The sequence below is a fragment of the Delphinus delphis genome, chromosome 3, assembly GCF_949987515.2.
Source record: "Delphinus delphis chromosome 3, mDelDel1.2, whole genome shotgun sequence".
In the NCBI taxonomy this organism is placed as follows: domain Eukaryota; kingdom Metazoa; phylum Chordata; class Mammalia; order Artiodactyla; family Delphinidae; genus Delphinus; species Delphinus delphis.
This window is the reverse complement of record NC_082685.1, coordinates 74740867-74812955: the sequence shown is the minus strand read 5'-3', so window position 1 is coordinate 74812955 and position 72089 is coordinate 74740867.

Below are 72089 nucleotides of genomic sequence, written 5' to 3'. Positions count from 1 at the left end.
TGAAACTGGTCCCTGGTGCCATAAAGTTGGGGACTGCTGCCCTAGAGCCTCGTATCTTGACCTTAATCAGAGGCAAGTGGAGATGGTACCGATATTCAACCAGAGTGTTGAACACAAAGTGGGTGGTATACGGTTGAGATAATGAGAATCAGAATTGTAATACTCAAATCTTCTAATGCTGAATGACTGCAAATTTTAATATTTTTAAGACCTTTCTCACTTCTCTTCTCTCAAAAGGTGGGTAATGTTGGATTGTTAAGGGAATAGGCTAGGGAGAATGATGATCATAGACTAGTGGGAGAAAGGGATCAAAGAATTATTCCCATTCCCTTCACAAATTAAACTTGTAATGAACATCTTCTAATGCTTTTTAAACAGTTATGTTGGATATAAAACTGTAACCTTACTCCAGTGGCTCCCAAATTTTGCAGCACATTGGAATCAATTGGGTGTCTTAAAAAATATTGATGCTTAGCTTCTACCCCAGACATTCTGACTTAATTGGTATTAGCTGTTACTTGACACTGGGATTGTGAAAAGCTTCCCAGATAATTCAACTGTGTAGCAGTTTTAGAATCACTGTTTTGCTCTCCAAAATTTTGCTGTATAGTTTAGTCTGTCTCTGTAGGAATCAAAAATCCTGCAGAGATTTTGGCAATATATTTGTTTGCCAGTGTACAAACTACTTTGGTGTTTATTTAGCTGTTATCATTATATCAGCCCAGTGTGACTTCTAAATAGTTATTTGTAATTAGCTAAGGGTTTACTGCATGTTTTTATGAGTGGGAGCTTAGAACAGATAATTGGTGTTGGCGATTTTGATATAGCTCAAATAAACTCAAAAGGATGGCAATTGTTCACTCTTTAATTTCTTCAGAGGAGAAGTCACTCAAACAATCCTGGCCATAAATTCAAGGAGTTCAAGCTTATAAAATCATTGTAACTGCTACTTTTTGACCTTGGTGCCAGAGACAGTAGTTAGCACTTGCTATATCCCTGGCATTGTGCTAAATATATATTTAAATTAATTTTAATTTCCACAAATGTTTGTGTATAGTCATTCCAACTTGCCAATGAAAGATAACAGTCATTTGATAGACTCATCACATCACTCTCGTGAAAATTTGAAATTTCAAAGAAAACATCAGGGAGAAGAAAATTCTTAAGCATAGATGGGTCTTTGATAATGGAACTTCAGCCACCAATCAGGCAGAACAATATTTTTAGGGAGAAGGACTTCACATCTAATCTTAGTGCCACTATTTGTCATTGCCTCCTTTTCTTCTCCTTATTCAACTGATGGCCAAGTCTAATCGGTTTTACCTTAGTTTTATATTTAAATTAGTCTGATGTCTTAGTGTCAGCACATCAATCTGTAAAACGTGAAGGTAAAAAACAAAACAAAGAAAAATTTCTTTCAGTGCTCCTTAGTCATTGGTAAAGCATTTTCAAGTTCTGTACAGACAACAGTCAAAAAATTTTTTTTTCAATTAAGGCAGGAAAACACAGAAATGGAATCTTTCCTTGTTAAAGGAGATATTTATGTTTATGCACATCTCTAGCTTAGCAGGTAATATAGCCTAGAGAGGAGAAATGGCATCCCAGATTTTCTCTACTGGTTAAAAGCATCACCAGCCCATGGTCACTCGAGTCAGAAATTTTGCAGTTATTTGAAACTTTTACCCTAACCTCTTTTTAATTAGTCACTAAGTTCTGTTAGGGCTATTTTGCAAGTTCTCTTGAATTTATCCTATTTCACTATTCCCACCTCTCTGCTTCAATTCTGTCCCTAATCATCTCTTATCTGAATTAAAACAACAGCTTTCTGTTTCACTTGGAAAACAGATCATTTACCCCAAATATAATATGCACCGTGGCCTGTGTTTATGTGAGTTGTGAGGATTGAAGGTCTTACGTATATTTAGGAGCAAAGCTTCTGACCAAGTAAGAGGAAGGGAAGTTTACACAAGTTGTTTTTTAGTTTTTTGAAACTCTTATTATGAATACAACCCACATATAGAAAAAGTATAAAAAACAAATTTGCAGCTCAATGAACTGTCAAAAGGTAATACTCATGCAGCCACCACCCATGTGAAAGAATAGAATGTTGCCACACCCCATGAGCTTCCCTCTGCTCCCTCTCAGTCACAATCTTTTTTTCCTCCCCAAAGGTAACACATTATTCTGACACTTATCTCTATAATTTGGTTATGCTTATTTTTGATCTTTGTATAAATGCAATAGCGGCTAGAATCTTTTATTCAACATTGTATGCGCTTTACGAGTTCTCCCCTTGTCATACCATCATGCTCAATTTGAGTATGAATTGGGTTGACTGCTGGCTTCCCTCAGGCCCTGAGAACTTCTGACTCATTTAATAGTTCTCTGTTCTTTTATTATTCTCTGTCACAACAAATTCCACCATGGCACTGAAATTCATAGGTGAAAAGGCGCTTTTGCCTTCCCCTAGGGTTCCAGCAGGGCAGGAGGCGGCCTGATGAAAGGGCGCTGAGGATGGTAGGGTACCGTGGTCTACTTCCCTTCTAAAAGTTTTGACAAAGAGTATAACTGACCCGTCATTACTAGACTTCTAAGGGCCCCTGCAGGCTGACTCAACTATAAGTATAGTTGACCCTTGAACAACATGGGTCTGAACTGCCTGCGTCCACTTACATGTGGATATTTTTCAATAGTAAATATTACAGTACCACATGATCCCTGGTTGGTTGAATCAGAGGATGTGGAGGAAACATGGATACTGAAGGCCAACTATATATTATTATACTCGGATTAACCCCCTCCTTGTTCAAGGGTCAATTGTATGTCTTATTAAAAGTGCCTATGGGAAGCCACCTTTCTTTTTGTTTTCATTTGAAAACAAGGTGAAATGCTTTTGCCTTACTTTGGGAAAGCAACATATAAACAACACTCCTGTCCCTTTAAGTAGAAGGGAATTGTCTAAGCCATTGGGACGCTCATACAGTAGGTGCTCTTTATGCATAGTATGTTTATTCTTATAATCAGATAATTTTTCTAATGAGATCTCTAATAGTCATGTATTTTATTAGTATTAACTAATAGACGTATGTAGAACCTTCTGTCATAATTGATATTTTAAATATTATTAAAAAGAATTAAGGGCTTCCCTGGTGGCGCAGTGGTTGAGAGTCCGCCTGCCGATGCAGGGGACGCGGGTTCGTGCCCCGGTCTGGGAAGATCCCACATGCTGCGGAGCGGCTGGTCCTGTGAGCCATGGCCGCTGAGCCTGCGCGTCCGGAGCCTGTGCTCCGCAACGGGAGACGCCACAACAGTGAGAGGCCCGCGTACCGCAAAAAAAAAAAAAAAAAAAAAAAAAAAATTAAGAAAATGCATACAGGTCCTTTATGGTTAGGGTAGCCAACTCATAAAAATTTTTTAAATTATAATTTGTCATACAAATTGTATCTTTGAAACCCCTGTTGCCTACAATTCCTATACCTGGCTATTTCATATTTCTGTACCTTTATTTTCCTGTTCCCTCAGACTGAAGTTCCTTACTCAACATCCCCCTTTCAAGGCCATGTTCATTTGACATGCCTTCCAGGAAGGCATCCCTGAACTGAAGTTTGGGAAGATGGCACTCCTTTATACTCTCATAACACCTGGTGTCTATGTCTAGCTTGTTATTTAATATTATATTGAAATGCTCTATATATCTGTTTCTCCCACTGAACTAAATCTCTTCAAGATCAGTAATTATTTTCTACATTTGTACACTCTAGCACAATGCCAGTCAGAGAGCAGACAGTGGGTTACTGGTTTGTTGAATTGAGTTAGTGATTTCTTACCACTAACGATGATCAAAGACTAAAAATCGTGAAGTTCTCCAAGTGTGATCCCCCAGACCAGAACCTTCAGTGTCACCTGGGAACTTGTTTGAAATGCAAGTTCTCCAGTCCCGTTTCAGACTTAGTAAATCAAAAACTCTGGGGGTGGGGTCCAGTGATCTGTGTTTTAAGAAACCCTCCAGTTAATTCTGAGTTAGTTAATTCTTAACCTAAGTTTGAGAATCCCTGTCTCAGAAGAGTTGTTTGATCTTTGGATGAGGGTGGGGTCTAAATGCCTTTTAAAATGTCTTCTAATGCTGAAATCCCATGATCATATAAAAATTTCTGCAACCTCCATTTCCAAAATAACTTTATTTATTCTTCCTGTATTTAAGTTTGAATCAATTTTAGGAAGGAAAACACCCTGTAGGTGTTTGTTTTCTTGTTTTTGATTAGTTCAGTGGTTTGATAGAATTACTAGGAAGCAGACAGTTCATTGCGGGCACCTTAACTGTAAATACAGGGATTCAATGTTAAATGAGTGTTTCAGAGTGAGATTCAAGGGTCTCCAGGGGCCTTGCCTCTCATCTAGTGCTCATGGCTCTTCAATACAGTTCTAACATTCAGACTTTATCCCAAATAGCAGCAGTAAACTTTTAAAGCCATGAGACTTAGGCTGAGACAGCTACTTTCTCATTCGCCCATATGAACTTGACACTGCACTAGATTTTCAATAGTTTATTTTATGCTGATTCCTTGAAAAACCCACTCTCTTGTGAATGTTAACGTGGCTGCTGTCTGCCTTATGAGTGTTTTCCCACGTATGAAAAAAATCCGATTTAGTGCCAAGCATTAATCATATCTTATGTTATTTGTACCTGAACATAAAAGGTACATCTTAAGAAAATCCATCCTGATTACAGTGAAACACAGTCTAAAAGCAAAAGTGTTAATATGATCAAGGACTTTTTGGCCATAAATTGTGAGATCAAAGGTACTTTATATGGTCTTTCAGAAAGCTACACACTTTCCAAGCACTCTAGCTAATGAACAGTTCTACTGTGGTTTTATGCTATGTGTCTTTACTAGCACCTGACCTCGTTACTTTGGCACACTATCCAGGGTGCCTAGAAACATGGCAACAAGGAAAGTACCACTTCACCATTCTGTCTTTCTTGCTCTGTTTACCATTAAAAGGGATGAAGAAATACACACTTTGTCTTTATGGTAATCATAACCAACTTATCTTTTAAAATTTCTTTTATTGTAATTTATAATATCAAATTATATATTTACAACCTCTGTTGCCTATACTTGCTGCCAAGAGGAACTTAGATAATAAACTTTACACATATAAGCACTTTAGCATGTATTGTTGCATGTGTTTTTTCTGAGATTATATAGCAAAATAAAGCACACTGTCTTTTATATTCCAAGGACTATATCTTTTAGTTTACCTTAACTAATTTTGCAAAGCACTTTCTATGTGCAGGCACTATGAAGACATCAGAAATACCAAGATAGTAACACCTAGTCCTTGCTCTCAAGGAGCTTCTAGCCTTATAACCAAGATGGATATAGAAACAAAAAATAGCACTCAAACCCAAAGTTGTATTAACACATTTAATTTGCATATATTTAGCCTAAAACACATGTTTACTACATTTAATTAATGGTTAGAATTTCTAGCTGATACACCCTTTTTCTAACATGTCTGCTTTTGTAAATGTCTCTGATCTTGCTTATGGTGGCAGGAGATATGGAGGGTCTTTTGGGGTAATGTCCTCATCACTGCTGTGGGAGTCCCTGTTGCTCATTGTAATAGTTTGCTGGGCTGCCATAACAAAGTGCCACAGAGGGGGTGGATTAAACAACAGAAATTAATTTTCTTACAGTTCCGGAAGCAAGAAGTCCAAGATCAAGGTGTTGGCAGGATTGGTGTCTTTTTTTTTTTTTTTTTTTGCGGTACGTGGGCCTCTCACTGTTGTGGCCTCTCCCGTTGCGGAGCACAGGCTCCGGACGCACAGGCTCAGCGGCCATGGCTCAGGGGCCTAGCCGCTCTGCGGCATGTGGGATCTTCCCGGACCGGGGCACGCACCTGTGTCCCCTGCATCAGCAGGCAGACTCTCAACCACTGCGCCACCAGGGAAGCCCCAGGATTGGTGTCTTTTGAGTCCTCTCTCCTTGGCTTGTAAATGACAATCTTCTCCCTGTGTTTTCCCATGGGCTTCCTCTGTGCATGAGTGTGTCCTAATCAACTTCTCTTATAAGCGTGGCGGTCATATTACATTAGCCAACCCCCCACCTATGGCCCCATTTTAACTTAATTATCTCTTTGAAGAACTTATCTCCAAATATAGTCATATTTTAAGGTGGTAGGGTCTATGACTTCAACATATGAACACAGCACAGCCCGTAGCACTCATGTCCTATCACCTCTGAAGTCTTCTATTACAACACACGAAACTTTCATCATGAACTTCTGTCTTTTCAGCTCTATCACCAATCCCATCAAGATCTCCAAGTGTCAAACTTTTTGTTTTCCAGAGTCATCATTTCATTATGACTTTACTGATTTTCCATCCACCCATGTCTCCATAATGAGTTCAACCACTGTGTTACCATAGGCTTAACATTGAACTTCCCAAGTTTTCAAAGCATCCACCCTATTTATCACATGCTGAGCTATAATTAGCTTGAGGAAATCACCCAAATATGAAAGTTAGTGCCCCTGTGAATTCATGGTTTACTTCCTCAGTGGCTTTGGGTCCCTAGTGCTGGTTGACAATCTTTCATCTTTCAGGTTTCTTATCTATACCTTGTCACAACACTCCTTAAGCATCCAAACTCCCTTCTATCTCAGGAGACAACTTTGCCTCTTTTTAGAACGCAAAATCATCTGTTGAGTACCTTAACTTTCTTTCTTTACATAAGTTTTTTGTTGACATTTACTGTGATTTCTTCCCTCCTAATGAAAAGAGGACTATTCTTTTCCCCTTAAAGCAAATTATTCAATCCCCTCCTATTCTTTTTTTTTTTTTTAATCCTTGGGAAATTTATCAATTAACAAGGTTTTTAGCCTTTGTTCCTCTTCTGGTTCTTTCACCTTAGCATAGAAGAATACCCTAGTAATACACATCTTCAGCAGACAAACACAGAACTTCTAATTCTTCTGTCTTCATTGTCTTTTCATAGCCAAACTTCTTACAGCAGCAGTAGTCATCATTTGTTGTCCTCTTTTCCTCACTGTTCAAACACTTTTCTACATTCTGATTTCTGCCTCCACCATCCCACTGAATTTGATTTTACCAAATTACTATTGACAGCGTTGAGTCTCAAAACAATGGATACTTTTATAGTTCCTTGCCTTAAATGTCTCTCCCAGATTTTTGGTCCAGCTCTTATTTAAACTTTAAGTCTCAGTTTGAGAGCCATAGAAAACTTCTCTTCCTCCTTTGGCTAAAAGAATTTTCACTTTGTTTTGCCAAATACTCTGCATATCTTTGTCATTGTATTGCATCTTCTTCAACTTTGTAACCCTTTTGCTTGGAGCCTGGAAAAATGCTTGGCAAACTCTAAGCATTAAGTGAAAGAATACTGGTTGACTGAAACGTCTTCCACCTTTTCGCTTCAAGTAAGCTTGATTTAAGCATTTAAGAGCCTATGAGTATATAAATAAATACATTTATATATATATATATATACACACACACACATGCACACATATAATATCATACATTATATATCACATATAATTTAAATATGTATTATTTTTTGCCATTTCTGCCATTGAAGAAATATACAGGAAGCATCATGTGTCTAAAATACGCCAAAAAATAGGCTCAACTGGTCATTTTAGATTTCTATATGATTTAATTCTGTGCTTTAAATAACGGAGTAATTGTATTTTAAAACAGTTATATCTATTAACCTCACTGTAGCTTTAAGTGAGAGGAACATGTGGCAGGGGTAGCAGAATACTGGCAATCTAGATAAGCAGCAGTTTTCCTATTCTCCATCACAGAGCATTATGAAAATGAGTATGACTAAACAAGCATAAAGGAAGGACTGTGAATATAAAGCTTTTTATCATGAAAGTCAATCCTTATGATTGCTTTTCTTAATGAAATGTTCTGGAAGATAATGAAATATGTACAAATACAAAATGAATGCTCCATTTCAAAGAATGTCTATGGGACTTGTGGGAATAATGTAACAGATAGACATAATTAATATGATACCTGTTGAATAACTTAAACTTGGGTAAAGCAGATAATTGTACAGGAAAAGTACTAGCACAGTTGTGGTGTATGTTTCAAATGGAGCTTGGAAAAATGGTTGCTTAAGAGCGGAAAGTGAAAGAGAGACTCTGACCGTGATTAAATAGATACAAAAGTGAATAAATCCAACTGACTATCTTTTCCATAAAATATTTCTTTTAATATTATAAAGAAAGAGTCAAGACATTTTAAGTTCAGTCCTTCTTTATTATGTGCTTCCCTAAGTATGACATATTTTTCCTACTTCTTAGAAGTACTGTTTTTAATTTATTATGACACCTGTAAATTTTTGTTTTGTTAAAATTAATTTGGGTCTTATCTAATATAACTAGAAAATGCAAACATATTTTAAATAATGTTCAATTAATTAAACAAGGAGGCCATTAGACTGAAGTGGCTCTAATGCCATGGCATTTACCTCAGCAAACCAAAATCTAAGAATGTAAATACCTCAAGGTTGTGAAATCAAAACCTAAGGACAACCAATCTCAAATAGCCAACTAGGTGCTAAGCTATCGCCAATTAATAACATCCTTACTTTGCTGCCATCTTTTCTCTATAAAAGTTTTCCCCAACTCCTGTTTGTTCCTAACCACTACCAGTTTGGCACTGACCAATTAAAATCAATTCTTGCTCAAATAAATTCTGAAAATGTAAGATGTCTCAATTTATCTTTTAACAATAGTAAAGCAGTTTTATGGCTTGTAAAAAGAAAGCGAAGACACAACCTAGGCGATCTCATTATTACCTACAAGATCTTTGTGGAATAGAAGAGAGGGAAACTGGAGAGCAGTATAGTTATAGGATTTTCTTGAAGTCATATAGGATCAGAGTGATGAGCTGATGAAAGGTCATCATTCAGCAGCTCTCAGTAGCATCCAGGCTTCAAAATGAATGTTTAATGGTTATGAATTGGTGGCACAAGCACATTTTCATCACTTGGATTAAACTTTGTTGTTTCCTTGGTTGTACATTAATCCTGTGGCAGGGTGGCAGTCTCTGACGTGTCCTCTTACTTACTATCCTAGGAGTTGGAGACATTGTAAGGTAACTGTATTTGGAGCCCAGCCACTCTTTACTGGGCTGCTTTATGTTTCAACCTGCCTACAGTAAATGTAGTTCTTAAAGTGTGAATTTCTGGATTCACGAGGAATCCTCCTTATTACAAGCAAAGGACTAAAGTCAACATGAAATTAAAGCTTTGAAAACCACCATAAAATTAGTTCAAATAAATTCATCCCCTGCTCTGTTTCTTAGGGATGTACATGTCTTATTTTCCATCCTGCTTTCACCAACTGTAATTTGAATTCAGGGAGAAGTTTGCACATTTAGTTTAAGAAGTGAGAAGGAGGTTATGGGCCCAGAATTGCTAAGAAATAAGGCCTCTCTTTTATAACTTTAGAGACCACAGTCCTTTAAAATTCCTCATACTTAAACAATAAATCACACTTTAGAATAGCAACTTCTCCTTTGAAAGAAGTTTTACAAGAAGGAGATGGTATAATTTCAAGAGGATGGACTGGACATTATATAACTGCGTTGTGCCAGTAGTCTCATGGGAGTTTAACACACTACACACAATCTCTGGGAGGTTGATACCACTATTGTCCCCATAGTGCACTTGGAGCAGCTGAGGCTGAGTGCGATATAGATCTTGTCTAAGGTTTCTTGGCTCATAATTGGCAGAATTGGGATTCAAGCCTAAATTTATTTGCTTTCAAAAATCACATATGCTTTTAATTGCTATGCCATACTGCCTATCAACCTTCAATAAGCTGATTTACACTTTAGCTCATTTGATGAGCAACCCAGATTTACTACTAGGTTAGGCAAGTGACTCTCTGAGTTCCAATTTTCAAATCAGAAAAATGTGCGGAGTTGATCCTTAAACAACAGGGGTTTGAAGGTGCGTGGGTCCACTTATAGGCAGATTTATTTTCAGTAGTAAATACAATACCATACACGGTTGGTTGAATTCAAAGATACGAAACTGGTGGATAAGGAGGAAGCTACAGGTATGGAGGAATCTGCATGTAGTGAGGAACCTGTGTATACAGAGGACTACAGTAAATTAAATGGGGATTCTCCACTGCATGGACGGTGGGTCTGCCTAAATCCCTCCCCTCCCCCAGTTGTTCAAGGTTCAGCTGTATAATGATACCTAACATAAAGTGTTATTTTTAGAGTTAAAGTTGTCAACAGTCATAAAATAGCTATCCTGGCACAAAGTTCATGCTGAAGAAATGTTAGTTTTCTTCTTCCCGTGCCACTTACCTGTACAATCAGTAACTCACCTCCGCTCAAATTTTGTGCAACTCAAAGCAGATAAACGGGTGATACGTCATGACCAGTCTTTATTCCCCCCATTTGAAAGGATCAAAAAATATTTTATTGCAGGTCTTTGTGCAAAGAAATCCTTGGGGTGCCTGAAAAGCATCATGAGCAAAGTGCTGTGGCTTCATACAGGAAGAAATGAATGAGGTTTTATGCTCAGAGCTAGGAGGCACCAAGGAAATTTGGGAGGTGTCGACTTAAAAAAGTGTACAATGCGAGAGTAGCGAGTTAAGTTTTATTGGGGGCAAAATGAAGACTGCATCCCGGGAGACAACAGTTCAGATAGCTCTGAGAAACTGCTCCAAAGATGTAGGGGGGAAGGTCAGTATATATGTTTGGTGAAGGGGGAGTACATGCAATCGAGCACATTTTTTTTTGCAGAAGGTTTCTCCTAGTCACGAGGAGCAGTCGTCACCATGAAGGATTTTAGTGCTTTTCTAGATACGAGGAGATACAAGAATTGGGCTCATAAAATTGGCTCCTCCTGAAATTATCTAACTATCTGAAGACGTGTTCTGCCAGTTTTTGCCAGAGCACAGAGCACCTCATTTCTGCTCTGAGCTCCTTACAGGGGGTGTTGAAAGTCAGCAGCTGCAGCAGCACATGATTTAATCCTTGTAGAGGCAGATGGCAAGTGCCAATGGAACATGCCAATTTGTGGTTGAGAGTGGCTTCATGGAGGAGATAGCACTTTCAGCTGAGCCTTCAAGAACAAGCACAGTAAGCAAAAGTGAAGAAAGAAACTGTGCTATTTCTCTAACATGAAATTCAGGGGAACAGCACAGCAGAGGCAAATCGTACCCAGTGGACCATTGGATCATCTGATCCACTGTGGCATCTTGGGGCACTTCTAAGGTAAGAGGCAGGGAGGAATGTAGGAGGAGATGGTACTCTAATGGCAGGAGAGAGCCTGATGTCTGAGCAGATTCAGTGCTTTGAAAATTAGTGTTCCTTGTTTTGTTTAGATTATCCTGAATAGCCAATAAATGATTTTCATCTTAGTTGCTTTTTAGTAACAAAGCATGAGACATTTTGGCCTTGATCTTGTCAATTACTAAGATTTATTTCATTAAAGGCAGCAATGCCTAAATTTATTATATAATACCAACGGGCTAAAAGACATTGTGTGTTGAAGGATAATCAATTTGCTTTTTTTTTTAAAAACCTGGCTATATAAGGGTTTGTGGAGGTCACGTGATTTTTGAAACTAACAGATTTAATACTATTTGTGTTTATCCTACTAACTTTCAAAGTTTGGGGAAGTCAACTTAAAGTACAGCATAAAGAGAAATCTTAGAAGAGATATGGTAAAATTCCACATTTCATACCACTTTAAAACTGTTTAGTTCAACTAATTTATCAAAGCCTCTAAAAAAAGACTTGCTGACACTGAGAAATGCTTTTCAATTATTTGTTTTAACTGTCAAAATTCATGAAACTATATGTGAATCCAATATTTAAAACCCCTTTTTAACTTTAAGAAATGCTGGTATACCTTCTCAAAAGATTTCTCTTCCTGAGTTAAATTAGAAACACAGGGTTCTGAGGATTATGAAGGCACATATTTGAACTAAACCTTAAAGGGAGAGAAAGAAAAGTAAGATTAATTTCATTTCTCTAGAATGAATACTATGTTATATAACTAATTAAAATAGTTCATAGATACTGCATTTCACTGAGATCAAATATTTATATAGTTTATATACATATTTAGTGAATTTAATTTAAAATGAAAACTACTTTGAGCTTCAAATGTAATTTTTCCCCTTTGCTAAAATAAAGGCAAACTCTGAAGTTTCTTTTTGTTCTGTAAGCACTTGTAGCTTCGGATATTTAGAGGGTGTTCTTGGGGTTCAGTCTCTTTTGTCAGAGATATTTGAAATCATACAAGTGATTGTCAATTCAAGTACCCAGCTTCCATCTCGCTTTCTTACAATGAATTTTCCAAGCCACACAATAATCTATTTTATGCAGCTTTGTGCTGCAGTGCTTCATCTTTTAATCATCAAGTTTATACTGGTAATTTCATTTCATGGGAGTGGTTCCTGCTTGCTGCTCTATTTTCTTTTCATTGTCCTGGTACTAACAGAACCATTAGGTGTTTATTAAATGTCTGATGAAGTGCGTTGGAGTGATTATGAATTTATGTTCACTTCACAGGCACATCATCTATTTATAAAATTTCTGGTATTAGTTTGCCTCTGTATGTATATATATATATAATATACATCCATATTATATATACATCGTACAGTCTTACTTTTTTCCTGCCTTTCTCCATATACCCATTCCAATCAACCTCCTCTCATAATCAATTAGACTATTTTATCTGTGTTTCAGTGAAGAGATGAAAAAAAAATGACTGAAGATTAGAAAAAATCAAGCCATGAGAATATAAACTATGCCCAGCACATATAATCTAACATTCCCATAATCTAAGTCGTTCCTTATTTGTAGAACAAACCATAGCCTAGAAAAGATATTTAAAGATAACGAAGAGCCTAGAAAAATGTTTGGAAGGATGTACACCAAACTCTTATTATATTGGTTACGTATGAGGAATAGCAGTGGAGACAGAGGATGGGAAATTCTTTTTTTTTTTTTTAATTAATTTACTTTTGGCTGCATTGGGTCTTCGTTGTTGGCGCATGCGGGCTTTCTCTAGTTGCGGTGAGCAGAGGCTACTCTTCGTTGCGGTGCACGGGCTTCTCATTGCAGTGACTTCTATTGTTGCAGAGCATGGGCTCTAGGCATGCAGGCTTCAGTAGTTATGGCACGCAGGCTCAGTAGTTGTGGCTCGCAGGCTCAATAGTTGTGGCACACAGGGTTAGTTGCTCCGCGGCATGTGGGATCTTCCCGGACTAGGGCTTGAACCTGTGTCCCCTGCATTGGCAGGCGGATTCTTAACCACTGTGCCACCAGGGAAGTCCCTGGGAAATTCTTTTATTTATTTTTATTTCCAATGTTCAGAAGCTACTTTTGGAATGTAAAAAAAAAGTATCATAATGTGGTATGGGTTAATATTTCCAGAAGTATAAATGCTAAGAATTATATATAGCCCAGCAATGTACCACACCCACATACTAGGTCAAAGTAGTCAGAGTACATGCAGAATGGATTGAGTAAAGGAAAAGTGTATAATAATAATTATTATAAATATCTAACATTTATTGAAAATCTATTATATGCTAATAACTCTTGTAGGTGCCGTACATTTATTATCCCATTTAATTCTCACACCAATCCTATAAAGTAGAGATAATTATTATCCTCTTTCACAGATGAAGAAATTGCTGCAGAGGGAAGTTTGTTTTCTTACTAAGTTGACAAGTGGTGTCACCAACAAGTGGTGGTTCAGACTTTGAACTCAGGTGTTTAGATTCCAGAACACATACTCCTAATTACCACTCTATTCTCTGTTTGTGATTGGTTGGCCAGAAATATCCTCCTTGTCTTTAGTCTTGGTCGTTGGAAATTTCTGTAAGATGATTTCACTTTTGTGCCTTAATTCTTTGAGTATAACTCAAGTTTGCTTCCACTGAAGATTTTTCCACATCTAGGCATAGAGTTCATGTAAGGTTCATGTCTAGACATCTGTTCTTATTCTAGAGACGACACGTATAGGAACCTAGGTTGAATTTCTAGTTATACAAGCAGCTATCTTGGAAGTTAGCTATCAAAATAAATTCCTAATATTTTTATCCTAAAAGTAGACTTCTTAGAAAACATTACTATTTGAGGATAGTCCTATGTGGATAGGTTCTGGCATTGCATTTTTAATTCAATGTTACATAACTTCCAATCTTAAAAGGATCTCCAATGACTATCAACAACTTACATTTGGTAATCTGTTACAAAGGAATACAGTGGAATACATTTTTGCTTTGAAAGCACTTGGGAAAATCAGTCAACTCTATGCAACTCAATAAAAATTAATTTTTAATTTAATATCAGAGAGTTGTAATCTGTAAATGTCTATAAAAAGAACTGGAGGAATGAGAGAGAACTTGAAAAATTAAGATAATTACAATTTTGAGGCTATATTCAACTCCCCATAGAATACACTTTTTGGCATATTTCTGGGCTAGACTGTAATGGTTCATTTATTGATTTTAATTACATAGCATGACACTTAGAAATTATGATTGGAAGTAAAATACTAATTGGATACATTTACCTTTAAAAATGGCTAAACATATAATTTTAACTGTTTGTAAATTAAATTTAAATTAAAGCCTCAGAAAATGGGTGGGTAAAATGGGAATCCTACAAATAGATAAATGCATGGACTTCAGTGTGTGTTAATTACTTACTCAGGTCAGTGGGCATCAAAATATTATACAGCCTTTGTAGTTATATGTAGTAAAAATTTTAAAAGGGATCTATTAAAAAAAGGAATATATTGAGTCAGTGGGTTCTTGAAGAAGGAAAATTAAAAAAAAAAGTAATGACTGTGACTTATACCTGAAATGAACGGTTCATAGAAGGCTTAAGACCATGCCTTCCTTTTATAGTACTTCACATTTTGGGGAAGACTGTCAGTTACAGTTGCTACCAGTGACCATTAATGTAGTGTGTTTATCCAGCTGTGTAAAAGCGGTGTAGTGATAATCAAAGACTCATACTAAAGGGAAACTTAAGTATCACATTAACTAATTAACTACTTAAATAATTAACGCAACAGATGAGTCATGATTAGATTAAATGGGCATCTGAACAAGAGTGTTTATTGTTAATAATGAAATTAGCCATGTTCTCCATCCTGAACATTCATGATGTAAAAGTCAGTTTATGTTACTCCAGAGCAGTTTGCTACGGCAATGAATCTAGTCTGGGCCTTTTTGTTTTCAGTGGGCATTTGCTTTTTAAATATCATAGCATTTACAGCAGGGAGTGCTTCCTGGTGTAATATATGGAGAAAGTAGTAGATGACGGCAGGATTAATGGCTAGAAATAATTAAAATGACACTACAAAGCTCTGTCTTTTCAGGGAGAGAACTCCAATTAAGCCACATCTCCTTTCCATTATCACTCTACTGTCAATTAAAGTCTGATGTATTTTGTCAGTTTTAAAAAGACGAAGCTTTTAGTCTATCATATACTCAAGAATTTACATTTTGGCAGGATTATAAAGGGCTCTGTCATTTTAATTTTATATGCCTATAAAAGACTCCGCTCAGACCTTCCTTTTCCCATTTTGCAACTTCTCTCATTGTTACCGAATCAAAAAATATCTTTTATTGTCACAGCAATGTGATGCTTGTTAATGTTTAACATTACATTTACATGCAATTATGTAAGAAAGAAAAATTCAGAATAGTTAAGCAAAGGGTACATAGCATACTAATAAGAATTCTTACTTATATACCCTTTATAGGCATCACAGTTTTGTTTGGGTCAAGTGTGAGGCAGAATTGCCTTTAGTCTGTACTTTTCAAGGCAATGGAAACCTAGAAGGACAGATACTTATTATTAGGGGTTGGTATATTTGTTTAATATTTATCTGCGGTAATGATAGAATCATTTTTAGGAGAATATGGATAGCAGGGTAAAATATAAAGGGAGAGAGAGAGCTCTTTTAAAGGTATACATAGATTTAACCTACTAAATTGCAGAACATTGGTAGTAGAGAAGCAGCTGGCATGTTGGAAAGAGGTATGTTCTGCAAGCCATCAGTCCTGAGTTTGATTCTCCAGCTCTATAGCTTACTAAATTGGAAGGATTCGTCAAATTATATATTCTCTCTGAGTATCAGTTCCCTCATCTTTTATATGAGGATAATAATTTTGAGTCAGAGATTTTTGTGAAAAGTAGACAATGCTTGGAAAGCACCAAGCACGACAGGGAACAGATACCAGCTCTTTGGTAACTGGTAATCATTGTTGGGGTTATGGTTGTCATTCTATTGTTCTACATGCTGAGTTATTACCAGTCCCCGACAGATACCCTTATTGTTCCTTCCCCTTATTCCTGGAAGGAACAGCATTGTGGGTTCTCACAAAAACATTTGTACTGAGCTTCATATCAAAAATTTAAGCTAATCACTAAGAAATCCTTTGGAAGGACAGAGCATTATAAAACCAAAGGTAAATGAATATTCATATTTATATTCTCTTGTCCATTGATCTTTTTCTCTCCCCAAGTCTTTGGTGTAGATAATAAAAAAAATTCACTATGGAAGACAAAAGAGAGTAGTATACAGATTCTATTCTTCATTCTGTTTTAAAGAGAATTGTAGCAGGAGTGAAATCTATGAATATATTGCCTTAATATTTGAAAATGAACTATTTAATCCTCATGATAAAAAAACAGGTACCAATGTTTGAAACTACTTATAAGTCTGGTCTCTTTGTTGTTGTTTGTTTTACTATTATTGCTTCACAGATAAAACCTTTGTACCTGAAAGTTGATCACAGGATATTCTTATATTTTTGGCATATCACAAATGTTCAATATTAGTGTGCCCTTTGATAAATATTATAAATGATCCTCTTGCTACAGAATATTCATTCATTTATTCCTATTAGCACACAAACCCCTAACTCAAAAATAAACCTTCCCTTGAACCCATGTTTTCTTCCAGCCATGCTACTTGTCTCTGGGCCTCTTTATAGAAAAATTCCTCAGAAAAATTGGCCAATAATCAATGACTCTGTTTTCTCTCCTTCTGTTCTTTCCCAAACCTTACATAGTTACATTTTCACCCTACATTTCCATCAAAATACCTCGTATAAATATCACCAATGACCTCCATGTTACCAAATTAAATGATAATTTCTTAATCTTACTTTACTTGACCTGTAAACTTTAGTCGAGACAGTGATCACTCCTACTTAGAACACTTTCTTCATTTAGCTTTCAGAGTTTCATGCTCTCTTTATATTTATTTCACCAGTCATGTCTTTTCAGTCTCTTTCACTAGTTTCTCCACATCTTCCCAAATGAGGGCTCAGTCCCTGGGCTTCATCTCTTTTCTATTTCCCCTCCTTTCCTAGGTGGTCTCGTATAGGATTGCTGATGACTCACTAATGAATGTCTATATCCTGAATTCCCCACCAAACTGCAGATTTGTTTATACAGCTACTTACTTGATGTCATTACTTGAATGACTGTTAAGTACCCCACTTTACTTTCTATGCCTTTCTCATGCTTCCACCTTCTTTTGCAACAGTCCTCATTTCAGTAATGGGAATTCCATCCATCTAGTTGCTCAGACCAAAAAACTTGGAGACACCTTTGATTTTCATCTCTCACATCCCATCTATCAGTAAGTGCTATTGGTCCTATCTTCAAAGTACCTCTGACCACTGAAACTGACCACTCCTTGCTACGTGGAGTCACCATCAGCTCTCATCATGTATTTGGCAATAACCTAACAGGTCTCCTGGTTTCTACTGCTGATGCTGTGCTCTACTCATACCAGATAGGTCCCCATTTTATGCTTTCCTCAAGCTGTCTTTTGGCTTTCTATTTCGTGTGGTGAAGTATCTAAAGGTCTTACAATGCCACCGAAGCCTGAAATGATCTGCCTTTCCCTGTTATCTCTCTGACCTCCTTTCTTTTCCCTTCCTTACTCTGTTCCAGTCTCACTAGCTTCCTTGCTGTTCCTCAAGTAAGGCACGCAGCCAAGCTGTTCACTACCCGAGGGTCATACCATGTGCTCTTCCCGTTGCCTGCAGCTCCTTTTCCTCAGAATTCACCGTGCTCACTCCCTCATCTCTTTCAGGTCTCTGTTCAAATGTTATCTTCTCTCTAAAGCTTTCCTTGACATCCTGTCAGAAAATATCACACCTCAATTTGGCACATCTTATTCCTCTTATTCTAATTTCGTTTTTCTCCAAGCCACTTATGACCATCTGATAAATGTTGCTTATTTAAAAAATTTCTGCCTACTCCATTATGATACGAGTTCTTGGAGAATTTGGGCTTTATTACTGAATCCCAGTGTCTTGAACAGAGCTTGTAAGTAGTAGGCACTAAACAAATGTTTCTTGAGTGAATAAATGGTTAAATAAAGAAACATATATTGCTAAAATCACTTATAAGAGAGGACCTAATCCAAACTTAGGGGCTCTGGAGAGATTTTGTAAAAAGAAGTGACTTCTAAGCCTAGGCCTAAAGGATGAGTAGCCGTTAACCAGCTGAAGAAGTAGAAAAAGAGTGCTCAAGATGGAAGAAAATGAGTATGTTAGAAAGAATGGTGTGTTTGAGGAGTTGAAGCAGTTTATTCCAACTGGAGTGTGATTTGTATTTGGAACAGGGAGTGGGGATGAGTGAGTGGCCATAGATGTGTTTGAAGACATAAGTACAGAGCAGCTCACCATGAGGACTTTATATGCAATGCTAATGCTTTGGAATTTTATCTGAGGGAAATAGTTGCCCTGGTATTAAATCAGGGTTTTAGGGAGAGAAGTGGCATGCATTTTAGAAAGATTACACCAGCTGCCACATATAAAATTGTTATGAGAGAGAGAAGGCCAGGAGGGAAGACTAGGTAAGAGGCTGCTATAGAAATCTGGGTGAGAAGTTATGGCCCCTGACATGGGAAGTGGCAGTGGAACTGGAGAGCAGTGGGTAGAGTCTGAGATGTTCATGAGCTTGTAACTGATTGCATGTGAGGGTGAAGAAAATGGAGAAATCAAGAATGTTTTGTAATATCTAAACTGTGTACCGACACTTGAACAGATAGACTTGTAGAATTCCCAATCTATCTTTGCACATCTGAATTTCCAGTAAATTCCTGAGATAACTGTAAAATATGTTCTTGCATATTTTCCTATGCATATTTTCCTCTTACAAAGTTTATAAAACTGTGGAGGAATATTTGCTTATAGAGAGTCGATGAACTATGATTTGTTTGGAAAAAAACTTACCAAAATTTACTAAGCACTTAATTGGTGCAAAGTGTCCTACTATTGGACTACAAAAAAGTATAAGAAATAATATTTTTTCTTAACGAGTTTAAATGATAAACATAGTTGTCTATTTGAGCACTTGTATTTAAATATTTCAGTGTTTCAGAATATAAAGTGGATCTCGAAAGTCTAATTGTCATTCTGCTTTGGCGCAACAGTGTGTTTCTGCAATTTGAAAATAGCCCAACAATAAGGCAGGTACCGTTTACTGAGATCTGTTGGCAAGCATTGTGTTAAGTACTTCACATGTGTATTATTTCATTCAGTCTGAATGACAATCCTATGGGGGTCGGTACTGTTATTATTCCTATTGCGTATGCTTGAAGGAACTGAGGGTCTGAGAGGCTAGATAACTTGCCTAACACAGTAAGTAAATGGTAGAGCCAGACTAGAATTTCCATTGTTCTATGACTCCAAATCCTGTGCTTTTCCATTGAGCCTACTGCCTATCTATGCGGTTTCTGGGCTTATTAGAAGCCTGGAAGTAAAATGGATTTGATGACAGCTCTTAAATAAAGTCTAGAACTTAGCACTCATCCATCAGTTTTTGTAATAAGTGCGCTTTTAATGTTTCTAATTAAAACTCACCTCACAATAATACTCAATAATGTTTTTTATTGAGTTTTGTGCCCTTTACAGATGTATGCATTTGTATAAAGTTCCTCAATTACTGCATAGGTAAGCAATACTTATTTCATTCCTTTAATCTGACAAATGCGTAATGTGAAAATTAGCAATAGTGTGGGACCCATAACTTGCAGTGTTCCCAGTGTTAATTTTTTTAAGTTTCCAACTCTCACATTTTCATCGCATTTAATATGCATCGTAAAAGTGCCTCTTTGGCAAGTTCATTACATTATGCTCTCTGATTGAAGTTAGAGCCTTTGGAATTGCTGTTAGGCATAGTGGAAATAATTAACAACTTAGGTCTAGGCTGATTTTAGAACAAATCACTGCAGTCAGTCATTTTCTCAAATAACTTAATTACTGTTAATCATTGTAGTAATATGATACTCTATAGCAATGTAGTTGGTGGATAACAACTGTTTATCCACCAGCACATATTTCCTTTTCTCTGGGAAAGAATAAATTAATGTCTTCTACAGTTCAAAGCTGATAGAGATAAGCTTTTTTTTTTTTTTAAACATCTTTATTGGAGTATAATTGCTTTACAATGGTGTGTTAGTTTCTGCTTTATAACAAAGCAAATCAGTTATACATATATATATGTTCCCATATCTCTTAGCTCTTGCGTCTCCCACCCTCCCATCCTCCCTATCCCACCCTTCTAGGTGGTCACAAAGCACCGAGCTGATCTCCCTGTGCTATGCGGCTGCTTCCCACTAGCTACCTATTTTACATTTGATAGTGTATATATGTCCATGCCACTCTCTCGCTTTGTCACAGGTTACCCCTCCCCCTCCGCATATCCTCAAGTCCATTCTCTACTAGGTCTGTGTCTTTATTCCTGTCTTACCCCTAGTTTCTTCATGACATTTTTTTTCTTAAATTCCATATATATGTGTTAGCATATGGTATTTGTCTTTCTATTTCTGACTTACTTCACTCTGTATGACAGACTCTAGGTCCATCCACCTCATTACAAATAGCTCAATTTCGTTTCTTTTTATGACTGAGTAATATTCCCTTGTATATATGTGCCACATCTTCTTTATCCATTCATCCGATGACAGACACTTAGGTTATTTCCATCTCCGGGCTATTGTAAATAGAGCTGCAATGAACATTTTGGTACATGACTATTTTTGAATTATTGTTTTCTCAGGGTATATGCCCAGTAGTGGGATTGCTGGGTCATATGGTAGTTCTATTTGTAGTTCTTTAAGGAACCTCCATACTGTTCTCCATAGTGGATGTACCATTCACATTCTCACCAGCAGTGCAAGAGTGTTCCCTTTTCTCCACACCCTCTCCAGCATTTATTGTTTCTAGATTTTTTGATGATGGCCATTCTGACTGGTGTGAGATGATATCTCATTGTGGGTTTGATTTGCATTTCTCTAATGATTAATGATGTTGAGCATTCTTTCATGTGTTTGTTGGCAGTCTGTATATCTTCTTTGCAGAAATGTCTATTTAGGTCTTCTGCCCATTTTTGGATTGGGTTGTTTGTTTTTTTGTTGTTGAGCTGCATGAGCTGCTTATAAATTTTGGAGATTAATCCTTTGTCAGTTGCTTCATTTGCAAATATTTTCTCCCATCCTGAGGGTTGTCTTTTGGTCTTGTTTCTGGTTTCCTTTGCTGTGCAAAAGCTTTGAAGTTTCATTAGGTCCCATTTGTTTATTTTTGTTTTTATTTCCATTTCTCTAGGAGGTGGGTCAAAAAGGATCTTTCTGTGATTTATGTCATAGAGTGTTCTGCCTATGTTTTCCTCTAAGAGTTTGATAGTTTCTGGCCATACATTTAGATCTTTAATCCATTTTGAGCTTATTTTTGTGTGTGGTGTTAGGGAGTGATCTAATCTCATACTTTTACATGTACCTGTCCAGTTTTCCCAGCACCACTTACTGAAGAGGCTGTCCTTTCTCCACTGTACATTCCTGCCTTCTTTATCAAAGATAAGCTGACCAAATGTGTGTGGGCTGGGCTTTCTATCCTGTTTCATTGATCTATCTTTCTGATTTTGTGCCAGTACCATACTGTCTTGTTTACTGTACCTTTGTAGTATAGTCTGAAGTCAGGGAGCCTGATTCCTCCAGCTCCGTTTTTCTATCTCAACCTTGTTTTGGCTATTCTGGGTCTTTTGTGTTTCCACACAAACTGTGAAATTTTTTGTTCTACTTCTGTGAAAAATGCCAGTGGTAGTTTGATAGGGATTGCATTGAATCTCTAGATTGCTTTGGGTAGTAGAGTCATTTCACAATGTTGATTCTTCTGATCCAAGAATATGGTATATCTCTCCATCTATTTGTATCATCTTTAATTTCTTTCATCAGTGTCTTATAATTTTCTGCATACAGGTCTTTGGTCTCCTTAGGTAGGTTTATTCCTAGATATTTTATTCTTTTTGCTACAATGGTAAATGGGAGTGTTTTCTTGATTTCACTTTCAGATTTTTCATCATTAGTGTATAGGAATGCCAGAGATTTCTGTGCATTAATTTTGTATCCTGCTACTTTACCAAATTCATTGATTAGCTCTAGTAGTTTTCTGGTAGCATCTTTAGGATTCTCTATGTATAGTATCATGTCATCTGCAAACAGTGACATGACAGCTTTACTTCTTCCTTTCCGATTTGGATTCCTTTTATTTCCTTTTCTTCTCTGATTGCTGTGGCTAAAACGTCCAAAACTATGTTGAATAAGAGTGGTGAGAGTGGGGAACCTTGTCTTGTTCCTGATCTTAGTGTAAATGCTTTCAGTTTTTCACCATTGAGGACGATGTTGGCTGTGAGTTTGTCATATATGACCTTTATTATGTTGAGGAAAATTCCCTCTATGCCTACTTTCTTCAGGGTTTTTATCATACATGGGTGTTGAATTTTGTCGAAAGCTTTCTCTGCATCTATTGAGATGATCATATGGTTTTTCTCCTTCAATTTGTTAATGTGGTGTATCATGTTGATTGATTTACATATATTGAAGAATTCTTGCATTCCTGGAATAAACTCCACTTGATCATGATGTATGATCCTTTTAATGTGCTGTTGGATTCTGTTTGCTAGTATTTTGTTGAGGATTTTTGCATCTATGTTCATCAGTGATATTGGCCTGTAGTTTTCTTTCTTTGTGACCTCCTTGTCTGGTTTTGGTATCAGGGTGATGGTGGCCTTGTAGAATGAGTTTGGGAGTGTTCCTCCCTCTGCTATATTTTGGAAGAGTTTGAGAAGGATAGGTGTTAGCTCTTCTGTAAATGTTTGATAGAATTCGCCTGTGAAGCCATCTGGTCCTGGGCTTTTGTTTGTTGGAAGATTTTTAATCACAGTTTCAATTTCAGTGCTTGTAATTGGTCTGTTCATATTTTCTATTTCTTACTGATTCAGTCTTGGCAGGTTGTGCGTTTACAAGAATTTGTCCAGGTTGTCCATTTTATTGGCATAGAGTTGCTTATAGTAATCTCCCATGATCTTTTGTATTTCTGCAGTGTCAGTTGTTACTTCTCCTTTTTCATTTCTAATTCTATTGACTTGAGTCTTATCCCTTTTTTTCTTGATGTGTCTGGCTAATGGTTTATCAATTTTGTTTATCTTCTCAAAGAACCAGCTTTTAGTTTTATTGATCTTTGCTATTGTTTCCTTCATTTCTTTTTCATTTATTTCTGATCTGATTTTTATGATTTCTTTCCTTCTGCTAACTTTGGGTTTTTTTTTGTCCTTCTTTTTCTAATTGCTTTAGTTGCAAGGTTGTTTATTCGAGAGGTTTCCTGTTTCTTAAGGTATGATTGTATTGCTATAAACTTCCCTCTTGGAACTGCTTTTGCTGCATTCCATAGATTTTGGGTCGTCGTGTCTCCATTGTCATTTGTTTCTAGGTATTTTTTGATTTCCTCTTTGATTTCTTCAATGATCATTTCATTATTAAGTAGTGTATTGTTTAGCCTCTATGTGTTTGTATTTTTTACACATCTTTTCCTGTAATTGATATCTAGTCTTATAGCGTTGTGGTCGGAAAAGATTCTTGAAACATTTTCAATTTTCTTAAATTTACCAAGGCTTGACTTGTGACCCAAGATATGATCTATCCTGGAGAATGTTCCATGAGCACTTGAGAAAAGTGTGTATTTTGTTGTTTTTGAATGGAATGTCCTATAAATATCAATTAAGTCCATCTTGTTTAATGTATTATTTAAAGCTTGTGTTTCCTTATTTATTTTCATTTTGGATGATCTGTCCATTGGTGAAAGTGGGGTGTTAAAGTCCCCTACTATGAATGTGTTACTGTCGATTTCCCCTTTTAGGCTGTTAGTATTTGCTTTATGTATTGAGGTGCTCCTATGTTGGGTGCATAAATATTTACAATTGTTATATCTTCTTCTTGGATCAATCCCTTGATCATTATGTAGTGTCCTTCTTTGTCTCTTCTAATAGTCTTTATTTAAAGTCTATTTTGTCTGATATGAGAATTGCTACTCCAGCTTTCTTTTGGTTTCCATTTGCATGAAATATCTTTTTCCATCCCCTTAATTTCAGTCTGTATGTGTCTTTAGGTCTGAAGTGGGTCTCTTGTAGACAGCAAATATATGGGTCTTGTTTTTGTATCTATTCAGCCAATCTGTATCTTTTGGTGGGAGCATTTAGTCCATGTACATTTAAGGTAATTATTGATATGTAAGGTCCTATTCCCATTTTCTTAATTGCTTTGGGTTCATTATTGTAGGTCTTTTCCTTCTCTTGTGTTTCTTGCCTAGAGAAGTTCCTTTAGCAGTTGTTGTAAGGCTGGTTTGGTGGTGCTGAACTCTCTCAGCTTTTGCTTGTGTGTAAAGGTTTTAATTTCTCCATCAAATCTGAATGAGATCCTTGCTGAGTAGAGTAATCTTGGTTGCAGGTTTTTCTCCTTCATCACTTTAAATATGTCCTGCCAGTCCCTTCTGGCTTGCAGAGTTTCTGCTGAAAGATCAGCTGTTAACCTTATGGGGATTCCCTTGTGTGTTTTTGTTTTTTTCCCTTGCTGCTTTTAATATGTTTTCTTTGTATTTAATTATTGACAGTTTGATTACTATGTGTCTTGGCATATTTCCCTTTGGAATTATCCTGTATGGGACGCTCTGTGCTTCCTGGACTTGACTATTTCCTTTCCTATATTAGGGAAGTTTTCAACTATAATCTCTTCAAATATTTTCTCAGTCCCTTTCTTTTTCTCTTCTTCTTCTGGGACCCCTATAATTCAAATGTTGGTGCGTTTAATGTTGTCTCAGAGGTCTCTGAGACTGTCCTCAGTTCTTTTCATTCTTTTTTCTTTATTCTGCTCTGCAGTAGTTATTTCCACCATTTTATCTTCCAGGTCACTTATCCATTCTTCTGCCTCTGTTATTCTGCTATTGATCCATCCCATCTAGAGTGTTTTTAATTTTATTTATTGTGTTGTTCATCGTTGTTTGTTTCCTCTTTAGTTCTTCTAGGTCCTTGTTAAATGTTTCTTGCATTTTCTCTGTTCTATTTCCAAGATTTTGGATCATCTTTACTATCATTATTCTGAATTCTTTTTCAGGTAGACTGCCTATTTCCTCTTCATTTGTTAGGTCTGGTGGGTTTTATCTTGCTCCTTCATCTGCTGTGTGTTATTCTGTCTTCTCATTTTGCTTACATTACTGTGTTTGGGGTCTCCTTTTTGCAGGCTGCAGGTTCGTATTTCCCGTTGTTTTGGGTGTCTGTCCCCAGTGGCTAAGGTTGGCTCAGTGGATTGTGTAGGCTTCCTGGTGGAGGGGACTAGTGCCTGTGTTCTGGTGGTTGAGGCTGGATCTTGTCTTTATGGTGGGCAGGTCCACCTCTGGTGGTGTGTTTTGGCGTGTCTGTGGACTTATTATGATTTTAGGCAGCCTCTCTGCTAATGGGTGGGGTTGTGTTCCTGTCTTGCTAGTTGTTTGGCATAGGATGCCCAGCACTCTAGCTTGCTGGTTGTTGATTGAAGCTGGGTGCTGGTGTTGAGACGGAGATCTCTGGGAGATTTTCGCCATTTGATACTATGTGGAGCTGGGAGGTCTCTTGTGGACCAGTGTCCTGAAGTTGGCTCTCCCACCTCAGAGCCACAGCACTGACTCCTGGCTGCAGCACCAAGAGCCTTTCATCCACACGGCTCAGAATAAAAGGGAGAAAAAGTAGAAAGAAAGAATTAGTAGAAGTAGAAAGAAAGAAAGAAAGAAAGGATGGAGGGCGGGAGGGAGGGAGGGAGGAAGGAAGGAGGAAAGGAAGGCAAAAAAGAAAGAAAGAAGATAAAGTAAAATAAAAGTAAGATAAAATATAATAAAGTTATTAAAATAAAAAAACAATTATTAAAAAAGAAGGAAAAAAAAAACGGACGGATAGAACCCTAGGACAAATGGTGGAAGCAAAGGTATACAGACAAAATCTCACACAGAAGCATATACATACACACTCACAAAAAGAGGAAAAGAGGAAAAAATCATAAATCTTGCTCTCAAAGTCCACCTCCTCAACTTGGGTTGATTCGTTGTGTAAAGGAGGGAAGGAAGGAAAGAAAGCAAGCAAGAAAGAAGATAAAGTAAAATAAAATAAAGTTATTAAAATAAAAGATAATTATTAAGCAAAAAAAAGTAAAAAAAAAAAACAACCAAAAAAGGAAGGATAGAACCCTAGGACAAATGGTGGAAGCAAAGCTATACAGACAAAATCTCACACAGAAGCATACACATACACACTCACTAAAAGAGGAACAGGGGAAAAAAATCATAAATCTTGCTCTCAAAGTTCACCTCCTCAATTTGGGATGATTCGTTGTCTATTCATGTATTCCACAGATGCAGGGTACATCAAGTTGATTGTGGAGCTTTAATCTGCTGCTTCTGAGGCTGCTGGGAGAGATTTCCCTTTCTCTTCTTTGTTCTCACAGCTCCCAGGGGCTCAGCTTTGGAATGGGCCCCGCCTCTGCGTGTAGGCCCCGGAGTGCATCTGTTCTTCGCTCAGACAGGACGGGGTTAAAGGAGCAGCTGCTTCGGGGACTCTGGCTCACTCAGGCTGGGGGGAGGGAGGGGCACGGAGTGCGGGGCGGGCCTGCGGCGGCAGAGGCCCGGCGTGACGTTGCACCAGCCTGAGGCGCGCCGTGCGTTCTCCTGGAGAGTTGTCCCTGGATCCTGGGACCCTGGCAGTGGCCGGCTGGATAGGCTCCCCCGAAGGGAGGTGTGGACAGTGACCTGTGCTGGCACACAGGCTTCTTGGTGGCGGCAGCAGCAGCCTTAGCGTGTCACGCCCGTCTCTGGGGTCCACGCTTTTAGCCGTGGCTTGCGCCCGTCTCTGGAGCTCCTTTAAGTAGAGCTCTTAATTCCCTCTCCTCACGCACCAGGAAACAAAGAGGGAAGAAAAAAGCTCTAGCCTCTTCGGCAGGTCCAGACTTTTCCCCGGACTCCCTCCCGGCCAGCCGTGGCGCACTAACCCCTTTCAGGCTGTGTTCACGCCGCCAACCCCAGTCCTTTCCCGGTGCTCTGACCAAAGCCGAGCCTCAGCTCCCAGCCCCGCCCACCCGGCGGGTGAGCAGACAAGCCTCTCGGGCTGGTGAGTGCTGGTCAGCACCGATCCTCTGTGCGGGAATCTCTCTGCTTTCCCCTGCGCACCCCTGTTGCTGTGCTCTCCTCTGCGGCTCCGAAGCTTTCCCCCTCCGCCACCCGCAGTCTCCGCCCGCGAAGGGGCTCCTAGTGTGCGGAAACCTTTCCTCCTTCACAGCTCCCTCCCACTGGTGCAGGTCCCGTCCCTATCCTTTTGTCTCTGTTTATTCTTTTTTCTTTTGCCCTACCTAGGTACTTGGGGGGTTTCTCACCTTTTGGGAGGTCTGAGGTCTTCTGCCAGCGTTCAGTAGGTGTTTTGTAGGAGTTGTTCCACGTGTAGATGTATTTCTGGTGTATCTGTGGGGAGGAAGGTGATCTCCGCGTCTTACTCTTCCGCCATCTTCTCCCGAGCTCGATATTTTCCATATGTGGAGATTAAGGTTTGGGATGTTAAACTACCCAAAGTAAAAATGAAAGTGTTCTACCTGTAGCAGACACATTTGGCAGAAAAACAAATGACATGTTCCTAATTGCCTCTCCCCTTCTCTCCCTCCGTGCAAGTCTTATACAGCTTCATATCTGATCTCCATCTCTACTGCAGCTAGGAGTGGGCATACGACACACTTTGTATTAATGAGATTTAAGCAGAACTCTTGTTGGGGGTTTTGGAAAGTGCTTATTGATAAAAGGAACGTATGCATCTGATGTTTTCCACTTCCCTCTTATTTTGCAGTGAACCTAGGCTTAATTCCTGAGGCTTCAGCAGCTATTTTGCAGTTATGAGGGGAGAAGCAAGTCCTTGAAAGGATAGTAGAACATAAAGATAGAAGGAGCCTGGGTATTTGATGACATCATGCAAAACTGTCTATCTCTGGATTTTTTTCTTGGGTAAGATAATTAAATGTTTTTCTTGCTTATCCCTTGATTACTTGCAGCCCACAGTATATACATGAGTTTTCTGTTACTACCAAATGCACTTCTAGTATACAGACCTTAGACCCCTGGCTAATGCTTATGCTATTTTAATTATAATATAGCTTCTTTTCACCAGTATTTCTTGCTTCTTCTTCAGTGAAAATGGGGTATAGTTCACCAGTATCTTATTTGAAGATGGTTATACATAATATAGATATCTATTTAGTCAGATGTGACAGAAGGGGAAGTCAGAAGGAGTTGAGTATGAAAGGTACTTGAGAAGGAGTTGAGTATGAAAGGTACTTGACATACCCTTGCAGACCTTTAAGCTGGAAGGCACAATGTGATCGGGAATGCAGATGATTTTAAGGAGCTTGAAGAAGCTCCTGGCTGACAGCCATCAAGGGAATAGGGACCTTAGTTCTTTAAGAAACTCATTTCTACCAACAACCTAAATGAGCTTGGAGGGTCATTCTTTCGAGTGTCTAAAGAAAAGAACCCTGCTCTTGTCAGTATCTTGATTTTGGCCTTGTGATATCCTAAGCAGAGAATTGGCTAAGATCCACACTGTTCCCAGATTTCTGATCCGTGGAAACTATGACATAATAAATGGGTGTTGTTCTAAGCCACTGAGTTTATGGTAATTTGTTGCAGCAACAATGAGCTCCAGTCTTTTTTCCCAGTAAGATCCCTGCTCTGTTTGGGCTCCACTTCTCTGTAGCATGTATGGAAAGTGCCCCTGGGGAGAATGTGATTTACCTTACGTTTTTCCCTTCTCTCAAGGATTATTGATTTATATGACTATTGCTCAAACCCTGAAAAGAGTGACTTCATATATTTTGTTTAATTTTACATTGTTTATAGCAAGATGGTTAAATCCAATACTAGTTACTCCATTATGTCTGAAACTGTGCATTTAAATAGATTTCTGATTCCTGATGCAATGTTTGTTTTGGTTTTATTTGCTCTTTGCTTTGTCTCTGAGAACTTTTGGACACATGCCTTTGCAGGGTTTTGAAGTTTCATGATGACATGACTTGTGTGGATGTTTTTGCACCCATTATGTTGGACAAATGATAGGCCTTATCAATTTAGAAACTCATGTTTTTAAATTCTGGGCATTTACTTTCTTCTTCTGTGCCACCAGGGAAGCCCTGGGCATTTTCTTTAAAATACTTATTTGATAATGTCCTTCTCATTGCACAACCTGTTCTGTTTCTTGAAAACATATTGCAGTTGGTTGCGACTGTTCACATCTTCTATATCTGTATTGACTTATTTTGTTCAGTTCTTTTGTCAATTGCAAAGAGATAGGTGTTAAAAAATGTAACTATGAGTATGGATTTGTCTGTTTCTTCCTTTAGTTTTGACAGGTATTGCTTTGAGTATTTTGAAGCTCACTTAGGTGCATATATATTTAGAATGTTACTATTAAGAACTAATATTGGGCTTCCCCGATGGCGCAGTGGTTGAGAGTCCGCCTGCCGATGCAGGGGACACGGGTTCGTGCCCCGGTCCAGGAGGATCCCACATGCCACGGAGCGGCTAGGCCCGTGAGCCATGGCTGCTGAGCCTGCGCATCCGGAGCCTGTGCTCCGCAATGGGAGAGGCCACAACAGTGAAAGGCCCGCGTACCGCAAAAAAAAAAAAAAAGAAAAAAAAGAACTAATATTATGTACTGAGAAATTTCCTTCTTAATTTTTAGTAATATTTTTCTTCTTGAAGTTTACTTTTTCTTTTAAGGAATTTCTTTATCATTTCTTGTAGTAAAGGTCTGCTGGTGATGAATTGTTTTAAATGTCTTCATTTTACCCTCATTAAAGGATAAAGTTTTGGGTTGACAGTTTTTATTTCTTCCAGTACTATAAAGGTATTATTCCATTGTCTTTGGTCCCTCGTTATTTTTTGATGAGTAGTTAGTCATTGTTCATATCATCTATTCTCTGTCATTCTTTTTTTGGTTTTCAAGGCTTTTCTTGAATAAAAAAAAAAAGGTTAAAGAAAACAAATTAGGTGATACAAACATTTACCACTTCATGAAACAGACTGACTCCTTCTAGAGAATTGCAAAATGAGGTGGAAGAAAATATCTGATTGGCTGGGTCACAGAGTCAGTCCTGTTTAGGGTGGGAAGGCCCAGTGTTGGCTTGACGTTTGGGGATTGGCTGACTTAATACACTGCATTTCTGGTCAAGTAGAGCGTTTATAGGAACATGAGAGTTATCTAATGAACTAAATGATTAGTTCATTTTCCTTAATGTTTATAGGATTTTGGTGGTTTCTATTTATTTTTGAGTAAATTTTGAAAAAAAGAAAACTTTTCCAGCAACTTGTCAGTTTCATCTACATTTTTATGCTTATGGAGATAAAGTAGTCATAATATTCTTTTATTATCTGTTTAATATCTGCTGCATTCATAATTATGTGGATTTTTCTTTTTCATTCCTAATGTTTATTTGTGCCTTATTTCCTTTTCATTATGGTACATTTTGACAGAAGTTTGTCAAATTTATTATAGATTTCAAAGAATCAGTTATTCATTTTATTTATCTTTTCTATTATATATATTGTTTTTTGTTAGGTTTTCCTCTTACACTTATCATTTAATTTCTTCTTATTCTCTTTGGGCTTTCTTTGTTAGTTATCTGTTAATCTCCTAAAGTGGTTGCCTAATGTGTAATTTTCAGTCTCTTCTTTCCTAATATGTGTTTGAAACTGTACATTTTTGTGCATCTCCATGATAGCTGCATCCTATAAATTTTTTTATGTAGTACTTTCATTAAAACTCAGTGGTAAAATATCTTCTATTTTAAATTATAATTTTTCTATGATTCATAAATTTTTAGAAGAGTTATCTTTGATTTATATGATTTTAAAATTAATTGTCTTATAAACAGGTGGAAATAAAGCTTGTCTTTATAACATAAATCTTTCCAGTTTCTTGAGACTTGCTGCATTACCCAGTGGTCAATTTTTATAACGTTCTAGGCATCCTTGAAAAGAATGTGTATTTTTCATTTAATGTGTGCCATTAGTTCAAATTTGTAAATTATGTTTTGTTCTCTCACTTACTGATTTTTATTGTTTTGCTTGGTTTATAAATTAAAGAGAAATGTGTATGAAAATATAATCATGATGGGTGATTTTTCAATTCCTTATTTAAAATTTCTGTCAGTTTGCTGCATATATTTTGGAGCTGCCTTGGATGCATCCAAGTCTAGAAATGCTAAATCTTCCTTATCTACATCATCTCTAGAAGTGTTTTTTTGCCATAAAGTCTATATTTTCTGATATTGATAAAAGCACACAAAGTTTATTTGATTAACATTTGCTTGATATATATCTTTTATTTTTCTTTCTTTATCATTATGTTTTAAATGAATGACAATAGTTGTATTTTTTTTTACTTCAGTCTGATAAGTTTTTCTATAAATGGAACATTTTCTCCATTTACATTTATTGTTGTCACTTTTATTTTGGATTTGTTTCTTCTATCTTATTTCATGCTTTCTATTCATTCCACTTTTTGTATGTTTTCTTTGCTTTTCTATATTTTTTTACTTAATTTTGTTTTTTTTCTTATCTTTTTAAACCTCTGTTTATTGAGAAGCTATATACTACCTGTGCTTTTTATTTATAGCTATCCTAGACATTTTAACACTATACTTAATATTTCAAAATCAAAAGGCAACTAGCAGTTTTACACTCTTCCTTAATTTGAAGATCTTAGAGGGTTAACACACTTAGAAAGTTATCACACTTCTCTCCTTTCACATGCGACTTTTATTTCTATCCCATTTGTTTTTCATCCCACATGACAACATTATTTGTTTTATATGGTCAATGTTTGTTTAGATTAATCTACAAATTTATCTTGTTTTCAGTACTCCTTCATGCATTTCAGATGTCCATTTTGGATTACTTTCCTTCTGCTTGAAAATTTTAGAATTTCTTGGTTCTATTAATGGCAAACTCTTAAGTTTTTGTGTGTTCAAAAGTTGCCTATATTTTACCCTAGTGCTTAGAAGTTATTTTCTCTGGGAATATAATTCTATGTTGACAGTTATTTTCCCTTAGCATATTTATTTATCATCTGGGTTTCATTCCTGGTATTGAGAAGCCAGCTTTTAGTCTTGTTTTTATTCCTATGTAGGGAATCCGTCTTTTCAAAATTTTTTTCCTCACTGTTCTTAAATTCTTCTCTTGTCTTTGGTGCTCCGAGGTTTTTCACTATGTTAAGTAATAGTATGGATTTGTTTTTGTTTATTCTGCTCCAGATTCACTGGGTGTCCTGAATCAGCAGTATAGTATCCTTCAAAAGTTTTGGAAAAATCTCAGTATTTTTTTTTCAAAAATTATCTTTTTACATTCTACTTTTTCTCTCATTCTTGAACTCTTATGTTCCAGAACCTTTTTTCTCTGTTCTACATTATTCTTAAATTATTTTTTATATCTTCATTTCTTTGTACATTATACACACAACACACAAAAATGGTAATATATAGAGAGAGCATTATGTATATACATACAATGTATAATCAACTATTTAATTCAGCCATCAATTAAAAATTTTCATTTAATATAGTTTTTATTTTTATAAGTTCTATTTGGTCATTTTTAATAACTTCTTATTTACGGTGTCAGTTCTGCCTTTTATTCTTAATATTTAAATTATTTTCTTATTTTTTATGTTTGAAGATTTTACACTTAATATTTTAAAATATATTTTAAAACATATTAGACTTATCTGTATTGATACAATCTCCTTGTTGGAGGGGGTTTTGATTATTTTTCTTACGGCTATATTTTCAGAGCATAGAGGGATGCCAAAGAGAAGCCAGTCAGTAATTCTTTGTTGGATAAATTAATGATAAGATCCTCTCTTGAATTAGACATCTACATCTTGGGCAGGGCCTACTTTTTATCTTGGATCCCCTGAACATTATGTCATTGATAACCAGGTTTCAAGGCCAACCATGTATGACAAATGCCCCGGTGGAATATTTGCATTCAGTGTTCTTGTTTCCCGTTCATAGTCAGGTTTATTTGGGGAGGAGTGGGGGAAATGGTGAAACCTTTCAAACTTCTTTTTTTTTGCCAGTTATTAATATATTTTAAATAATGTTTTTAATGTTTTAGCCTACATTAAAACATTTGTTTCAGTGGCAGACTCAGTTATGTTACCTAGTCTTCAATTCTCCCTGAAAAGGAAGTCTGTTTGAGTCATTTGATCCTGGAGGAAAATACAGAAATGGTTATTCTTCTTAACTGTAACCTCTCAAATAATTCTAAAGTTTAAGGGAAAAAAAGTGATTTAAATAATAAAAATGAAAAAGGACATGCCATTTAAATGGGGTATTTCATACGAAAGTTTACTGTTAGTAAAATATTATAGTTCTTTTCTTATTATTTAGATTAATAATGGGTATCCCATTTGTTGTGCTTGAAGTATTGAAGAAGTGGGAAATTGCAAATGTTTCAAAATAAAAATAGCATCCACCATGAAAGTTTTATTTACTCTTGTTGAGAAATAGTACAGAGACTGTCTTAAGGGATGATTTGGTAGACTTTATTTTTTATGGGATTAATAAATGTGATTGAGGTTAAATTTCTTATAATCTCTCTTACAGCTCTTGAACTGATTGCTACTGCTCTTTATGTTTTAATGTTAACATTCTTCTACTTCTCATACCCACAACTCTTCTTCATTTGTGACACATTTTGCACACAGAGACATGGAAGTCTGTTTTAAAATGAGCTTAGTTGTCTATTTACCTGCTTGGAACAAAGTTGACACTTTATAAAACACTGTGCAACATAAAATGTGCAATGTCTGAGCTATTGAACATCCAGTTTGCTTAATAAATCTATGGAATTTTTATATGTTGAAAAACTAGGAATACAGTATTATAAAGCATTTGACAACTAATTTATTTGCCTAGCATAGAAAAACTGATGTCTATGATAGAAGTATCCAGTTTCTTGGTACAGATTATACCATTTATTTATGCCATTAAATAAGTATTCCATGAAGTAGGTTCACTGTAGGTATTTCATTAGTTTAGCAATTATTTATTGAGCAACTACTATATGCAAGGTATAGCTTTGTAAGAGATAAAAAAGTGAAAAAATATGTTTTTTGGTCCTTATTGAGTAAGGTGAAAATGGGCATTTTAAATTGTGGTTTCCTAAACACAAAAAAGGCCATAAAAAACTTTTAAATAACTTGAATGTATACCAATGAAGTTTTCTTTCTGTTTTTTTTCGGTATATACTTGGCTATCTTTAACTTTAATTTTTAGATTCTTCCCTTCTTCCCATGTACTAAGGCTGTCTGCAAACTGATATCTGCGATAAGGGTCTCCTGATTTTCCCTTCCTTTCCCCTCAGACAGAAAGCATTTTTCATCTCTGAATTTCTGTAGCACGTACTCATGTCTCTCATTTCTTATTTTGCTTTATAATTTATTTGTCTGTGTACTTATTTAATTTCCCTAGTAGCTTTTGAAGATCTTAAAGGCAGAATCTATTCTCAGTCCTTGTCATCATGACTTATTGATAATAAGTCTTCCAACACCGCAAAAATGAAAAAGCACAATTAACATATCTTGTACATTTTCCCTTAGATGTAGAGAAATAATATTGCTCTTTAAGTTGAATAGTAAAAGTTAGCTTATTAGCATTCTTATCACTAGGAAAATTGTGGAAATTGGTAATTCTTATATCACCCTATACCAACTTTCAGTCCAGTAATAAGTAGGCTTATGGAAACTAGAAGTAAATATGTTATTGTCATTAGAGAACTATTATTTATTGTTTCTGTAGTTCTTCAGTAAGATGGTTAAGATAATACCCAAGGGAAATTTTAAAAATAATAACAATATGTATATTTACAACATTGTCCTTTTATTCATTGAATGATTTCTAAGAGGTAGGAAAAGTAGAATTGCTTAGGAAAGGAAAAGCCATTTGAGACAATACAAATTAACTCTTGGTAGCAAGGTAACATCAATATTTTATTTCGATGAAGTGGCTTTTGAAAACATCTAACTTTTTTTTCTGGTTAATTAGTACCTAAATAAAAATGCTACTTTTGTTGTGCTTTCAAAAACACTGAAAATTAATACTTATATAATAATTCAATTTGTAAGATCTGTGGATAGATTACAAATAAAATAAATTTTAGGTATTTTTAGGAATTTGGCACATGATCAACATATACACAGTTGTGAATCAATTTAATGTAAATTACACATATTTATACTCTCAAAACTGGTGCTTATAAAAAGCTTGTACTTAAACTTAAACCCCGGCCAAATTGTATTTTTATCAAATTGGTAGTCTCATTGTTACAGTGGCATTATTTCATCTAAAACTTCCTCCTTCTAGCCATAAAATAAAATTTAAAATTAGAGGATGTACTTTGTATTGACATATTCAAGTTGCCCAATATTTGTCAGGTTTGAGAAATAATATACAAACACTTTAGTTTCGCTTTAAGCAATTCGTCATTGCAAAAGCCATTTTTTCTCTGATTATTGAAAGGTATTTTCCATTAGTGTAATGACAAAGCTTTTCAAAATATTCATCGGGAGGAGGAAAAATTCACGTTGCTGTTAATAGACCTGTTTTTCAAAATGCCAGAGGAAGTTGTGCTATCTGATGAACATTTATTAAAAAGTGGAATGGAATAGTAATATCGTGGATTCATATTTTCTCATTTTTCCCTCTTATAATCCCAGGTGGAAGTAGTTAACTAGATAACCCTTGTTTCTATGAACCCTTTACTTGGTTTAACTTTGCTTACTGGCATATATGTTTTGCTCAAGTGTTTCAGCTCTTGAGTATCACAACACTGTATCAGATTAGGCTGAGTTTAGACATTTTGGAATATGCCACACATGGTTATGGGAAAGGTTCAAGGGCTATATGCTGAAATATGGAACCAGTTTCCAGGTCATTGTGGAAGTGATTATGTTGGTAGGAGTGGCTTGTGATTTTAGTCAGATCTCTGCTAAATTTAATTTATCTAAATATTTCTCCAGAGTTCTATATTTATTGGAGTACATAGACATTAATTGAAAATGTTTGGAAAGGAAATTGACCTCACATAAGACTAGACTAATCTAATACCACAGCATTGAAACTAAAAGACTTATTGATCGTTGTGAATTTCTGTGCATATATTTTGGATGAGGATGTGGGAGAGTTTTAAAAACCAGTCTATATAAAAAACAGTCTTCTGTCCAAAATTATTTTTCATCAATATAAGTCATTAGCTGCTATTTTTCAGTACCATAAAACATAAAAAATGAGCTTTACATCGTAGTGGTGTTTGTAGCATTTTCAGTAATTATTGCAAAGAAACTTAATGTGAAATTTATTCATTACTTAAGCTTTTTAAATATTGCTTGTTGAAATATTAAATTCACCCATTGAAGATGAAGAGCTGTTTTTAATAACTTGAAAAAAACCCTGATTTTAAAAAAGATCATAATTTCTCTATTGTTTTTAGAATAGCCTATCATCAATATTGAACAAAAAGGGGCTTACATCTTTATCAGTCAAGACAACTTTAATCTTGCAAATTGGATCAAATTTGTCCAACAGTGATAACATTCAGCACTGAAACAATTTGGGGAATCTTATTTCCAAATTCCCTGTTTTTGACCTTGCCCTAATAAAAGATTCTACAGACAGTAATATGGAAATTGAATTTATTGCTTAACCAAATGCACATGTAGGTCTCATTAAAAATAACAGATCTCTATTTGACTTTTCTTTTACATTATTTTAAAAATTTAATTTTATGCATTAAAAAGAAAGGTGAGGGGCAGTAAATGAATTAATTAGCTATAAAAATGTGGTTTTACCATTATTCACTGTAATACTGTTCTCCTCCATTCCATAGGTTAATATATGATTTAACTTTCTGAAATATTTTCTCTATCTCTAATTTAATTACATATTTCTGCATACAGCCTATTATGAAATTACTTTTTAGTGTTGTATTAATCAGCATTAAATATTCTGTAATTAAATTGTAAAGATTTCTCTAAACTTGAAGCAGATTTCTTTGATATATTTTATTTGTAATTAGAGGAGTCTTGTAAAGTATTGGTACTTCATAAATAATTTTTATAAATTAAGTGTAGTTCAGAAAGACTAAAAAATTTATTTGGTAACTAAAGACACATTTCAATTAGATAAAATTAAAATTTGTTGTCTAGAATACTCTATATTGGCATAGCATCTTCTCAAATTAGCCTACCTAGTTAACACATTGGTTATACCAGTGAGCAAGTAGGAATTATTCTGTGTGTGTTTTTTGTCTTTCACTATTTCTTCTTGATTCCTTGATATAGTTCCACTTACCTATTTTCAGAGCCGAATCAAAGAAATGGGAATGTCAGATTTGGAAAGAAGTTCAGAAACCAAATATGTCAACTTTATGATAACTTTCATGGTGGCCTTTACCAGGGAATTCTCTCCCAGTTATTTTAGTTTACAGAGAAGCAACCTCGGTTGACCCTTGAGCAACAAGGCTTTTGAACTGTGTGGGTCCACTTATATATGGATGTATTTTCAGTAAAGACAGCCCCACAGTACTATGCTATTCAAGATTGGTTGAATTCTCTGATACAGAGGGTCAACTGTAAAGTTATATGTAGATTTTTTGACTGCATAGAGGGTAGGAGCCCCTAATCCCTGTGTTAGAGTCTGTTGTATACGTATTCCAGTTCAGTATAGCATCTGCAAGCACATAGCTGCCAAATTCTCTTCTTTCCTAGTTTAAAATTTCCCAGAACCCAGCCCATGTGATAAGTGAATGAGGTTGAGAACAATGGAAAATAGACCTGACAGAACAGAATTTTGCATAAGAAGGCCCCATCCTGATTCATTCTAGTTTTACTGAGAATTCTGAATTTTATACATTATTCTGTATAATGAAATACAACTGATTTAGATTTAGATTATATAAGCAATGTTTAACTTATCTTCTTTCTCTGATATTTCTTCATACATTAAATATTTTAGGTGTAATTAATTTTTGTTGAGATATAATTGACTTATAACATTATACTAGTTTCAGGTGTAAGACAGAATGATTCAATATTTGTATATATTGCAACTGATCACCACAATAAGTCTAGCTAACATCCATCAACACATGTAGTTACAATTTTTTTTCTTGTGATGAGAACTTTGAAGATTTACTCTTAGCTACTTTCAAATATATACTACAGTATTATTAACTAGAGTCACCATGCTGTACACTAAACTCCATGACTATTTTATAGCTGAAAGCTTGTATCTTTTGACCACCTTCGCCCATTTCACCCACCTCCTACCCTCCTCTGGTAACCACCAATCTGTTCTCTGTATCTATGAATATAATTTTCTTTGTTTAAAATTTAGATTCAACTTATAAGTGAGCTCATGCGGTATTGGTCTTTTTCTCTCTGGCCTATATCACTTAGCATAATGCCTCAAGGTCCATCTGTATTATTGTAAATGGTAAGAATTCCTTCTTTTTTATGACTGAATAGTATTCCATTGTATGTACAGATGGTCCCTGAGTTACTATTTCAACTTACTGATTTTCAACTTTATGATAGTGCAAAAGCAATACTAGTTTAGTAGAAACTGTATTCAAAATTCAAATCTGAATTTTGATCTTTTCTGAACTAGTGATATGTTGTATGATACTCTCTCATGATACTGGGCAGGGACGACAAGCTGTAGCTCACAGTCAGCCTTGTGATCGATTACAAGGGTAAATATTATACACTTAAAACCATTCACTACCCACACAACCATTCTGTTTTTCACTTTCAGTACAATATTCAATATGATACATGAGATAATCAACATTTTATTATAAAATATGCTTGTTAGATATTTTTCCCAACTAAAGGCTAACATAAGTGTTCTGAGCATGTTTAAGCTAGGCTTGGTTAAGCTATGATGTTCAGTAGATTAAGGGTATTAAATGAATTTTGACTTGCAGTATTTTCAACTTACAATGGATTTATTGGGATGGAACCCCATGGTGAGTTGAGGAATATCTGTACATACCATGTTTTCTTTAGCCATTCTTTCATCAATATACACTTAGGTTGCTTCCATGTCTTCGCTATTGTAAATAGTGCTGCAATGAACATTGTGATGCCTATATCTTTTTGAGTTAGTGTTTTTGTTTCCCTTGGCTAAATACCCAAAAATGGAATTGCTGAATCATATGGTAGTTCTATTTTTAATTTTTTAAGGAACCTCCATATTATTTTTCATAGTAGCTGCAACCAATTTACATTCTCACCAGCAGTGCACAGGGTTACCTTTTTTCACATCCTTGCCAACCCTTTGCCAAGTTTTAAATTAGATTGTTTATATTTTTCCTATTGAGTTGTATGAGTTCCTTATATATTTTGAATATTAACACCTTATCAGATATGTGTTTTTGCAAATATTTTTTCTCATTTTATAGGTTGTCTTTTCATTTTGTTGATTGTTTCTTTTGCTGTGTACAAGGTATTTAGTTTGATGTAGTCCCACTTATTTATTTTTGCTTATGTTGCTTGTGCCTTTAGTGTTATATCCAAAAAATCATTTCCAAGCCCAACATCATGGAGCTTTTTCATCAAAAAATGCAACACATTTATGATAAAAATTTTTCATGAACTAGGAACAGAAGAGAACTTTCTCAATCTGATAGGAGCACTATGAAAAACTCACAATAGCCATCATACTTAAAGGTGAGATAATGAATGCTTATACTGTAACATGGGTAATGCCACTGTGATTCATTATTTTACTAGGATCCTAGCTGGTATAATAAGGCAAGAATATTATAGAAAAGACATACAAATGAGAAAGAATGGAGTCAAATTGTCTTAATTCACAAAATTACTAGAGCTAACAAGTAATTGTAGAAAGGTTGAAATATACAAGGTCAATATAAAACGGTATTTCTTTATACTAGCAATGAACAATTAGAAATTAAATGCAAATCATTTACAGTAACATCTGATAAGTATAAGACTTAAAACCAAATTAAACATATCCAATACCTGTATGATGAAAACTAAAGAACATTGCTGAGAGAGATTTTATAAAGACCTACATAAATTGAGTGATATACCGTGTTCATGGTGCACTATTGTTAAGATAACAATTATCCCTAAATTGGTGTATAGATTCAACACAATTCCAATCAAAACCACCACATCTGTCTTTGCTAAAATGTCAAGTTGATTCTAAAATTCAAATGAAAAGAGAAAGGGGTTTGAATAGCTAAAACAATTTGAAAAAGAACAAAGTTGGAGGACTTACATATCAATATGTGAACGCTTAAATTATGGTATGATCATACATATAATGTAATACTAGTTAGCAATTGAAAGAGTTAACTACTTAACATATAAAAAAAAGGGATGAGTCTCAAAAACAATACTAAGTTAAAGAAGTCTGACACAAATGAGTGTTGTGTCATTCCATTTATCTGAAACTTAGAGAACAGGTGTCTAATCTATAGTGACAAAAAACCAAGTTAATAGTTTCCTGGGGTAAATATTGGCTGGGAAGTACAATGATAAAAGTCTGGATCATTGGAAGTGTAGCTTATATTGATTGTGGTGGTGTTTATGCAGGTATAAAAATTTGTCCAAACTCACTGAAATTTCTACTTAACATGGTGAATTTTATTCTATGTAAATTATAATCAGTTGATTTTTAAAAATAATATATTTAAATAACAGGTGAAAATGCTTAGTATTAATATGTGTTGAGTACTTGTTATACGAACCATTGCTGTTCTATCAGTTTTACATGTATTAACTCATTTATAATTCTCAAAACACCCTATAATATATAGGTATTATTATTGTTTATTTTACATGTAATGCAAGTGTAGAGTGGTTGTCACAGCACAGTTTATTTTTAGTTGCCAAATTAATAGTTGGAATCTTCAATGTCTTATAAAAACCACTTCATTTCATGAGGAAAGTAGAAACATCCATGAAATATAATGCAGTTCTTTCACTAATTTCTTATGTGATTTTGAGCAAATCACTAAGATTTTCCTGTCTTTAATAACTAAGGTCCCATTCATTTATAAAATTCTCCCATTTCATGGCTCTCACTCTTGGATTATGTGTTATTATTTAATAATACAGTGCTTTAAGTGAATTCTTTTATGGTGTCCAGGGGAAAAAAACACTACCCATAAAAGATATTAAAAATAGATGAAAAAACTAGGTATTTCTTGGTCTTTGTTGTATCTTAGTGTCTGTGAAGATGCTTTGCTTTAGGAGAAAAATTTAAAAACAAAGAGAAGATTGAAAAATAAAAAGAAGCTTATTCAACACCATGTTTCTTTTTTTTAAAGCTACTTTTGTTCTAGCTAATATAAATCAATATAAGCATGGTTGTTCAAGAAAGGGAATTGAATGGAATGGTCTAGGTTTATTCCACACAACCTAAGGAAATACTAATAATTAGATATTATGAAAGATGAAGTCTAGACCAGGTTTGTGAATCTCAACACAGGATTCCCTTATCTAGGGCTCAGCTATTAATCTCAAATACTAGTCTGTAAATCACCCAGTTCAATTATTGAGTACTAATTTGATTGGCCCATCTTGAGTTATATGTCCCCCTATTCTATTATTTCTGTCTAGAAGGCCATGTTCCCTTCATCAAAGAAGAAAAGTCCTTGCTATTTACAGGATACCTCTATAGTTGGGGTGGGCAGTTCTCAGAGAAAAGTGCTGTGTTATACACCCCTGTATGACCTATGTTAACATTACACATGGGGAATCAACAACCTTCTTTTCCTTTTCATCCACCATGTGATAAAATAGATTAGAAACAGAGCAAAATACTTTACCCACCCCTGATCCACAGCCGTTGCAACGTGACCTTGAAGCTCCTCTAATCAAGAGATGGAGTGTTTTTGAATCTGGGCTGGCCTTGTGACTCGTTTTGGCCAAAGACATTGGAAGTGATACTGTGTCAGTTCTGAGGCCTCAAGAGGCCTGGTGCTTTTGTTCCTTTTCTTGAATCTCTGTCCATGCCATGTGAAGAAGCCCAAGCTATCCTGCTAGATGCTAAAGACACATTATCCTCACAGCCCTGTTGTCCAGCCTATAGCCAATAATTGCAGTGTGACTGAGGCCTTCCTAGAGCACCAGTTCCCAGCCAGCATACTAGCTGCCTACAGATATAAAAAACAAGGCCAGCCATGATCAGCTGAGTCCAGCTCAGTTCAGTAGAACCCCCTCACTGGCCCATAGATTTATAAACAATAATTAATGTTCATTGTTTTAAATCACTGAGTTTTGGGGAGTTTTCGTTTGGAACAATAGCTAAAGAGCATACCTCATTCAACAAATATTTCCCCCCCACAATTTTTACATAATTAGTTCCTTATGTATAGTAATAATGGTTTTCCCATTTGGTGTTAGAATAAAACCTTCATTATAACAATGCAAAGTACCTACATTTCCTCAGGATTATTTTATAGTATTCTGTTTGAAGATAAACAATGGAAACGTTTACTTGTATTTTGTAAAATGTTATGACTACTACAAGTCTTTTCACAAACGTTTCACTTTGAAATTGATTATGAGTTATAGTTTATTATCACATAATTATCATCAAGTAAGCTTGGCATATTTGAACATTTTAAGTTGTTTGAGCTTTGTCTTTATTAGTGAATTTATGTCTGTTATATAGAGCTAGGTTATTTTCTCTAATTTATATTTTTGGTTCTTTTCAAATTGCTCATACCATAATGTTAGTTGAAAGGAGTAGAATTTAGAACACAATTATATAGCTGGTCTAGTAGCTATATAAGCAGATTAGATAGATAGATAGATAGATAGATAGATAGATAGAAAGAAGGGAAAATGGATAGTTGCATGTAAACTGCGTAGCACAATGCCTGGTATATAGTTTGCCCTCAATAAATATTAATTGGGTATTGTTTTATAGAAGTTTGTTATTAATTATTGAATGCACCATGGGGAAGTAATAATCTTAAAAATAAAACAATTACTGGGCAGTTGCACTATTCAACAGAATATTTTGAAAGTGTCATATGGTATCCCTTACTATGATTTATTTTGTTTGCCCGATCAATCAACATGGTTCATAAAAGAGGACTCAGCCTCAGAGATTTTTAGCAGCCTTAAAAAGTATATTTTAGTTAAAATATGTTTGCTACAAGATACTTTTCAGTTTAGGATTTGGAAAGGTGGTGGCAAAATTATAGTTGTCAAAATAGTGATTTTCAATAAGTACTGTAATTAGCATGCATTACTTCCAGAAATTGTGCTTTTCAGCAATGGGCCATGACTCACTTGTATTTGCATATAATCAGTGCGTGTTAGAAATAAATGTCCATTTATCCTCAGAATAAAAAGAAAGAAAATTTGGTATAAATAGCTCTAGTAATTAAAAGACCTTATCAGACCATATATCTTATATGAAATGTTGGTTCTGTGCTCTACAGAGAACACAATTCTCTGTTACTGTGTATGTTATGTGCTATTTCAAATCTAGCCTGTGCCAGGTTGTGATAACAGCTGGAGAGTTCCTTCTTTCCCCTGATTCCTGGAAAAACAGTCCAAGAATTCTCTTTAAGCATTTGGTAAATGTGTGTAAGTCCTCCTGAAGCCACTTCCCACATCCATACCTGTCGTACAGAAAGCACCACATTTCATCACACACTAGTAGATATCCAGAGAGAACCCGACCTAACCATTCTACTGATTGTTCAGGCTCCCTGTCCCACATCGTTTGTGCCTCAACGCTTTGCATGTGCTCTCAGCAGCTTGGGCTCAGAGGCTTGTTACTGTGCATGATCTTTCATATCTGCCTTTGGTTTCCTCTGATTTAGGGGGCTTTCTGGGTTCCCTTCCTGCCTTTTTGAATCACGTCTCTCTTGCATGATTTTGGATTGGTACCTTCTTTTAATTTTGACACGTTAGATTCACTGCACCCAGACAGTGTTCCCATCTCTAGGTCCAGGAAACAAACTTTCTCTGGGAGTCCAGTCTCCAATCTTCCCATGACAAGACATAGGATCACTTCCAAATGATAAGTGGCAATTTCTGTTATCAGGAATTTAATTTTAGCTTTTCTAAACAAGTGACTCTCATCCATTTATCAGTCCCACAAATATATTTATTTTTCTAATATTTGATAAAAAGTCAGTGGAATGCTTTTACTTTTCTCTTCATACATGTTATTGAAATTTTCAGGTCATTGATTATTCTTTTATGTGCTTAAATATCCAACTTACTGACTTAATTTTCAAATCCCCAGTACAAGAACTCCTGTTGTTTGTTTTTTATCTCTCTGCATTACTAGTTTAAACCTGACTGGGTGAGACATTGTAAGCATAGTTAGCCTTGATTTAATAAGATTTCAGAATTTCTAGCATATGTGAAACACTAATATTTCAATAAACACTAATATTTCAATCAGACTTTCAATATATGTACCCCATTAAAAATGAAAATATTTTGCTTTATCATTTTATTGTATACAAATTATCTAGAGGTGATGACATTTAGTACATCTAGACAAGGTAATTCCTTATCAGTGTGGTTTATAATGGGAGAAAATCGTTATCCTGTTGCATCCTTCTGAAGCTGGTTCTTAGTAATTTTTATTGATGTTTTAAACATGATGCCTCTGAGTAAATCTGGGCATGAAAAGTATGCGCTACTGCATCAATTTTCAGCTTAATTTGGAATATCACACTGGGTAATAGTATATAGTATTGCTGATTAGTGTAACATTTAAAGTAGCTCACTGGATAAATGGATTCCCATAGACTTTTATATGTGGACCTCTACTTTTTCTAAGAGAGGTTGCTTCTGACTGCTCTAGCCAGAATGGAGTCTTGTTCCAAAGACATTTACTTCACCTTCTGTGTTTTCCATGCTGTGATTCTGGATCCTCTGTATTCTACATCACTGCTTTCCAACTAATAATGGAGTTCTGATCTTCAGTTGCCTCTTGCCCAGAAGTTGATGTGTTTCTCCAAAGTGCTGTCATGGCAAAGCTGATTTTCACTCTCACAGAACCAGGTTCTAACCTTTGGTTTCTAACTGATAGTTGTGCTGGATATAGTTTAGCCTCTTGAGTATGGCTGAGCAAGTGTGTCCCTGGCTCTAGTTAAGGGCCCTTTAATATGAGATTATGATGCTTGAAGAAAGAAAGTGGTTTTTCAAAGCCTGTTGTTTAACTCTTGAATCCATTCCAGGCTCCCAGATTTTTCTGTTTTCAATTTTATTTCATTATATTCAATCTATAATGATTCCTCTTCCTAATTAGCAAGGAAATATCACTTATTTATTTAAAAAAGTCAAATATTGCTGAAACCTATAAGGTAAAACAGTAAAATTTTAATTCCCTAGGAGAATTCCCTTTAACAGCTTTTTTTTTCTATTCACAGTTTACATGTATTAAGTGACATATTGACATCAAGACTGCTAGTGGGATCCAGATATAAAGCAAACTATTTTTTCTCTCATAGACCTTTAATTTGGTCAGTGTGTTTAGTTTTTTCTTGGATGGAAACAGAAAATTCTATGTGAGTTCCCTAGATTTATCTCTCGAATTCTTTTTTGTTGGTTCTTTCCTCAGGTAGATCTAGCGCATGTATGTATTGGTCAGTACTTAGCTGAAGATTTTAGGGTAACCCACTGAAGAGCTCCAATACTCTCTCTGTGAAGTCCTCTCATCTGAGATACTGTGGCTATGATTTTTAGCCAGTTTTGTCTCCCCAGACTTCCATATTTATCCCCACAACTCAGGGAGATCTAGTGGTCTCTGTGAACCTCGGCCTAGGTTCACTGTCTCTGTATTGTGGTCTGTAAATTATCTGTAGGTAGTAAGATGGGCAACTGTGGTGTTTCATAATTTGTTTCATGTCTCTTGGGATCACTGACAGTTTTTGCTTGCTACCTGAGTTTTGAAAGCCATTGTTTCAATTATTCTGTCCAGCATTTTAATTGATTTCTGCCAGTTGGGTAGCTCTGGCCCTCATTGCTTCATTTGGCTAAGAAGTAGAAGTCCTTGTGTTCATACTTAGATTTTATGATTGCTAGATTTCTCTACTACAAAGTTACTGTTTTTCCTGTTCCTTAACCTATCTTTTGGAAGCAAATCACTAAGTCCAGCTCATCTGTGGGGAGGGAGAGTTAAACTACTTCCTGGACAGGGGAGTATCTTTATATATATTATTTGGAATTCTCTAAGGATGATTTGCCTGTTCTCCCCCATTTATTTATTCAACCATCTATTCATCAGTATATTTACTTTACATTTTGAGTTAAAATCCAATACCACATACAACTTTATTTTAAAATGTTGTCACATGTATAGTAATATATACATATTGAGTCCATACTGCTTATTCCTGACATGTCCGTTGTCTAGTCTCACAGGATTCTTTGAAATTAGGCAGCTCTTCTGTTTCCATGTTACCTGTGTACATCAGAGTCTTTGATAAGGCTGGGAGTGTAGTTCTGTGCCTGAATTTCTGTCTCTGTAGACTCACCATACGGACATGACCTGGGAATTTTAAAGAACATAAGCCTGAAATTGCATTTTTTGGTGAAAACCTTGAGAACTTCTTTTATTTTCTGGTGTTGGGAAAACTCCCTTTCTCTCCTGGTGCTTCTGTTTCTTAGAGGAAAAGCTGTCAACTTTGAATTGCTGAGAATTAATATTAATTTGCTTTCCTGGCAATTGCTTTTTAGTATCATTTGTTACCTAACCATTCTTTGCTACCTAAGTCATTCTTCTAGTTGTACGGGCTTGACGTTTTACTTTCTGGGCTGCACCTAGCAGCTACTATTGGATTACTAGGAATAACTTATTTTGTTTAAGTGTTTCTGAATGTTCTGAACACAGGAATGAGTGCCCTGAACTCTTGAATAAAAAAGCAAGGATAATTTGATACATCCCTAAGCAGCTAGAAATAGAGGTAGGGACCTACATGAGGCATTATTTAATTTTGTTGGTTTCTGATGTATTATTTAAAAATAATTACACAGATAATTTATGAAAGTGAAGGAAAAATGCCATTGTTTAATGGTGATAGCTCTCAATTAAAGGACAAACTTACTTAGATACATAGAAAAGTTCAAAACTTCCAACTTTTAGATTCTCCTAAACAGGCTTTGATCTCTTTGGATTATGGTGTTTCTATCTCTACAAACAAAAATTTCTCTGACACAGGCTGCATTTTTCTGAATTTGAGCTGAAAATATTGCTTAGGTGTTCTATTCAAGTGTTATTCCTTTCGATTCATTTCTTAACATGGTTGTTCTTCCCAAAAGGTGGAACTTTGAACGAATAGCACTTCAGATTACTTGGTTTGAGCCCACTCAATTTTCTGTTGTTTTACTTGCCATTCCAGGAATCTCTTCACTTTGGTGGCATCATTGAGAGGTGTGGAAACTAGTAAAAGCTATAGTCCTGAAATGAACCTTTCACTTTCTCTCTCTTAACTTCAACTTCCACCATTAGTCTCTTATTTTTTATGTGTATTTAGGAAATATCTATGAAACTACGCTGCTTTTATAGGTATTCACCCACAACTTTGGTTTTGAGGCTTTTATCCCTTTTTAACTTCATCGTGCATAAAATGCACATATTCACATAATGTATTAAATCAAGAGACCATGACATAATGTTAAGAATTTAAAAGAAGAACATACAAGATGCAAAGTTTGATACTGGCTCTGACATACTCCATTTGTGGGAAAGACACTATCTATCTCTTGGACCTCTTTTGTTTATATTACCTTACCAAATTGATTATTTTAGAAATCAAATTAATGTATTTTGAAAAATGTATTTTAAAATGAGTCATAAACTGTGATACTGAGGTTGTTTCAGTCAGGTTTACTAAGTCACAACATAAAATAAAACAAGGATACAGACTCAGATTTCATTAACATTTACATACCCTAAAGTCTTATATATAACATATTATTATAGTTGTTATTTATAATGATTATTATTGTCTATGTGAACTTCAACAAATTTCTTTTTTTGTAAAATGATACTAATATGTACTCCCAGTTGTACTGGGAAATTTAAATGTAAAATTGCTGAGCATAGCCAATGGCATGTTGTAATCTTTTGGCATGTGTTCTCTTTTCATTTTTTTCCCTGCTCCCCCTCAACAACTCAAGTAAGGTCATCACTGCTGAGATCTTACTGTCTTAACCCTTCAGCATATATTAATTACTCTTGTAATGAATGACATCAGTTACCCAAGGGCTTTGCTGATGGACCAAAAGGCAGGAATCCATTAAAATAAATCCAACAAGGGACAAAATAGAAAACAGAGGGGAGACTCTCTCATCAATGGACCATATGATCTGTGCGACTGGAGGTCCATTCCTTTTAAATATCATAGCTCACTAAGCCTCTTCCTTTCTCTTGTGTGACCACTGCTCACTCTTAAGCTTATAAAGTCTCCTAGCAGAACTTTCTGCAAAGGCTTTTCTGAGAAGTGTTCTTGCTGCCAGCTTTTCATTCTGTCCACATTAATGAAAAGGTAGTGTTCATAGAGCAGTTCTTTCATATGCAATTCCCTCACCCCTGGACATTTATTGATCCTTTATCCTCAACAGAACAAAGTCTAAATAATTTAGCCTAACACTCAAGAACCTCACAGAACATTCTTGTGCCTTCTCTCTTCCATTTGCTTCTCCAGATCCATTCTCCACCTCTCTTCAACGACTCTGTGGCCCTAGCGGCTGATCTGCATGGACTACAATGGGAACCCTGGTAGGAAATGGGAAGGAAGGAGAATGAAGTCAGGGAATTTATTCCCCCCGATTCCTCCTTTCTACTAAAAGTCATGCATCTTATCTGGCATCCCTCTCCACAAGACTCTGTCCTTTTGGGGTTTGGTAACTACCACTCTCCACTCCACCTTTCAGGCTGAAGGGTGGGAATAGTTTTGCAAGTGCTGGGATCCTGTCTTATTCTTGTGGCTTCTCTACACCTTGTACACACCTTTGTAAATATTCTCTGCATCAAACTCAACTTCAGCAACCCAATTTGAATATGCCATCTGTCTCCTGGATGTTATACTTCCTAAATTTATTTCATGCCATACACTGTATCCTTTAAAGATAGATGGTTTATTTATTATTGCCATAGTGGTTCAGAATAGCCACTTTGGAATGATAAAGTGTTGGGTTTGAATCCCGATTTTACTACTTAGTTCAATGACTTTGATCAAATTACTCAACCTCTCTCAACCTCAATATCCTCATCTATAAAATAAGGATAATAATAGTAGCCAACTCAGTGTTATTATGAGAACTGAAGAAGTATATAGAAGTTCTATCACAGAGCAGATGTTAAAGAAATATGGTTTTGACCATAAATATTTTTTGAGAACATATACCTTATGCATTCATACTACCATACCTCTATTTCCATTTTCCCCTATTCTCCACTTCAATTTATTCATTCTAGGCTCAGTTAAATTCCTAGTTCTTCTACTATCTCTTATGTTTTTCAATTCTTATAACACCTACTCCCTGAAACTTTCCTTTACATTTTCATCGGTATATGTTTCCTCTCCCCAATTATATTGCTAACAATCTGATAATAGGGAAAAATCCTTTTCATTTCCTTGTTTTGCTCCTAACTAGCTCAGTGTTGAGGATATAGTAGAAGCTAAGCAAATATTTCTTAGTTATTTAATTTTAATCATTTAATTTCAATTAATGTAGGCAAATTTTATAATGCAAGTGATTTCAATTCAGTTAGATAGCCAAACTGCATAATGCAAGGCTCCCAGCATAGATTTTTTTTATTATCACAGTGCCCATTTCAAAGTAGGTACTTAATGAATATGATAATTTTAGGTAATTATTATACAGACAAATTTTCTCTAATGCTCTCTAAGCACCTCATTGACTACTATGTAGACATAGTGTAATAAGATACTTTATATTAACCATCAAATGTTAATGATCTAAGCAAGTTAAAAAGCACAAGAAGGAAATAATACTAATGCCAATATACTAGCTTCTTAATATTTTATCATCTTTTAAACATACCAGCTTGTAATATCACCACAATACTATAGAATAAATAAGTAATTCACTTCCTCTGATAATAATATAAAAACTTTGGTCTCTGTTATATTTTAAATTATGCCCTTTGTGGAGTAATTATGGACCACTGAATTAAAGTTAAACTATAGGAGAGCCCAAGCATAAGAATCAGCTTTAGTTTCTGGTGAGCCGTGTGATTTACCACCTCTCTTGGTATATTGCCTTTAATTTTGTCCTAGGAAAAGAACTAAATAGAGATATAGCCTATAGGTGGCACTTGAGTCCACTGATAGCTGTCCTGTGCTCAGTCTTGATTCTTTATATTGCAGTTTCAAGGATAGCAGCATGGTTATAATTAGTGTTGGCTTCTCAGCATGATGATGAGGTCCAGTGGTACAGTGGAATTTGGGCTACCGTGAAAAAGCCTCATTAACCCTGGTCAGGTTCCTGTTGGAATGTGGCAACTCCCCAAACTTCTGTCCTGTTAGTGAAATGAGGTATAGCACAAAGGGAGCAATGAGGATTGCCTGAGTGTGATGTGTATATCTCTGAAAGTGATCTTGGTGCTAACTGTTTCATGGGAGTTAAAAGTTAATTGATTGTAAACAGTGAGCTGGTTGAAGGTTAGAAAGAATTGAGGATAGTTTCTTTTGAGACCATCTTAGAGCACAGTAAGATGAGTCTTCTTCATTTTTTGATGCAACACATTAAAACATTTAAAATTAGAATATTAATTGTCTGAGTCACCCAACATACTCTATGTAAGCAAAAATAAATGCAAAACTGTGAACTAAAATATGTATTGAGTAACTGCTTATGTGTGTAATAACTCAGTGAAGATAGTTTTATTTGTTTTTTTTTTCTTGCCATGAATCATCTTTTCATACACAGCCTGTGTATGAAGGAATGAGAGATGGCTTGGACCTTGGAGCTACCAATTCTCAGTCAGTCTTCTACCTCCTTTTCAGGTTCACATGGGATGTAAAAAGGAGGCTTTGGGAAAAGTTATTATTCATTTGTGTTTCTTCTTTCACCTTTATTCGCCAGAATGCTTTACATAGTCAGAATCTCTGGAGTTGGAGGGGAGTGGATGCATGGGGAGTCCCCTTCTCCCTTCCACTTTCCTAGTCCCCCAGTGGAGACATATTGCTAGAGGGCTTTGACTCAAGACCGAGAAGACTCCCCTGGTCCTGGTGAATTGAGAAGATGTACATGTGAACCAAGAGTGTTTCTTCCTGCTTGATATAAAAGGTCTCTTCGGCACATTTCCTTTAGGCTTACCTCCTAATCTTGGTCCTAGTGGTCCTAGCATTCAGAAGGTCAGCAGAACATAGATCAAAGGAATAGAGTGTCTTTTCAGTGTTTTTCCTGAGGTCTAAAGCAGAATTTATAAGCTGTTCATTCATAGACCTTTCTTGGATAGGAGATCACACCCAAGTGGGAGAGGGACCTGCCCATTACACAATACTACCCCCATTAAAACATCAAGAAGCAGAACTTTCCAAAGAGAAATATGCGCCAAAAAGGCAGTCTACAAAACAGAGTTCAAAAGTGAGCTAAATGTGAATAGTACTGATGAGAAAGATAATTTATTAAGTTGAGGGAGGAAAATAGAAAAGATTAAGTAGTAAGTATAAAGAAAATATATTTGCTTAGAGGTTTTACTAAAAGAAAGGTAAAAATGTGTGGCTAAGTATGTTTATATTTCTGTTTTATGATCTTTTAGTTGAAATAGAATGTTCTAAGTCACTGAATTCTGGAAAACACATACTATTCAACAGGATTCAGGGAAAAAAAAAAAAGAAAGATGAAGAGAAGTCTGCAGGCAGTGTTGACATTATTGGTACCACGTGAGAACTGGTGAGAACTCGATAATACTTTTTAAATAAATTTAAGTGGACTAATTTAAAATGTTTGAACCATTTGATTGTTAATGGCTTGTTTCAGTGAGATATTCTGAAGCATTAGTTCTACCAAATTTCTTCCTTTGAGACATTCCTGCCACCAATCTGTAATCCTAAACTGACCAAGTTTTTGCGTATTTCTAGAGGATATTTGATTCCATTTCTCTTCTGGTAGTGGGCATTAAGTTTACAAATGCAGTGGCTTTCTAACAAATCCTTGCATTGAGGTTGGTAAGAGGCCATGGCCTTAAAATATTAAAGGGTCTCTGTTCATTTCTATGCTACTTTAAGCATCAAATGCAGTGTTAAAGATTTTAATCAACAGAACTCTCTGGGTGCTCTGGTCCACAGTGATACTTCATGTACTCAGACTGTCATTCAGCAAGTATGCACCAGTATGATTATTGTCTGGTTCTTTCGCTTGTTTGACTTGGTTTCTCTCCTGCTAAGTCAGCTGGTACATTTGCCATTTTTGAATTATCTTTGGATATACTGACTGCAGAAAATGATCCTTTATTTTAAAAAATACTCTTCATGATAATTAGAAGTTAAGATATTTAGATCAAAATTAGTGAACTATTAATCAGTGCAGTATACCTCTAATTTTGTCTTTTACTCTTGTTGTTGCCAACTATATGAATTGCATCATTGATAGCTGATGAGACTGTAAACAGTTTGAAAGAAAATATGGGTTTTCAATTTCTGACAGTATAGTGGAGTAGAAATCCTCAACGAACTTTTTACTTCAAAGTAAAATAAGACATTGAAAAATATTAGCTATATTTTAAATGTGCTATCAAACTAACAAGAAAGTAAGAAAAAATATTCAGATGCTAATAACAGAATATAACCTGGAATCCAGAAAGGTAAGCAAGCACAAAATAGCTGGTTATCTTGGGGCAACTATTAATTAATAATGACCCTGAAGACTCCCTTTATAATCTTAAAAATGTTGGGAAAAGGAATGTAAAGACTAGCCGGCACACATTGGAAAATCTAAAAGGAAACTCTTGCCCAAACGTGGGACCCCCCCAAAACTATATCCTCAGTGAAAGGAAAACTTCACCCACTGAGGGAGACAAGAATGATAATCTCTTATCTCAACCATGATAGTATACAAAGAAGAAAATTTGTAACCCAAGTCCTTTTCCCAGTGGGTTTAAAGTTAAAATTCACACTATTCATTTGTGAACAAAAACCTTCATCTAAAGCTTTAGTTTGGACGATACTTGATTAGGAGTGCTCCTGAGGACCTGGCAGAAATAAGAATAGGAACAAGGAACACCCTTTCAATCCAGGCTCCAAGAATTCCTCTAAAGAAAAGTCTAGCTCAGATTTTAAAAAGAAAAAAAAAAATCACAAAACACAATACCCCTTAAAGCCAAAGAGTAAACGCTAGAAGAAGCAAATGACAAGAATGAGACTTCAAATAATTCAGTTATTGGAATTAACAGCCACAGAAGAAAAAATAACCTTTGAAAAACAAGTATATCAAAAATACTAATGAAGATATTATGAAACTCATAAGCAGATTAAAAATAAAAAAGTAAAATTTTTAGAAATTAAATGTAATCAAATAAAAATTTCAATGGACTAGTTAAAACTTTGACTTATATCTCATTCCTTGCACACATTAAGGTGGATCGTATACGTAAACATGAAAGTTAGAATCATCAAGCTTCCAGAAGAAAAAAATAGAAGTATATATATTCATGTCTTTGGAGGTGGTCAAAGATATTTTGATGGACTGGAAAAAACACTAAATCAAAAAGAAGGTAAATCAAACTAGAATTCCTGGAAATTGAATACTTTGCTAATTAAAATACATCATTCAGAAATAAAAATTCAAGCCAGTGACTGTGGAAGTATCTGACAAAGAACTGTGTCCAGAAAATATAAAAATTTCTTACAGTAAATGCCAAGATTATAAACTCCTTTTTTAAAATGAAAAAAAAAGAGACATTATACAAAAAATATTATTTATAAGAACCCTAAACCAGAAACAACCTGAGTATATATCAACAGAAGAATAAATAAACAAGTTGTGATATACTCATATTGCAGAATACTACTCAGCAATAAAAAGGGACAACCTACATGCAACAATATGGACACAAGAGAATACGTGCAAGAGTATGGACACAAGAGAATATATACTATAATATTCTTTTTATATGAAGTTCAAGAACAGGCAAAACTAATCTATAGTGAAAGATATCAGAATATAGGGTGCCTTTGCGAGGGAGACTGATGAAAGGGAGCATCGAGGAATACTCTAGAGTGATGAACATGTTCTGGATCTCGATATGAATCATATCACATGGACATATACAATTGTCAAAACATCAAAATGAAGATTAAATATTTGTGAATTTTATTCTATTGAATTTTATATCAACAAAAAAGTAAATGTTAAAGCAATAATTCTAGGTCAATTTATTACCTTACATGTTTGTATTAGAAAAGAGGAAAGGTTGGAAATTAAACTGAAGAAATTAGAAAATGTATAAAAGAAGCAGTTAAAGAAAAGTAGAGCAAGAGGGTGTGGAGAAAAGGTGACCCTCCTACACTGTTGGTGGGAATGTAAATTGGTGCAACCACTATGGAGAACAGTATGGAGGTTTTAAAAAGCTAAAAATAGAGTTACCATATGATCCAGCAATCCCACTCCTGGGCATATATCCAGAAAAGAAGAAAGCTCTAATTCAAAATGATACATGCACCCCAATGTTCATACAGCACTATTTATAATAGCCAAGACATGGAAGGAACCTAAATGTTCATTGACAGAGGAATGGATAAAGAAGATGTGGTGTGTGTGTGTGTGTGTGTGTGTATATATATATATATATATATGTATATATATATATATATGTATATGTATATGTATATGTATAGTTATATATGTATATATAATGGAATACTACTCAGTCATAAAAAAGAATGAAATAATGCCATTTGTAGCAACATGGACGGACCTAGAGATTATCATATAAGTGAAGTAAGTCAGATAGAGAAAGACAAATATATGATATCACTCATATGTGGAATCTAAAAAAATGATACAAATGAACTTATTTACAAAACAGAAATAGACTCACAGATATAGAAAACAAGCTTACAGTTATCAAAGGGGAAAGATGAGGGGGAGGGATAAATTGGGAATTTGGGATTTACAGATACACACTACCATATATAAAATAGATAACCAACAAGCACCTACTTTATAACACAGGGAACTATATTCAATATCTTGTAATAACCAATAATGGAAAAGATTCTGGAAAAGAATATATATATTCTTTTATATATGTGTATATATATAGAATATATATACACATATATATTCTATTTACACATATATATATTCTTTTCCAGAATCTTTTCCATTATAGGTCATATATATATGTATATACATGTATATGTATATATAAAAAAAACTGAATCACTTTGCTGTACATCTGAAACATTGTAAGTCAACTGTACTTCAATTAAAAAAATAAAGAAAAGTAGACCAACTCAAGCATAAATCACAAATACAGAGCCAAAATGAATGAAAAGAAAACAAAAATGCAATGGAAAAGATCCAAGAAATCCACAGTTGGTAGTTTGAAAAGCTTAAAAGTTATGACAAACCTTTGGCAAACTCCATTTAGCAAAATGAAGAAGACACAAATGCCAGGAATGAAAAAGAGGATATAAGTATGGATGCAATAAAGATGAAAAAGATGAAAAGACAATGTTTTAAAGAACTTTATAATTTATGTAATGAAAAATTTTTAGAAAAATCTTTTTTTCAAGAAAAGCCACCAAAATTGACTCAAATAGGTAAAACTTTGTCCTGTAACTATCAATAAGATAAAATCAATTATTTAAAACCTTCCCACAAAGAAAACTTCAGGTTCAAATGATTTTGTAGGCAAATTCCATCAAACATTCATAAAACAATTCATTCCAATCTTATACAAACTTTTCCAGAGGATAATAAAAGAGGCAACACTTTCTGACTCTCTTTATAAGGTTAATACGACCTTGATACACACCAGAAAAGAGATACAGGAGGAAAAAAAATCACAGGCTAATCTCAGGCATGAACAAAGATGCAAAAATCCTGGATAACTTACTAGCAAACCGTATCCAGCATTGTGTAAACAAGATAATTCATGATGATCAGTTTAGGTTTAGCCCAGAAATAAGGTTGGTTTAATATTAGAAAGTCTATTTCTATTTTAAGGAGGAAACAGTTTCTCAATATGTGAAGAAAGTGTACAATAAAATTTATAATACACTGTACTAATAGCTCCCATGATATTAGGTATAGAGGAAACTTCCGAGAGAATTTGATTAAGGAAAATATTAAAGAAAAGATATTAAAAAAAATACAGTAAAACATTATTATATTGTATATAATAATGAAATATTAAAATACTTTCCTTTAAATTTAAGATCAAGGCAAGGGCTCTTACTACCATCTTCACACAACATTGTACTGGCAATCCTAAATAATGAAGAAAGTCAAGAGAAAAAAATACAGGTTTTAAGTGTTAGAAGAAAAGAAACAAAAATAGTATCATTTAAAAGTGTTGTGATTGTCTACATGAAAAAATAAAATTATACTTAGAAAATTAGAATAATAAATAAGATTCTAGCAAAATTTCTAGGTGCAAAATAAACATAAAAGATTAATTTCATACACCAGGAAGAAATAGAAATATCATTTAAAATCAGTTACTCTTTAAAATAGGAACAAAAGATGTAAGATAACCTAAGAAGAAATCTAACAAGAGATGTACAAAGCTTTTATGTGGAAAGATATAGAAAATCCTTTAAATGTAGTAATAAATATCAAAATAAATGTAGAGATATGCCATGTTTATGAAGGGAACATTATTATTCATCCCCAGTTGATCTATAGATTTAATACAGCTTGAATCAAAATCACAAAAGGTTTCATAGAACTTGAAAATCTCATTCTAAAATAATTACAGAATAGTAAAGGGCGAAGATGGGCTAAAATAGATGAAGAATAACATAGGGGCTTTTTTCTACCATAAATCAAGACATTAAAACCTGTAGTCAATGAGGTAGTACTATATTTACTCACACAAAGACAAATTGAACAGTAAATCCAAATAAAGAGTTCAGAACTGGTTCCTGTGTATATGAAAATTTGACTTATGGTGGAGGGGGCATGTTGATCAGTGGGTAAAGGATGGATTGTCTAATAAATGGTGCTGGGATTAATTACCTATGTGAAAAATATAAAGTTGGATCTGTAAGTTATATAATGCAGAAGAGAAATTCCAGAAGGAAGTATACTTGAATAAGAAGGGAAAAGCTGAGATATTTGTAGAACATATAGTAGAGTACTTTTATGACCTCAGAATTTAGAAGAATTTTTAAAAGAAGACAGGAACAGCACAAACCACAAAGAAAGTCATTAGTAAATTTATTAAAGTTAAGAATTTTATAAAAGGAAAGAATCAAAAAAAGGGGAAAAAAGCCACCGACTGAGAAGGTACTTCTGACACATAAAACTAACAAAAGAATATTTTTCTAGTAAAAAATTTATATGGGGCTTCCCTGGTGGGGCAGTGGTTGAGAGTCCGCCTGCTGATGCAGGGGACACGGGTTCGTGCCCCGGTCCGGGAAGATCCCACATGCCACGGAGCGGCTGGGCCCATGAGCCATGGCCGCTGAGCCTGTGCGTCCGGAGCCTGTGCTCTGCAACGGGAGAGGCCACAGCGGTGAGAGGCCCACATACCGCAAAAAAAAAAAAAAAAAAAAAAGATATGGTAATTAACAAACATGAAATAAATTCAGATTATAATACGTCAAATAACACAAGATCAAATGGGCAGAAGCATATTAAAAGACATTTCAAAGAAGATGAACCACTTTATGACCAATAAAATAAATAAAACTTTGATCAACCTTGAGTGCAAATGGTAACCCACAATGAGTTCAAATGCCAGACTGGCAAAAGTTAAAATGTCTATTACTGTCAAGTGTCGATGAAGATGTAGAAAACTAAAAACTTTTATAAACATTGCTGGTACAAATATCAATCATTTGCGACAGCGTTTGGCATTATTCAATAAAGTTGAAGAGCGTTTTGTTTTGTAGGGCAGCATATTATGCTCAGAGACTGAGATTATCTTTGCCAAAACAGTTTATTGGGAGATTGGGATTGACATATATACACTAATATGTATAAAATAGATAACTAATAAGAACCTGCTGTATAAAAAAATAAATAAAATAAAATTCAAAACAAAACAAAACAAAAAAACAGGTTTGTAACCAAACCAAACTTGGGTCTGCTCACCCATGTGCAGTAAAGCCAATCTACTGACACTGGGTTGTGGTGAAGGAAAATGCGGTGTTTCTTGTAAGGTGCCAGAAGGAGTCCAGGGCAGCTCAAAACTCCCTGATGGGATTCAGGAAATGCTTTTTAAGGGAGGGAGGGGAGTTGCAGGGTGTGTGATCAGCTCATGCACAATTCTCTGATTGGTTGATGGTGAAGCAACAGGGTGGTATCACAGGAGTTAACATTATCAATCCTCAGGCTCCAGTAGGTCTGGGGGTGATGTGCCCAAGGTCATAGTCATCAAGTAGTTAATGTCTTCCATTTGGTGGGGTTTTAGCATCTGTTAAACAACTCGGGAAATGTGCATAAGACAGTTACCTGGGTACTTCAGAGAGGAGCTAAAACAGAGGATATTGGGGAGGGGTCTGTCCTGGCAAGGGCCCATAGGGTCCTGCTTGGTTACAGATTCATTGTGGGAATTATGATTTCACAAGCCAATAACGTCTCTTAATAAGCCAATAAAGAAATAGTGTACTACTAACAAAGAATAAATGAGTTACACTATTGTTCCAGGCAAAGGAAATGACAGAAATAAAGTCCAATTCCAGTTGAGCTGTACTTTTTCTAGGAGGTTGGTTCTCAGGAGAGTTGGTGTAAACCACCATGAGCTGAGTTCCAGCTGCAGCTGAATGACCGTATGATCTAGCTAACCCCCTTCTGGATATTTATCCAAAGAATATGAAAATCCTAATTCAAAAATATATATGCACCCCTATGTTCATTGCAGCATTGTTTACAATAGCCAAGATAATGGAAGCAATGTAAGTGTCCATTGATAGATGAATGGATAAAGAAGATACATACAGTGGAATATTACTGAGCCATATAAAACCATGAAATCTTGCCATTTGCGACAGTGTAGATGGACCTAGAGGGTATTATGCTAAGTGAAATAAATCAGACAGAGAAAGACAAATACCATATGATTTCACTTGTATGTGGAATCTGAAAAACAAAACAAATGAACAAACGTAAGAGGAACAGAGTCATAGACATGAGAACAAACAGGTGGTTGCCAGAGGGGTGGGAATAGAGGGATGAGAGAAAGAAGTGAGGGAGATTAAGAGGTACAAACTTCCAGCTGCAAAATAAATGGGTCACGGGTATGAAACGTACAGTGTGGGGAATGTAGTCATTAATAAAGTAGTATCTTTGTATGGTGACGGATGGTAACTAGATTTTGAAATGTATAGAAGTATTGAATTACTATGTTGTACAGCAGGAAGTAACATGGTTCTGTAGGTCAATTATACTTCAAAAATGAAGAAACAAAGAAACAAACTTATAGAAAAAGAGATCCGATTTGTGGTTACCAGAGTTGGGGGGTTGGGAAGGCATAATTTTATGAAGTTAGTCAAAAGGTACTTCCACTTATAAGTAAGTACTAGGGATGTAATGTACAACATGATAAATATAATTGACACTGCTCTGTGTTATGTACATGAAAGTTGTTAAGAGTAAATCCTGAGTCCTCATCACAAGGGAAACTTTTTTTCTTTTATTTTGTATGTATATGAATTGATGGATGTTCACTAAACTTACTGTAGTAATTATTTCATGATGTATATAAGTGAAATCATTTTGCTATACACCTTAAACTTATACAGTGCTGTATGTCAGTTATATCTCAGAATTGGAAGAAAAAAAGAGCCAGACTAAAAGAGTACACATTCTATTACTCCATTTATTAAAACTCCTAGAAAATGCAAACTAATCTGTAGACCAAAAGCAGACTAGTGGTTGCCTGGGAGTGGGGTGGTAGGCAGGAGGGGGGATGTATTACAAAAGGTCATGAGGAAACTTTTGGGGGTGAAAGGTATGTTCATTATCTTGATTTTGGTGATGGTTCCATGGGTGTATTCATATGTCAAAACTTATAAAATGGTGTGTGCATTTTATTCTATGTGAATTATACCTCAATAAAATGATTTTTTTTAAACTTTTTTTGTGGTCTTTGTCATAAACAAGTGGATTAAAACAACTCCACTTAAGTCATAAACATATCATATGAAATCAATACACAAAAAGAGACAGGTGGGCTTCCCTAGTGGCTCAGTGGTTGAGAGTCCGCCTGCCGATGCGGGGGACATGGGTTCGTGCCCCGGTCCGGGAAGATCCCACATGCTGTGGAGTGGCTAGGCCCGTGAGCCATGGCCGCTGAGCCTGCGCGTCCGGAGCCTGTGCTCTGCAATGGGTGAGGCCACAACAGTGAGAGGCCCGCGTACCGCAAAAAAAAAAAAAAAAATGTATTCCATGTCTTAGAAATTTTACTTCTAGTTATGTATCCTTGAAAATTTATTGCCAGTGTCAAGAAGAAGGAAGTTCAAAGTATCATTGCTTATTATAGCAAAAAACTGAAAATAACCTGAATGCTGTCAATACCATAATGGATAAATATATTAGTATAATCATATGGTGGGATAATATAGCACAGTTAAAATGAGTTAATTACAGCTATAAGTATCAACATGAATGAATCTCTTAACACTGAGCTAAAAAAACCACAAAAGAATACATGTAGAATTGTTGCAATATGTAAAATACAAAACTTACTATGTTATTTAGAGATCCATAATTGTATAGTAAAACTATAAAGATTAGTAAGGGAAAGATAAATACATAATTCAGGTTGGTACTTACTTTGAAAATTGCAAGGAATAAAAGGGTTGGGTCTGGGAAAGGCTACACAAGGAGCTTCAAAGATATTTGTAGTGTTTTATTTCTAAGCTGGGTGGAGGGTATACAGTGTTCATTTCATTATTAATTTTAAAATATATACTTATAAATCTTTCTTGTGTGTATTTAATAAAACATTTTTGTAAACGAAAACAGGAATAATGGTGTGTTTTTCTTTCTGGGGTTTACAGAATTGGAGAATAATTGAATAAAGTTTTCCAAACAGAGTTAAATGAGGCATTCCTGAAAATTCGTAGTTATTATTTGAGATAAATTTTTTAAGGTCCATTAAAAGCTTCATAAGGGCCAAGAAAATATTTTTAATTTTTAAAAAGTGATGGAAATGGTGTGTAAATTTGAATGCTTTATATCAGATTGCTATATTTTTTAGCTTTGGTTCCAAGTGGACAATCAGAATGGCTGCAGTCCTAACAAAATACAGGTGAGTTGTTTGTTGGTTTATACTCTCTGCTATGTGAAATGTCACAGTAGAGCTGTAACCTTCTGTGCTTAAACCAAGCCAGGGCTGTCTAATCAGCAATTAGCACCTGTTTTCCAACTGCCGAGCGCAAATGCCTCCACACTTTGCTCTAGGGCAATCAGTGTTCCCTGGGAGAGCTGTATCTATATCGAACCCTGAAAGTGTGACTCTGGCCAGATTGGGAGTCTTCATAATATCCCCAACAGGAGGCTGCCTAAGGAGATCAGGTGGCTTGAAAGAATGATCTCAGCTCCAGGCTATCCAGGGATGTTTGTCCTTTGCCAGGGCTAGTGAATGAAAGGGCATTTCTACAAAGACATTTTCCAGGCCTTTGAATGGATTTTTCCTAACAACACAGCCAGCCTCTGATTGTCTGGATAAAGAGAAACCACTGTATATTAGCAGAAAAAAAAAAAATATATAGGGCTTATACTTTCTCTGTGTTAGAGTCCATTCAATTTGGCCATTTGCAAATAGTTTTTCTGATTCAATTGCTTCTTTGGTTCTCTGGAGTGGTGATTGCTGTAATGGATAACTCCCCTCCAAAGAGCTTGAACTAACTTCCCTTGGGATCAATACCGAGCAAAATTCAAATTGTGTTTATTTAGTAAAGTTTAAATTGAATTGTTTGTGAGGAAACTCATGTATTCCTGCACAGTATGTCATACATATTGAATGTATATTTTATTTTAATTTTCCAACATTCTAATGTTATTTATAAAATATGCATTTATACTATATGGCAGTTTATTTAAAAATTATTTTTCTGTGTTCTATAAATTTAAAATACATAGAAAAGAATATGAAATAAAGTTAGAAAAAAGAAAGAGAAAAAGAGAATCAAGAAACAGTATTGGAATCTTTCCCATTAACTCTAAGAGCAGATTTTTTCCCCCCAAGGATTAAAAAGCTTTTCAAATAATCTCAAGATGTCCCAAATCCTTGCGAGGAAATGTTGTATAATCACGGATTACCACTTCCTTTCTGATTTGTTTTGTGATTGTGGATAAACCATTTGAGCTGTCCTCTGTTCTCCTATGCTGTCTCCTAGAATTTATTGACATGGATGTTTGACAGTTGAAAAAGAGGATGAATAATTTTATAGTTCTCCTTGGTACTCTTGACTTAAAGGGAAATCTTCTTAAATCTCTCTTAAGCTAGAGCTTAATTTGTCTCTCCTGTGACTTCTGTCATTACCTGACTCTATTTGTAGTTTTAACCACCACAATACCAAGTTGCTGATATACTCACAAAAATAATAGGCATTCCATTCTTTGGAAACACAAATATTATTATGCATTTTTTGCACGTTTCAGAAAGTGAAAGAGATGATATCTTAAACACTGATTTGAGAATTCTATGAAAGTACATACATGAGCATAGTTTAAAAACAACTTTAGACTTCAGATATGTTTATTATCTCTATTAATAATTTTCAGGAAAAAAAGTGTTTCACTTTAGATTTATTCAGTTGCAATCACTCAAAAATACACTGATTGAACCCTTGCTCTCTACTAGTCATTGCTAGATTCTGAGGAACAAATAAATATAAAATATTTCTGTCTACAAAGAGTTCATGGACTCCTGAAGGGGTCAAGCAATTACAGTAAATTAATAACATAATAAATGTGCTAAATTACAGAGTTTTATTTAAAGTCCCATGAGAGCACAAGTGGGGAACGATGGAGTTTTCCTAGAGGAGAGGGAAATGGGGAGAGTTGTGGAAATGTGATTTTGAAGTGGGTCTTTATAGACACCAGGAGACTGTAGAGGAGTGAAGGAGCAATCACAAAAGAATTGTTTTTAGATCTTTTTGCTTTCTTTCATTTGCAAACAGTAATCAAAATGATGATTGGCATAATGTAAGGGCGGAAGCTCCCTGCAGCTCTAATTCTTCATTTATGTGTAGTGTCACTGGGGTTCCCCGTTTCTGATTCTGCTGAGGGCAGAAATTCCACTCATTAGATTTTTTTGTTTAGCTCAGTTATTTGAACGTAGTAAGAGCTCATAAACTATATATATATATTTTTGTTTTGTTTTGGTTTTTTTGTTTGTTTGTTTTTTGCGGTAGGCGGGCCTCTAACTGTTGTGGCCTCTCCCATTGCGAAGCACAGGCTCCGGACGCGCAGGCTCAGCAGCCATGGCTCACGGGCCCAGCCGCTCCGCGGCATGCGGTATCCTCCTAGACCGGGGCACGAACCCGTGTCCCCCGCATCGGCAGGCGGACTCTCAACGACTGCGCCACCAGGGAAGCCCTCATAAACTATATTTTTAAAATTTATCACTAAGTAGTACATCTACATGGTAGACTATATTGCACTTTATATGACCTAAAATAAATAATTTGTAACAAGTAAACCAGGTATATTAAAATATAAAGTCGGTTGGCAAACATTATAATAATTGAAAAAGCAGGGTATAATGTTTCATATTTAGTATATCAACTATGTAAAAATATGTATAGAAAAGAGAAGAGAGGAATGACAAAATAATAACAGTGGTTACCTCTGGAGGTAGCATTATGTTTTTTTTCATACTAATCTGAACTTTATAATTTTTCTGCTAACAACATTAATGTCTTTTAGAGTAATAAAAACTATATTTAAGACAGTATGGCCTTCTCAATTCAACAACATCATCTAATTATTGCTCTCTTGAAAGTGAAAGTTATTTTATATCTCTGTTGGATGGTGGTGTTGGCAACATTTCAGATCATCATAAAGCAGCGTTGTTTTGGATCATTTTGCTTTCTCTCATTTGCAAAAACAGGATTATTGTCAGTGATTCCTTGGTTGGTTTTGTGTTTTCTTCCTCTCTCTGTGCACCTGAAGTTTATTTTGTGATTAAAGTGTTGCACTTTCTCAAGAGTTGGTTGCCATATGTGACTTAATAATACTTAGAGTCTGAGCTGACCTGAAGCTTGGCTCAAGAGAGGCACACACATTCTAGAGGCTGTTGCGCAATCAGCCTGTTGGTGACGTGGTTATCCAGCAAGCCTACAGCCATGTTTCAGGGCATCACTTCTGCTTCCTCTTACAGCTACACCTTTTGATCTCATTGTTATCTCAGCTGCCATGGTGGTCTCTTTCTCTCTACCCTTTCCCTACATGCAGCTCAGAGGATAGAATTCCCATTAGTCACCAGTCACTTCAGCAGGAACTGACCTGGTGTGGGGGAAGGTGTTACTTTCCCCATTAGATTTTTTTTTTTTTTACATCTTTATTGGAGTATAATTGCTTTACAATGGTGTGTTAGTTTCTGCTTTATAACAAAGTGAATCAGTTATACATATACATATGTTCCCATATCTCTTCCCTCTTGCGTCTCCCTCCCTCCCACCCTCTCTATCCCACCCCTCTAGGTGGTCACAAACGACCGAGCTGAGCTGATCTCCCTGTGCTATGCGGCTGCTTCCTGCTAGCTATCTATTTTATGTTTGGTAGTGTATATATGTCCATGCCACTCTCTCGCTTTGTCAGAGCTTACCCTTCCCCCTCCCCATTTCCTTAAGTCCATTCTCTAGTAGGTCTGTGTCTTTATTCCTGTCTTACCCCTAGGTTCTTCATGACATTTTTTTTTCTTAAATTCCATATATATGTGTTAGCATACGGTATTTGTCTTTCTCTTTCTGACTTACTTCACTCTGTATGACAGACTCTAGGTCCATCCACCTCATTACAAATAGCTCAATTTCGTTTCTTTTTATGGCTGAAGGCTTCTCTGTGGAAGCAGCTTGGTTAATGTCTCACCCATGCAGAGGTAATTAGGAAGTCATATTATCAGAGCCCTGTACTCTGGAGTGCATCTGGATGCCCCTTGCCACATTAGAGCCACATTATGCTTATAAGTCTCTCCACAGGGACCTGGGCCCCCTAGTTTCAATTCTGTTCCTCTTTGATGATGCAAACACCATTTGGCCAGTGCTCAGCTTTAGCAGCTGAATGCAGTAGCATTTTTCCTTGTATGTTGTGTATGCAATTCTTTGGCTGCAGGTCGGTCTTCTCTAGTGTGGACTAGCGCAGGCTGACTGCTTCAGTCGCTGGTAATGGGAGTTTTGGATGGGGTATCGGGAAGGGGAGGAACCATACCCACAAGTTGCAAGCCAAGTAATTGCTGTGAAGATCTTGCTTCATAATGTTGTTACAGTGAAAATGGGACAGAGGAAATGTGTACTGCTGAGGAAGGCATTCAGAGAATTACTTCCTCAGTTGTTCAAGGCATCCTTAGCTCCTATCCTCACAATGTGTGCTGTGGAATATTAGGTGAAATAGGAGCCTGAGTGAGGGCAGCCTAACCTAGTAGGACTCTTGCAGAGAGACAAGACTTCATAACTTGAGTCATTTGTGGTATGCTTACACTCTCTCTGTCTGTCTCTGTCTCTTTGTCTCTGTTTCACTGTCTCTGTCTCTATTTCTTTATATATATATATATATATATATATATACACACACATACATATATACACATAAAAAGGGCACTTTTATATTAAATACCTAAGGATATAAGATGTAATATACAGAAATATATATATATATATATATATACACACACACACTTAGGTATTTAATATATAAGCTCTCTTTTTAACACCAAACACCATGCCAATAGAAGAGTTGTACAATGACACTATATTTATGTTTTATGAGAAGCTGCCTAGGTTAAACTTTCCTGTATACACATAAAGTCATGGTAGCTTCTCTAAGTTGACAAATATGCAAAATTAAAGGTGAAAAAATACTTTTGCATTTTTTCAGTTTTGGAAAACTGATGATAAGTGTTGATCATGGGGTAGAGATTTTCATGTATGAAACATATGTTAAAACAAGTGCTGGGGAATGGGAATGGAATGGTTTTTTCAGGAGACCTATATGGTGGAACTGTTGAATGATATATAAGCTGTTAAGACATTTTTTTTTTTTTTTTTCGGTATGTGGGCCTCTCACTGCTGTGGCCTCTCCCGTTGTGGAGCACAGGCTCCGGACACGCAGGCTCAGCGGCCATGGCTTATGGGCCCAGCCGCTCCGCGGCATGTGGGATCTTCCCGGACCAGGGCATGAACCCGTGTCCCCTGCATCGGCAGACGGACTCTCAACCACTGCGCCACCAGGGAAGCCCTGTTAAGACATTTTTCATCCTAATGGAGCTGGGAATTTCCAAAACTGCAGCTTTACTATCTCCCTCAATCATGATGGCTTCTGACTATATTTTTCCTCTTTAACTTCAGAGTATTTTCTTTGTTTCTATAGGGATGTTTGCAATTATTAATCTGTTTCCTAACCATTTCTCAACCTTTAAATCAACCACTGATATTGTTCTTAGGTGGTAAATTTTTCCAACCCACTGAATTTATTAGTTTCTTTGTTGGCCCACAGTTGGAAAGCATGCAAATAGATGAACTCTATGTAGTTCAAAAATATGTATTTTTTATCTTATGTATTATGATACCGTCAAATTACAGGAATAATTAAAAAGCTGGACTGCAATAAAAGGAAGAAACATAAAATAGCCTCTGGTCACGAGCACCATTGCATTGACTGAATCTCCCCACGTTCTTGCCTTCTGCATCTCAGTAGTTTTGAGAGTTGTTATGCATTGTGGGAGCTGCCACTAGATGAGTTAGTGGAATAGCCTTCAGAAGTTAACGGTAGTCCCCAACCCCATCTCACTGAAACAGTCCACAGTCTCATGGGCAGGTATCCCTGGAGATTCCTTGTGGAGGTAAATAGCAGTATTGGTTGTTCTCTGTTATCAACAGCACTGTAAGGACAAATCCCTCTTGCCTCACATCCCTATTTATCCCAGCTACCACCAGAAGGACAAGTCTCTCCTGCCATCTCTCACCACCTGGAGTCTTTTCCCTGTACTGCTCAGCACAGCCCTGAGCTGACCCCCACTCTGCACCCAAACTCCCACAATGCCGCCAAACTCCTTTCTGCTTGTCAGCAAATTCCTTCTTCATCCTCATGTTGTCTGTCACAAAGCATTCCTTTGGCTTCCTTGCCTAAACTGAAATCTAGCTTCAGAGGGTGCTGGTTTTCTTGCAGTAAATAGAGGCAGTTTCCCCTCTTACATCCCTGTATCTCATATCTCAGGGCTTGAAAATAGTTTCATTATCCACCCAACCACTCTTTGTCCCTTCCAGATTGTTGTCTATCACTCTGCTTTCAATCCCTATCCCCTGGCTACACTGAACTTTTTTTTTTTTCACTTAAACCATCCCAAGCTCTTTCCTGTCTTGTAGCCTTATATATGCACTTCCTTCTTGCTGGAAGATTCTAATTTCAGTAGCAAAGTCTTCCTTACCCTTTATTCTTCAGCCTAAACTTCACCTCCTTATGCAATCCTTCCTTGAGGCTCTCTTTCTAAGAGGGCTTTCCTGCTTCCTTATTCTCTCTCCCAGGCCCATTTGTTTCCTTCGTAGCACCTCTTTCAAATTAAATTATTTTATATCAGTTGCTTACTTTTTTCTTTTTTTCTTTTTTTTTGCTTTCTTTTTCTTTTTTACTGTGTATCTTCACCAACAGTAAGTGAGCTTCCTGGGGGCAGGTACCACATTCATTTTTTTTCACTACTGTGCCTCTGATACCTAGCGTGGTGCTGGTCACTCAGGCATACATTATTTGAGGACTGAAGAAATACGCAACATGACTATTAGAATACGAATATATATTCAAGAATCATAGAAATTATGGATACGAAATTATACAAATCTGTGGCAGCATTTTCATTAGAAGGTAAAATCATATGTTCTAGGAATAACTTAATGAAAAGAGAGTTGGAATTCAGGGACTCTGGTGAATTTGAAATGGTGAGAGCTGATGTGGTGCTCGAAAGTAGCCTGTCTAACAAACATATTCAATATTTATTGATTATAATTTGCAAATAATAGAAAGCCAAGACTTTTATAACTATCTTTGTTATGAACACACAGAAGTTATGGGAGGAAGCATGGAAAGAGGCATGACTTAAAGAAGATCAAAACATACTGGTTGACTATCATTGTCAAATATGAACTGTCTTATCTAGTCTTTGGATTGGAACCATATGGCTGTCAATTCTAGAATGAAATCTTTGGAGAATGCTCTAAATATAGGTATTTGGTGTTTCTGAATGTTTCACTTTAGCTGTCAGGAGTCTGGGGGTCAAATTGGGCATTTTTAACACACAAATGGCAGTATCTGACTTAACTATGGAGAGCCATTCATCTCTGCAGGAAGGTAAGCTGAAGGAGCTGTAGGCACGGTCAAGCTCTGGGCATTATATAGTATTGGATTCCTTTTGGTGGGCTTTTTAAATATGTCAGGTTATTTTCCATCCTTACCTCCCTTGCCCAATGGTAGGGATATGACTTAATATGACTATGCATATTAGGTCTCTAAGCAGCCTTTTGTAGAGTCAGGAGACATCACTGTCTGCATGGGTGAGTGTGTGTGTGTGTGTGTGTGTGTGTGTGTGTGTGTGTGTGTAATTGTACATTGTTCCTAAAGGACAGCGTATCAGAAAAAAAGCCAATGATAATTTTCTTGATGAAAATGATGTCAGAATATAAATCAGGATTCTCCCTCTTTTAACAATTTCATCTTCCAAAGTACCTTAAAGTCATACATGTATTATCACATTTTATCATTACTATATAATTATGATATTGTCATTATCTTCATTTTACAGATGATAACTCTGAAGTACAGAGGTCAAATAAAATTTTCAAAGTGAGTGGTGTAGCTGGTACTTAGCTTTTAGTCTTGCCAATTCCAGCTCCAGTGTTTTATGTGCTATCTGAATTGGAGGGCTGGACAGGATAAACTGTTTCACAGACCTCATCCCCAGAAGAGGTACTGAAAACATGTGAGACAAATTATAGCTTGGAAGGATTGGCATCTTGTCCATTCTGAGGTACAGTGAGGGACCAGATGATCTGATACCTTTTTGTTGCAGATTTCATAGGTACATTTATCTGGAAGAGTTTGCTGTGAGCATCAGCTATTTCAAATTTGGTAACACTAAGAGAATAGTGTTGTTTAAGCCCATCAGTGCTTAGGGAGAGAACCCTTTTGGCTAATGATCATGAATTTTTTAGACTGCTAAATAGACTCCTAATATGAATGTGAAAGTGCTAAATGTTGTAGATTATGCAGGTCCACCCACATGGTGTCAGTACCCCTGGAGTGGTTCATTTTCAGGCTGCAAGTCCCATTATTTTCTAAAAACAGGATAAGAAATGAGAGAGCTGACAGTTTTAATTAAGTACTAAAGCTGATCTGTGGTTCTGGTGCAGAAGAAGCAAGTCACTTACGTTTCCCTGTACTACACTATTCAATCATCAGTTCCACGTTCAGGCCTTGTTTGGCTCATTTCATATTACAACATGTATAATGTCCCTGTGTTATATAATAAAGAATTTGGCTGGCCTTTGTCCCTGAATCCTGGAAGGGAGACTGTAAATCCTTAGGATTTCCTGAGAATAAGAGTGTCCTTGTTATTCATGATCCCCGTGGATCATTCCTGAATTTATGTTAATAAGGTGACTCATGGTGGCCCTCTAGATAGCTTCAGGAAGGAGGCTGGTCATAGGCAGTCATGTAATTGGAGGGTTGGGACTTTGAGCCAGCCTGCTCTCCGGGTTGAGGAATAGGACTGGAGATTGATTTCAATCATGTGGCCAAGGATATAATGAAACCCCAGTAAAAACTCTACATGAGGTTCAGTGGAGCTTCCTGGTTGGTGAGCACATCAGTATGCCTGGAGGATGATGTGCCCTGATTCCATGGTTTGGGAGCATGGAAGCTCTGTACTGGGGACACTCTCAGACCTTGTCCTTTGTGGCTTTTCATTTGGCAGCTCCTGAGTTGTATCCATCATAATAAAACTGTAATTGTAAGTACAGCGCTTTCCTGAGTTCTACCAAATTATCAAATGTGAGAAGACTAATGGGAACCCAGATTTGTGGCCAGTTTGTCAGTAGTAAGGATGACCTGGGGATCACTTGAACTTGTGGTTGGCATCTTAAGTAGGGGCAGTCTTCCAAGGACTCAGCCCTTAACTTGTGGAGTCTACATTAACTACAGATAGTGTCAGGAATGACTTTCAGTATACTAGTTGATGTTAGACCAGTTGGGGTTGAAGTGGAGGACCTCAAAAGGGGTGATGTATTATTAAATTACCCACTGACTCATCATTTGTTAATTGAGAGTTACACGTGGCAGGTCAAGCTATTTTCTAAATCTTGGACTTTTAATTTCTCTGATCTCAATTATTTATTGGGGTAAGTTTTGTCTTTGGGACTAACTCTGCCTGGGTATAGGTGGGATAGTTTCATCTGTACTAACTGATTCAATGATAAGTGTTATGAGTATAATCAGCATCATGTTAAGTGCCCATGTGAACTTGCCGAGGTATTTAATAACTTAGGAAAGGGGTGCGAGTGACAGAGTTTTGGTTCTTGGCATTTGATGGTGATGGGACTATATGACTAATTCTCATTACTCTCCAGGTGATTAAGAATGTCTGAAAAGATAGACATAGGCCATGCTGTCGGCACATACCTGTAGATTGTCTTATGGTGGCCTCATGGTGATGTGTTCAAACTCAGTTGAATCACAGTAAACCTGAAATAGACCTCTGCTCAGAAGAAACTGTTTCATGTTTGATATCTCTATGTCTAAGGTGATTTTTAACCTTCTATTGATTGCCAGAGATCCAGAGAATGGCTCATCATCTATGCTCTCTTTCTGTGTTCTCTTTAAGGCAATTCTTTTTCCCTCTGTATGATGGAAAGCTCTCCATTTACTTTATAACAGTTTTTAACAATTTATGAATTGGCCTCTCAAAAAAATAAAATATTTATTTTATTATTTACTTAGTATTTTATATTTACGTTTACATTTTATATTTAGTATATAGCATGAAGAGTTTAGGGTTGTTTGCAGAAAGTTTAGAGTTATTATATTTAGTTTCCATGTTTTTTTATTTCAGAGAGTTCATGAAGGTGAAACATTTTGGAAGAGTTGGGGGATGAGCTATGAGATCACTGAGGAAGATGTAAGAAGCTAGGAAAATAAAAATTAATCTTCTCAATGTTTTGCCATTATCCTCCATGAACTAAATTGGGAATGTGATTTAAAACAAACA